This window comes from Haemaphysalis longicornis, unplaced genomic scaffold (assembly GCF_048455015.1).
Source record: "Haemaphysalis longicornis isolate Haplotype H1 unplaced genomic scaffold, Haemaphysalis longicornis Haplotype H1 scaffold_12, whole genome shotgun sequence".
NCBI classification, from domain to species: Eukaryota; Metazoa; Arthropoda; class Arachnida; order Ixodida; family Ixodidae; genus Haemaphysalis; species Haemaphysalis longicornis.
Genome location: NW_027526225.1, coordinates 48,776,002 through 48,847,885, shown reverse-complemented (window position 1 = coordinate 48,847,885; position 71,884 = coordinate 48,776,002). Strand labels below are relative to the sequence as shown.

At 45.4% G+C, this 71,884-nt stretch overlaps 2 protein-coding genes across 2 annotated transcripts; one reads left to right on the top strand and one right to left on the bottom strand.

Annotated features, from left to right (window-relative positions):
* Positions 1–33,166: 33,166 nt before the first annotated feature.
* LOC144162617 (uncharacterized) lies at positions 33,167–39,071 on the top strand. Its single transcript, XM_077693233.1, has 4 exons — positions 33,167–33,512; positions 34,165–34,320; positions 35,596–35,705; positions 37,194–39,071. Exons 1-4 carry the CDS (start codon positions 33,299–33,301, stop codon positions 38,154–38,156), a joined length of 1,443 nt encoding a protein of 480 aa, XP_077549359.1. The 5' UTR covers positions 33,167–33,298; the 3' UTR covers positions 38,157–39,071.
* A 1,537-nt stretch (positions 39,072–40,608) lies between these two features.
* LOC144161593 (uncharacterized) lies at positions 40,609–43,943 on the bottom strand. Its single transcript, XM_077692235.1, has 4 exons — positions 43,618–43,943; positions 42,794–42,867; positions 41,482–41,917; positions 40,609–40,617 (listed from the first exon to the last, which is right to left on the bottom strand). The coding sequence occupies exons 1-4, from the start codon at positions 43,861–43,863 to the stop codon at positions 40,609–40,611; spliced, it is 765 nt and encodes a 254-aa protein (XP_077548361.1). The 5' UTR covers positions 43,864–43,943.
* Positions 43,944–71,884: the final 27,941 nt, after the last annotated feature.

The following is a 71,884-nucleotide window of genomic DNA, read 5'->3' as shown; positions in this document are numbered from 1 at the left end:
TACGAAATGCCTAAATATCGGAAGTATACCGGAATCTTGGAAGAACGCGAACATCATCCTAATCCATAAGATAGGTGGCATGAAGGACATGAAAAAAACAGGCCGATCAGCTTACTGTCAGTCGTCTACAAGGTACTTACTAAGGTAATCGCTCACAGAATTTCTGCAACCTTAGATTTCAGTCAACCTAAAGAACAAGGAGGGTTCCGTAAAGGTTATTCAACAATGGACCATATTCACACGATCAATCAGGTGATAGAGAAGTGCGCTTAGTATACTGAACCTCTATATATAGCCTTCATAGATTATGAGAAAGAATTTGACTCTGTCGAAACTTAGCAGTCATTCAGGCACTACGGACCCAGGGGGTCGATGAGCATTATGTAAAAATACTAGAAAATATCTACAATGGGTCCACAGCTACCATCATCCTCCATAAAGAGAGCAGTAAAATACCTATAAGGAAGGGCGTCAGACAAGGAGACGCAATCTCTCCAATGTTATTCACAGGATGTTTACAAGAAGTATTCAAAACGTTGGATTGGGAACAGGTGTGAGTAAGGGTTAATGGAGAATACCTCAGTAAACTCAGATTTGCTGATGACGTTGCCTTGCTAAGTAACTCGGGGGACGAATTGCAAAGCATGCTTTCCGAACTGGACGAACAGAGTAGAACCGTGGGCCTGAAAATTAATATGCAGAAAACCAAAGAAATGATCAATAACCTAGGGACAGCACAGCAGTTTGGGATAGGGGGCGAGGCAGTGGAAGTCGTAAGCCAATATATCTACTTAGGCCAAGTGGTGACCCCAGATACGAACCATGAGGTAGAGATAATTAGAAGGATCAGAATGGGGTGGAGTGCATACTGCAGGCATTCTCAGATAATGAATGGCAGCCTTCCATTGTCCTTGAAGAAGAAAGTGTATGACAGCTGCATCTTACCGGTGCTCACCTACGGGGCAGAAACTTGGAGGCTCAATAAGAGGGTTCAACTTAAATTGAGAACGACTCAGTGGGCAATGGAGCGGAACATGATAGGTGTAACATTAAGGGACAAGAAGAGAGCGGGCTGGGTCAGGGAACAAAGTCGTGTTAAGGGCATACTAGTAGAAATTAAGAAGAAGAAATGGACGTGGGCCGGGCATGTAATGCGAAGGCAAGATAACCGTTGGTCGTTAAGGGTAACAGAGTGGATCCCTAAGAAGGCAAGCGTTGCAGGGGGCGACAGAAATTTAGATGGGCAGATGAGATCAAGAGGTTTTCAGGGATAAATTGGTCACACTTGGCACAGGACCGCGTTAATTGGAGAAATATGGGAGAGGCCTTTGCCCTACAGGGGGGGTAGACAGGCTGGTGGTGGTGATGATGATGATAGTTACAGGGTGTCGGAAAGAAATGTTTTTCGTTCCGGTTTCGGTTTCGTGCTATAAATAAAAGGTCCGTTCCGGTTAAGCTCCGGAACGAAAAAAAAACAATGGTTCGTAACGGTTCAGGATTGAGCGCAAAAAAACGATTTATGTATTCTCTTTAGAAAACATTGGGAATTATGAAATAAGGTAAAACATTAGGTGCCCTTTCACTCTGCCAAAACTTTTTGAAAAACTATCTGCTAAATAGCTCAACTGCACACAAGAAAATCCGAGGACACTACCGCATTCCTTGTCGTATACATTTTCATGGTGAGCTTCAAATGATGCTTCAACTTTCCACCCTCGTACCCAGAAATTACATGCCGGCAGCCCTAAACCTCAGAGCAAGGTTTGATTGAGACGCCGTAGTAGATGAGAAGTTCTCGAGTGCTGTTTCTTTTGGGGTGCCGCATTGGGCACAAATACACAGTTTTCAGGTGCGAACTGTCCAAGCTTTCAGGAGAAAACCGGGGTGCTCAACGCGTACGCTCATATTTTGGGTATGACGCCCCGGTCTAGAAACCAAGCATTAAAAGTCTGAAGAATAAATTTGAGGCAAATGAAAATCCGGCTGTGGACATTGTTACTCACTCGTTTTTAGTTGTGATGTCATCGTTATCTTATGAAATACTGTAAAACTCCTGTGTTTATTCTTGAAACTGATTTGATGGGAGGAGGTAGCAATGGACCGACATCAATACAAATGGCTCCTACGCATACATCCAGACGAAGATGTAGCAGCGCGAAAATGGGTGGATATTCATAGTGAACACTCGTATTTCAAGCGTCTTGTTTTCTAAATATATTAAAGATTATAATGCCTTGCCCGCCACGTTGCTTTCGCTCCTTATGAATTGTTTCGCGCTCCGCTCTGGAAGCACTTGCCTACAAGTGCAACATGACTTGTAGCTGTTTGCATTGCGTGTGCGGCTTTAATTTCTGTTTGGCGCCCCTAGTTCTGTATGCTGGTCTTCACACCAAAGAATATTTTTTCTTCCTTGTTCGTATGCCGTGCTTTAGAATATTCGTGTCTCTATGTGTGTCGCACCACCTAAACAATGGCGCAGGGCTAATGTGGGTGCTATTCTAAAAATAAATAAATGATTCCGCGACGTCTACGTCGCAACCAAATGCGAGTGGTGATAACGCAGGGAGCTCAGCGCTGCGCCTATCGGCACAGCCGGAGAGAGTATGAAAGGAGGCACCAAGCCTGCCGAAGGACAATGGGTGCCGCGAGAAGAAAGGTGGTTATATCTCAGCGAATCGACAGCAATCTTTCACCTCGCTACAGGGCAATTTGAATAAATCGTCAAATACTTGAAATTGCCACTGAAACCGAAAACGGAAACGAAATTTTCGCGGTTTCGCTCCTGAACAAAATAATAAATATCCTTAAGTTTCGGTTTTCATTCCGCCCAACAATATTGTTTTTTTCGTTTTTCGTTTCTGGTTTTCGTTCGTTCAGACACCTTGATTTAAACCGCCAAGTTTTTGAAGCCTCAGCGTGACTCCCTGACGACGGTACACGAGGCCTACTTCAGTTCCTTCAATCGCTGCGCCGCCTGATTCCCGCACTTGCTTGAAATCGACCGTAAGCGAGCTACGATGACAAGAGGAACCCATAGAGTGCTCTGAAGTTCATAGTACAGCATGCATTTACCCTCCATTTGGGACTGGGACTGGAACAAACTTGTATATAGTGTACAGTGCGCATAAGACATTTTTTGGTGTCAATAATTTGTTTATTTTTGGTTGTTCGTTCTTTCGCATTCCAATACCGTGATCCAAACTGAAGGAGGAACAGATGTAGGAGCTCAGACATGGCAGCCGAGGGAGCTCGCTACGCCGGATAGTTGTTGTTGTTGTTCCTTTGTTTGTGGGTGCATGCCCATTTTGGGGATTGGCCATGATCGGGAGCTTTATTGGGGCGAATGTGCCCGATTTAGGGACTAAGTTTTGGAGAAAAAAAAAATGTTCAACAGAATAATCCCACAACAAATACAGGAATTTGTAGAAGAAAAGTGGGCACTATACAGGAATTTGCAAGACAAAGCTCTTCTTTCGTCTGTGTACAAGAAGAGGAGCTAACAGGGCAGGCGCCTAGTGTCTGCGACGTGGGTGTGGTCGGCTGTAACCAAGTTCCTGTGAGGAAACCCAAGCGAAATGGAACCAAACGAAAGTAAGACCGGGAATGAAAGGGTAAGTCCAAGACGGTGAATTGGCTTCACGAGGTATTTTCTTCTCAATAAAGAGAAACCGCGGCAAAGTACGAAAAAATGCTCTATGGCTTCGGGTTCATCAGAAATAGCACAAGGACGAGAGGAGGTGAGCTCAGCGCGGTGCATATAGAAGTTGAGCTTAGAAACTCTACAACGTAGCTAGTTAAAGTAACTTTGCATTGGCGAGATTCGCAACATCGGGAGACCCACGCATATGCCAAATGGGCGTAATCATCAAAGTAGGTGATGGCAACCTCCTGCCACCTCATCAAAATGTTGATGCCGACGTATCCGTGCTCCGGCAAGTATGGAGGGAAATGAACAGACGTCGATCGGAGTGCCGTGTAGTGATGACCTCGCTAAAGAGTCTGCTTCTTCATTCAACAATATACCGTTATGCCCAGGCACCCAAATCAGGCGTCTATTAAGTGGGATGGAACTAAAACACCAAATGTGTGAAGAAGAGCTGCATTTTGGGGGGATATCAAAGCGGAGCAAACAGCTAATGAATCGGACGCACTGCACTGCCTGACTGCAGGTCCTCTCTCGAGCCGCGAGACATGAGGCAGAGTCGCGTGGTGGGCAGTGCGAATCAAGACTCAGAGCTGAGAGAACCGCGCTCGCACTCTGCCACGCAAGATCACCACCGGCACTATGGCTCGCCCGTCTCCAATGCAGTTTGCTTTCTGCTAACCGATCGGCCCTTCTCAATAAAGAAGTAAACGCCCCCTTCATGTGCCAGTCTATACCGAAGGGGGTCCATTCATGTTAGGTAGTGTAAGAAAGGGGATGCACGCGATCGACAGCACCAACCAGTCGTTCACCCCAAAATATGCATCAGTTGATCTAGACCACATCAAGACGATGGCTAGCCCAATTAGAAAACTTGTTTACTCAATGCGGTTGTGGTTCTTAGTAATCAATTATCGCTAAAATTTAAACCATAATAGGGTACGTTTTCGTCACATTTACATGCCTAAATTTGTAAACAAATGTGAGGCTGCCTTGTGTAAAAGCACCGTGAGAACTTTCAGAAACCCTCAAAAATTAAGTACACTTTTTATTATGTCGCGATAGCTGCGATAGACATACAACCTTCTTACTCTTTCAATATGGGATGTAGCTTGAAACTACTGTACTAGTAAAGTTTGTCTCCTAGAAATGCATTATTATTTTTATTCTCTGTAGCATCTTAGGTTCAGTCGTCTCATGGGGCAATCCTCACTCGATACGTTTTCTTAAGAAATATTTTTAGTTGCGCCATATAAGACTAATGAAACTGGATATTCTAGGAACCCTATTTATTTTTACAACCAGTGTAGGCTAAGTGATCTCAGTTTCCCCACATCTACCGTACAGTAAAACTGAAAATATAGATGGCTTTCAAATTCAGGTTATTAAATACGTCGTAGATTTATTGGGCCAGTCTTAGTACACATAGCAGTTTGTCCCTTAGCAATGGTGTTTTTCCAAACAAATTAGAGTTGAAAGAGTAACCGGAATATTCAAAGCTGTTCCTACTTTCATTTGTTGGAGTTCTAGGCCCATCTCCCTCCTTCTAATGTTATCAAAACCCCTAGCAAAAACTGTTCACTTCCTCATTGAGCACTCAATTTCATCCGATTGTCAGTTGGGTTCAGGTAACATAAATAAAGAGGAAAAGCACTGACTCAATTGAAAGGAATCATTTTACCTCATTTGAGAAGAAAGTGCTTCCTGTGGAAAAATGTTTCACGTCAGCAACCACAAGTTGTTGCTGTGTGCACTTTGTTAATGCGGAATTAGAGGAAACTGCCTTTCCGTTATAGGGTTTATTTAAAATATTGGAATACCCGCCGCGGTGGCTCAGTGGCTAAGGCGCTGCGCTGCTGAGCACGAGGTCGCGGGTTCGATTCCCGGCCGCGGCGGCCGCTTTTCTGATGGAGGCGAAAAGCAAAAACGCCCGTGTGTACGAGATTTCGGCGCACGATAAAGATCCCCAGGTGGTCAAAATTAATCCGGAGCCCTCCACTACGGCGCGCCTCATCGCGTGCGTTGCGTCGGCGCGTTAAACCCCGCAATCAATCAAATATTGGACACAGGTGAAGATCGCAATGACTCATTATGAAATGCGGAGTAACCTTTGTTCGGAGCACCACAACGTAGTATTCCGGTTCCTCTGTGGTACTTAGTGTATATATATTATATTTTCCATTTCTCTTTTAGTTTATCTAGTAGCTTTTGCTGATGACATTAAAATTCTGGTATCAAGCTACGGTGGGTGAATAATCAATACAGGGCATTAGCTTTTTACAATAATTTTGTCAATTGTGCAATAAACCCTGTTTTAAGAGCAACCTGACGAAGGCTACAATATTTCGAACAAAAATAAAGTTCGAGGATAACAATGTTCACCTTGTGCTCGGTAACGACAGGATTGATCTCGTGCGTAGTGTAAAATGCTTCGGCATAGTATTTCCAGAAAACATGCATTCCATACACCACGTGGAGCGAACAAAAAAAAGCTAGAGACCTCAAGGCAAACTATGGAAGAAAACCCAACGTCGTTCATTTTGATGCACTTGAATATAAACACCAGGGGGCGTACGCGACTGCCGCAGTAAACGCTGGAGGATCCCTTTTATATACCGCACGTATCAAGACCTCAGCCCTCAGACAAGAAGAGGTGGCAGTAGCCATAGCACTTTCACTGGAACCCACCACAACCGCAGTTATCTCTGATTCCAAAAGCACTCAAAACCGCGATTCAAAATTTGACATCCGGCTTAATCTCCACAGCAGGACTCAATAGTTTGAACTGGAATTCCCCTTCGTCCCCCGTAGAACTGGACTGGACACCCTCGCACTGTGGCTTCGTGGGAATGAGGCAGCTCAAGAAAGGGCCCGAGGTCTCACTGTCCGGATGGGAGCTAGCCTGTATCCAATCCAGGCAGCCAGATCTGCAGGAGATAGACTAGTGTCTTACAACAGGATCACACATCACCGCCTCTCCCGCCAGGTCTATTCTTCGGTGGACAAAATCCTAATTAACCAGCAAGCACACGTCTGGCGCCTCCTACAAACAAACGCCTTCCCTAACCATGGCTTGGTATAGCGCAAAAACTAACTAGCTCAAACCCAAACTCTCATAAGACTTCCCGAACTCCGCAAGGCTAACACCTTAACCCTTCAGTATACCCCACCCCTGATTGCTCCTTATGCGACGCCCCACATAATCTACCTGAGATAATATGGGACCACCAAAAATGACTTTCCCCTCATCACACAAGAGGAGCAGTGGTAGGAGGCACTGCGTAGCCCAGACCCAGGTGTGAAAACCACCCTCGTTACCCGAGGGCTGAAAGTTTCGCTGCATTATAAAATATATTCGAATGCATTCTAAACGTGGGGCCGCCGAGGAAGGGGCGTCACCAGTACTGCTCGGTGTTGTGGTGCAGCAACACAGGGAGAAATAGTTCGTCCCAGGTTTTCATCTTCCCCAAAGATGACAGGTAAGCAAATTAGCTTTGTACAAGTTATACTGAATAAAAATTAAAAAAACCCTACCGACAGCACTCTTGTGTTTTCAAAATCCTTCGCGCATGCAACGAGAAGTTAATGAGACATGTCAGTTCACTTGGAGTGAAACTAATGGGCAAATATATCCCAGCTGTTGCGGGTGTGTGACGTTTTAATAATCGTGCTCGTAAGGTGAAGTTGTAGCGGCATTCTCGTTGTATGATTGCCTTATTAACTGCCTAAATGTCGATTAACATTTCTTGCCCATGTATTGTTTGTTTGTTTGGTTCTATTGTTTCTTTGTCTGAGATGACCCTGTATCAACAGTGTGTGCGTGGCCAGGCGGAGGGGGGCGTAGTGCGGACATCGCTCGTAGTCGAGGGCCGAAGTGCACACACTTACTGCCGGTGCTTGGCAGCCCTTACAACACTGTCGAAATGATATGTCATGCTTTGTGTACTCGAAAACAAGGTTCGCAGACGCGTTTTTCAGAGGCGTAATAGCTTGCACTGACGTCACTGTAGTTGCCGTGTGGGTGCGTCGGTTACGCAGTTGAAATCTGCAGCTCTATCTAGAGCAGCGTTAATGGAGCTGAGAGCCATCAATCAATAAGTGCGGTGGCGTCCTTGTGTGCAAGCAAGACATTTTACGAGACATTTCAAGACGTGAGCTGAAGCGAAAACCCGGCGTATGGCGTTGGCGTTCATCATATAAAAACGGCCTCTTCACGATGCCTTTGACAGTGCCAGCTTAAACTCGGCAGTAGTTGCTAGCGAGAGATGGTCACCGCGCCAGTAAACAGCAGATGAAGGTAGAGGAAGAACAGCCACCTAAACTCACCATCGTCGTGAGCTTCCTCACTACACGGTGGCATAAACGAAGTGCGGTGCATGGCGTAGCACACTGATCAAAGCCATTCAATCGAAAATGCTGCTCCAGCGGCAAGATACCAGAGCTCTTCCACAATGGGAGACAAAGAAACGTGCCGCACGCATTCAGTTGGAATTATGTTGTTCGATTCACAACTCACAAATCTGCTTAGGTGTAGTGCGGCATTTTATTTCCGTTGCAGGGTGCAATTCTGGTGCCGTGCCTGCGCAGTGTTGCTACATGTTCACTCGTAAATGGCACTGCACGAGACCATGGTCCTAGAAACCCGAGCAAAATGTTTCAAATCGGAAGCCATGTAAACCCACATTCCAGCACGTACTGGAGCACGTACCAGATTGGAGCAAAATTACCACTTTAATTCGCACAGCGGAATGGTGCGGACAGTTTTGGTATCACAATGCATGCACTCGATTTGACGCGAATCACGCTAATTATTCGCGACTGTTTAACTGAGCGGTTCATCCCATTAAACGACCACACAGCGCGACGTTCCTCTGGGAAAACTGCTGAAGACCGAGAAAGATCGACTTCAGTACGCCTAGTGTATGCATTGTTAGCAGCCTCCACCGCATCTACCCCAACACAACTTGAACGGAGCAAGCACAACGAAACCTCCACGTATTTCCAGGCCGCGTAAACAAAAATAACTGCGGCACTCAACACATGCCATAGGAGCCGAGAACCTGCGGCCGCATTGCCCGCCCAGCCGTAACCATCATCATCTTCATCATCTTCATCATCATTTATTGTACCCTTAAGGGCCCCTTGCGGGGTACCACATAAGGGGGGGGGAACTATAGTACACACATAACAAGAATACAGACAGTAATATATGCAACAATTCGGCCATACAGACGTGCAGATAAAGTAAAGGCGTACACGCACGAAAACGTTTTAAAAAAGACAAGAAAGAAAAGAGAAGGATGGAGGGAGAGAAATTAGCAATTGTAAGAAGTTATCCATTCTCTATTTCGCCGCACAAAACAAAAAAGCTTAAAAGAGCACTCAACTCACTGAGGGCATCAACCGTAAGACCTTTGAAACGCGTGCCAGTGCCCTACGAATCAGGAGACAGAAGGGCGCCGGCCTGCTGGCCTGCGTACTCACCCGGTTACAAGCCTTTTGCGTCGATGGGCCATATAATCCCCTTTCCCTAAGGATCTTGCTACAATTGACGAAGCACCCAGAGTGGTGTTCCACATTGATTGCGCTCAGTGCACCGAAATCGCCCCGAGAGGACTAGGCAGTGCAAGAACGACGTACGCAGACAGAAGAAAGAACGCAGCCCCCATCTCTGAACCTATCTTTTTCCTTCACCCCCACTTTTTTTCCCCTTTCACCGTGACAACTTGGCGAGCGACCGCCGAAAAACGCTAGCATCGTTCAACATGGACCGGGAAAAGAAAGCCGCAGTTTTTGTTGTCCTATTTTACCATCCTTGCGAGTTAAGCGGCACAGCGGCACCGCTAAACGTTTGCCACTCATACACGCGCTTTCGGACTCGAGTTTGTATTAAAACCTATTTGCACTACTGTATTCATGAGTACTTATACTGATGAGTACTGTACTCATGAGTACTCACACCAAGTACTGTTCTCATGAGTTCTGTACTCACGAGTACTGCACTTACATATGTACTCACTCGTGATCGTACTCACTTTTTAAACTGGGTGTGTACTCTCTCATCGTCGTACTCATTCGGAGTTTGAGTACAAAATAGTACAAATTAGTATACTCTCGAGTGAGTACGCCCACCTATAGTCATGATTATCACAGTGTAAAAACCACCCGTGTCTATGAATCGTTGACCCCAGTTTCGTGTAACCATGGCCTTCGCAGGCGTTGCGTCATTCTCCCGCTTTACCTTTGGCTCAAATACCGGATCCTGCAATCCCATTGCGACGTCTCACAATCATCTTATCTTTCCCGACATCTTCAATGTGAGGGGCAAACCAAACCATTCAGAGCCCTCCCTGCTTTCATCCCCAGGACTAGGCCCTTACGGTGACACTGGCGTTTACTATGCCAGGAAACTAAAGCCAGAACGCATTCTCCTACTTTCCTATATCACGGCATCCTCGTCTCGTGATATCGTAAGGCCAGAAGAACCATTGAAGTACAATTGCTCCAAGAAGGATGTGCATGCCCACAGTCTCTTTACCTCAACGTGTTACTTAAGGGAGCGCACCTCGTCTCTGCGAGAAGCCTAGAAGAAGGTAGATGCGATTGCACTAAGCATTTCATCTACTAACATCTCTAAAGCCTCGATTAAACAGAAGCCATTGTTATCGGCCAGGCTCATTCATCCCGAGATACTGAAGGGGAGGCTGCACAGAAGGGCATTGACAACAGAAGCCAGCAACGTGGCAGCGTCGAGAGTCCTCAGCAACAACGACAATTACAATAGCAGTAACAAAGTTGTGAAATGCGGCCTTCAAAACATACCAACAGCGCGCCATTATTGGACCTCCCAGAACAGTTGTTTTATTCTATGTATTCTGATTCTTATTTTCGTGTTCGCGTTTTATTTTCCATGACTGTACAGGATACTCACATCCACGTTCTCTCACCCGAGGCTCCAAACAGCGAGGCAACCTCTTCGAACTTTTAAATCTACAAACCAACAGAGAGTGAGAGTGGCGGTCAGCAGCCGCCCGGAAATTAGACAATTCAAGCGTGTTCGAAATCTGACGAAGGCCCAAACAACTGCTAAGCGTTCTGTGCCAGTTGTACAATAGTCTATTTCCGCGCGTACAGATAACGCTGTAATACGAGCCATACTTACGGAGAGGTAAACAATGACCTTGTCCACACACGTTTCCACTGCACACGATCGGCAACCAATTCGAAGTTGCTTGCGTAAGCGCAATAAAGTTGGGAGGATCTGAACAACCTACGATGGTGACGAGAATGACGACGACGACAACGACAACGGTGATGATGACGATGATTTTTCATTTAAAAACAGTGTGTTTTGAGCGCCTCGAATAGATATTTTTCACCGTGTTCAGTCCTTACTTTTCAAACTCAATCTTGGATCAAACGTCATTTGCCCTGTGTGACCCCTATTTATAAACTCCGCACACCCCACGTAATGCGATACTTAAGATGAATACTTGTTTGGGTAGGGAGGAGCAGTCCCACTTTCTGGGTGGTGCGTTTTTTAATCCGAAAGTTTGCTCGGCAGCGTGAAATGGTGGGAGCGAGTGAGACTAAACAAAGAGGAATTTTTATCGGAGGAAGTCTAGAAGGCTCCGGTGACACGGTCCAAAGAGCCAGCATCTGCAGTCAGGCACCAGCCTGGGTTGAGTTCTGCACTATTTAAAGGAGCCATGAAGACAAAATACAAGTTGGGTTTATTAGAAAGACTGCTTCGTCCCGATAACAATGATAGCAATATCGTCGCAATCTTCGAACAAATAGCGGAGATATTAAAGAAAACGTTTGAAGCAGTCGCGACCCCCTAGCCAATTTCCCGCAACTTTTCTATGACGTCACGGAACCTTGTTTGTGCGATTGGCGGCCGCCTAAGAGACCTGTCGCGACGACACATGACTGGACGTCTGTAATGGGGCCTCCAGTTCCATTTCACCGCATCACTTGAATGCTAACGTGCAGTTAACGCACTGAAAATTATGTTTTATTGTTGGGCCATATGACGTCATTCTTGTTCATAACACGTCACTGTGGCGCAAAATTTGAAAGTTTTTAAATACTTCTTGCTTTTTTTCGTTAAAAAAACATCTTTTGTGGCTCTAATGAAGCTGAGTGAGATACTGAATCCTCGTTCTTTCAAATTAAACGAAGTTGTATTTTCTCTTCATGGCTCCTTTAATACTTGCTGTGGGGAACGTTGCAGACCACGCCAAGAGCACTGATCATGTTAAATGTATGCGGTCGACGCCGACGTGGAGCAAAATAGATATGTCCGACCAAAATTAGTCAGTCCGTCGATCCGGGGGCCAGATTTGAAGCGCCGAGGTCTGCTTTGTCGTGACCAACTTTGAAATGGCGTCAACTGCTAATAAGGACAGTGGATGCGTCGTAAGAGGTATACGAGCCACCGCACCCGCCTCTTGCTTTCCAGGAAACCATTTCCTCTAGGCCCAAGTGCTCTTAACTTGAATCTAAGCGTTCCAATGGTCGCGTGGATGGTATGGAATTTCGGCACTTGATGAAGTACATTCCGGAGGTCTCGGACGGCTTGCATTTAGTCGAACTGCACTTTCAAGCTCCTTCAGATGTGATGCTTGATTTGAGTGATTGATTGTAGTGCTTAACGCGCCGACGCAATGCAGGCGATGACGCGCGCCGTAGTGGATGGCTACGAGTTAATTTTGACCACTTGGGATCTCTGACGTGCGCCGAAATGTCGTACACACGTGCGTTCTTGCTTTTCGCCACCAACAGAACAGCGGCCGCCGCGGCCGGGAATTGAACCCAAATCCTCGTGCTTCAGGTGTGATGCCATTGAAGTCGTGAATAATAATATGGGAGCGAATCATTTTTTGCTCCTTACAGGAACAAGACTAATCTAGTGGTATTATTGCGTCAGTAACAAGACAAGAAACAAAAAGCATACAGTCGTATTGAGCCCCGCTTTTGTGTTATTTCCTATTTTTTGGTTTGGAGCCAGATTGGTTTTACATGTTGAAACCTGGGGTGACGGGGCTCAGCACTGTATTTAAAAAACAGGATGCGCTCGAGCCCGTCCTTTCGGGCGGCCCAGGTTGAGTTTCAGCGTCGTTGCGAATGTGGCGAAGTATATCTCAGCTCCGTAGGCAAATTTTGCGCTCTTCGAACGCTGCACCGTCTTTCGGTCCAAAATTAAGCTGCCCATTTCCGAGGCTGAGAAAGGGACGCAGTCCACCTGTATCGTTTGTGTTTGAAAATCAGTGACAGCGGCTGTGTTTGCCTGGTCGGGGAGGATACCTTGAAACCTACCAACGTAACCTAAAAGTTCTTACTCTGTATGCAAAGTGGCACTACTTTGGTTTGTATGACTATTGAGCTGAACGGATGGCTTCAAGAAAGATTAGGAGCTCTTTGAATGTTTTAGAAAACCTTACAGAGTCATCAGGTGTTAGCAGCATGCTCCTAGTTTTGTCGAGATAGGACAATCTCCATCGCCCGTTAGAATGTAGCCCGGCGGAGCAGAGTCCGAATGGAAGAACAATAATGTCGTGTGGCCCGCCTGAAATAACAAAGACTGCCTTCTCCTGGTTCCTTCCATCAGTCTCGATTTTCCAGTAGCCACTGCGCGAATCGACTTCCGAAAAATTGATGGGTGTTGACACCAGTTCAGCATAGCTCTTTTGGAAAAATATATTTACATTGAAATCTCGATCTAACGAGTTTCAGGGGACAGCAGAAAATTGCTCGTTATTCTGGAAGGTATTTGTAGCGATAAACGGAAAAATTTATAACAACAAAATTATTTCAATGCCTAAAACGACCTACCTGTAGAGCTGTGCATCCTTGAAATCATTTTTCAGAAAAAATGCACTAGTGATCATGAAGCAATGTATGTTTATTTAAAGTATTTGGCAAGTTTCTTCTGGTGCGTGCAGCACATGCTTCCTAGCACGATGGACTCCAACTCATTCACATTTCTGTGTACTGACTCAGCGGCCGTGGGGTTTTTCCAGGAAATGTGCAGTTTACGTGCGCTGTCCAGCACATCTGCAGTCGCCAAGTCCTGGTCGCAGTCTTCGAGCTTTGCAGCGGCCCCCCCAGAGGCATCGTCGTTCATGGAGTCCTTGCTGCCTTCTTCATCTTGAACGCTCATGCTCTGGATATTGTCCTCTGTGGTCAGCTTCGCTGATATCCGTAAAGATCCTGCAAGCCACCCGAGCAGCGGCGGAACGTAGAAAAACTCGAGATGGGGCGCAAATAGCGTGGCCGCGGCTTCTTGGACGCAGGAGGCCACCCATACGTCACGTTTTTCCCCTCTCCTCACCTTATTTTTTTACTCTCTCGCTTCGGCTTGCGCATTCCGCGGAGGAAGTTACAAGACGTCCTCTTCTGCGCTGCGCTTTGCCGTGTCGTCTGCTAGCATATTGCTCCGGTTACCGCGATTGTTTAACGGAAAAGTAAGAATCTCCAGCCTTGAAAATATGAGTTCGTAGTACTGAGGTGTTGACATGGCACGGAACTAAATAAAATGATCGTTATTTTGGAAAGTTCGCTATTCTGAAGTACGTAGTAGTGAAATAATTTTACATCAAAACTATAAGCAGTCGGCGTGTGATTACTTCAATGCTCGTTAATTTGAAAAGCTCGTTAATGTGGTGTTCATTGTACCGAGATTTGGCTGTATTTATATATATCTTAATCCCCTCAGGATCCGAAAGCATTACAGTGGGGAGTGGGTAAGACAGAAATTACAAAAACAACAACGATTGTAATTTTATGCAATATAAAGTACAAACATTTTTTAATTGCACAATTTAGGCTGTGAATGCAAATAAACACAAAAAACACTAATTATAGGTACGTAAATTACAAAAAATATTTAGTATACAATGCTAGCTAAGGCGGATTTAACAAAACCGGATTTTCTTTACAGGCAATAGAGTCGGAAAGGTGGTTCCAATCTAAGGCCGTCGGAGGAAAAAAAGGCTGAGTGAATGCATTAGTCCTTGCATGGGGTATCCTGACTTGCTCTAAGCGAGCAGAAAAATAATTAGGCGCTAAGATGAATTTATGTAATTTGGAGAAATAAAATATTTCATGAAAAAGGCACAAACGACCAGCCAGGGATGGAAAATTAAGGATCAAGTTTATGTGGGGGACAATGGCGATTCGGTTAAAATAAGATGGCATATAACGGCAAGAAATATTCTGAAGTACCGCAAGTCAGGTTGATTTGGCTTGAATCCTAAATTGATGGCGCATATTCAAGCGTTGGCCGATCCAGCGTCGTGTATGGCAGTAGTTTTAGTGAAGAAGGTGCTTTTGAAAACTTATGTCAAAGGTATACTCATCCCGTATCCGGTAAGCGTTATTGCGAACATAATACCTTTGCATGCTACAGGTAAGATCAGCTGGGAGGTTAACACCATGATATAATTAACATGGCTGATTTTTAAAAAAATGAGAACTAATAGAGAGTTTTGGTACAGCGTTTGTTGCCTTTGCGTACGATAAGCGATAAATGTTTACGTCACGCTACGTGAACACCGCGAGAGGAGTTTTAGTAAAGCGTCTCATCAGTTTTGCGTAGCGACACGCTAATGTTTACGGCGCCATCTGTCAAATGTTTTGCGAAATGAATCGCCGGCTGATCTGCTAGCGGATTGCCGGAGTGCTTGGACATTTTACGACTATCCAAACAATTGTAAACAAACATTTCCTCATTAGCATTGAATGCAACACGGCCATAACACGACATGAATATTCTCTTACCTGAGTACTTTCCATAAAGAAAGCGTTTAAGCCCCGTGGCACTTTCGTGCTATCGCAGAGACGCCTAGAACCGAATGCCTGGATTTGACGCATACATTTTATTTAACTTCAAAACAATCCGCAGATGCGTTTCGAACGAACACAACGTCACAACATGCGTTGCAAGTCTGCACCGCGATAGACAGGCGATCGTTTGTTTGCCTTCTCTTGCCCGTGGTAAATTAGCCACTCACCTCGCGCGCAGTTTGCGGGAACGAACAGCAAGTCAATTAACTCTGGCGCCCAAGCCGAGAAGGCTTTTAGCCACGCACACGGCACATACCCGATGCGAGGTTAAGTCGTACGTCGCTCGAGAAAGATAATCCAGAGCATGGGAAGCACTATTCACCCGCAGAAGCACAACGTCGCATTTCATTGCGAAGCGAACGCATTTACTCCGCACACACACACACACACGCACACAGCTTCAGTCACTGGCTTGGCTGCAAGCTTTATTCGGACAGTCAGCGATGTTACGACGATACAGAGCTGCGCGAGGGCGACGTGCTAACCACTCGACGTATTTAAAAACACTGGAGCAAAGAACTAGGTCCATCGGAAGCAAATTACTGTCCACAGAAGAGCGGAACCGTGGATGGCTGTCGTGCTACTTGCCGCCATGTTGGAAACTCGAGTTCCTTGAACAGAGCATAATGTCTCTGCTGGAGATGCTCTTTTTTGGCCAGCTCGTCCGCGACGGCACTGTTTACTGACAGTCCCGAACATGAGGCTACCGGCTGGGTCCCGCTGTGGGTTAAGTAGAAAAGTAATATTCGTAGAGAAAGAGGTTCAGCTTATGTGTAAAGGAAATTACCGGCATTTTACGTGAATACGTCCTTCAGAAGATATGCTGCGATTTAGAACAAATAACTTTTACTCAAAGAATTTACTCAGATTGAAAAAAGGGTGTCATCAGGGATTTTAAATTGACTGGTGGTATGTGAAAGCGGCCTGTAATTGAACAGAAAGTGCCGGCTAAATGACTTATACGGGAGAACCACCTTCCCGATTCGTGTTTGAGCAGGAAGGACACTTTCATATATGTCCGAAACTTCTGACATATTGCGTGGCAACCTGGAGCAGAGCACCATTCGATAGCCCACGTCGATAATGCTAGGTGCTATTGTAACGTAGTCATTGCATGGGGTGGCACGTAAGGAAATGTTCGTGCGCATTGAAAAGGGTATAGCGAAGGCAGCCTTAAAGGGGTCCTGAAATACCTTCCGCCGATGCATGGATGTACATGTAACCAAATAAAGCAATGTATTAGCAACCTCCTCCCGCAAGAATTTTGTTAAAGCCATGAGTATTAGCTGAGAAATCGTAAATAAAAACCGCGCATTATCGTCGCCCCGCATTTCCTCCTCCTTTCGACTTAGTCTCCGCTGTTGACGGCGCGCGAGCCTTGCCTCCCATGATGCTGCGCTCCTCAGCGGTAACGTACTTCAGCTATTGCGCTGCTCAGACTGCCGTCTGCTACGGGCAAGCTTTGTTGACACCTTGAATCCCGCACTCCGCTCAAGGCTGGAAAAGTGAACGAAAAATTTGGCCGCATGTGTGCGGCTGCCTGGCCCTGCCCTTTCGCGGTGTACGTTGCTGCAGTAGCTATCGGCGGCACGTGAGTTTTTATCGGCGGTGAACTCGCAGCCGCACGGGGAGGATTGTGCGCTCGTTCTCTTTGATGCACCGCGCACTGTTTATGCAAAAAGCGCCGTATCAGATGAGGCCCAGCTGGTGCCGGGTCCTATTTTCTGATTTTGCAGCGGTGGTAATTCCTGCCGGCAGCATGTGAAAAAGACATTTTAAACCGATACAGAACCCGCGCACAAAACGCTTCAATCATGTGACCAGTTCAGCTTGGGGCGACGCGTGGTGGAGAGCGGCAACGTTGGCAAAACATGCTCCGCCGCGGCTCTGATCTTTCTAGCGCTAGAGCGACCGCCATTTCTTTGACAATCTCAAACATCGGTTGCCTTGGCAACAAGGCACAAACCACTCTAGAAGTCCGTTACGGTTCCGTGATCCCGGTTCAGCTCGGGGCCCCACCTCGTGACATGTGGGCACTGTAGGCTTAACACTCACCCCCATTGGGAAGTGCGAGATGCGTTTGGTAATACAGGAGGCGATGGTGTGTGTGTTGTGGACGCCTTTGTTTCGCGATGAAATGCGACATTGTGGCTTCTGCCGGTGGATAGTGCTTCCCATGTTCTGGATTATCTTTCTCGAGCGACGTACGACTCAACCTCGCATGGGGTATGTGCAGTGTGGGTAGCTAAAAGCCATCTCAGCTTGTGCGCCAGAGTTAAGTGACTTGCTGTTTGTCCCCGCAAACCGGGTGTGAGGTGAGTGCCGAATTTACGACGGGCAGGAGGAGGCAACCCATCGTCTCTCAATCGCGGTTGAGACTTGCAACGCATGTTGTGACGTTATGTTCGTTCGAAACGCATCTCTGAATTGTTTTGAAGTTGAATAAAATGTTTACGTCAAACCGGGGCATGCGGCTCAGGGCGTTCTCCGCGATTGCACGAAAGAAATGCCACGAGGCTTCAAAGCTTTTTATATGTAACGTACTCAGGTCAGAGAATATCCATGTCGTGTTATGGCCGTGTCGCATTCAATACAAACGGTTAAGCGTTTGTTTACACTTGTTTCGTTTGTCGTAATATGTACAAGCACTCCGGCACTACGCTAGCAGATCAGCCGGCGAGCCGACGCTGAGCAGACGACTCATCTCTTTGCCGGAAGTGCGTGAAAAAGCCGCCCAATAGCAGGATGTCTAGCTCATGACGAACATCTGGGAATCGATGATGTAGACATGTGAAGATGGCGGCGTCCAAAAACACGAAGGAAAGGGTGAGAAAGAAGCGACAAACTTTGCAACAAAAGTGTGAGCTTTCCGCGGCGCGTAAAAGAGTAATACTTGGCACAGGTGACGTTGACGACCCAATCTAACGATTGTGCTAGTTCATTTAGTGTGCTCAAAACGCCTTTCAGAGCCCTTTAAGAAATGCAGCGTATTGGTGAGGAGGAATAGTTGTTCTGTAAGATGCGATCACTGTCTAATAATTTTTATACTCGGATTGATAGGGCGCCAAAACGTATTCTTGTCCATTTTTAATAGGCGGGGAAACGTGCTTTGTATATTTGCATACTTCATAAAGATTATTTTCTATGCCTTGGGTATTGTATGCTGTAGACAACTCAAAGTCCATGCAGGATGCGTATTTATAAAATCATCCAAGCAAAGAGTACAATGCGAAAACAAATAGAGTGAAACAAATCCAAAACCTTCATTTCGGGTGACACATGGGCTGGGTAAGGGAATGCTATTAAGCTATTGTGCAAGGGAAGAGTAAGAATTTAAACGTTTCAGTTACAGAGAAATAGGGTGTTAGCAAATGAGGGTGGCGATGACGCGTTCGCCGAGACATTAAAGGGGATAAATGCGGTGTGACTTCAATGGCCGATTGATTGTTAACAAGTTGCGGGGAAAAATCTTGGTGGACTTTTCTTCGTATTTCAAAGAGCGTAATACTGTTAGCTTGAATAAGGTCAGAGGAATATCTACCGGGAAAATACGGAAAAAAGTTTTCAAACCCCATGTCGTTGAATCTTTTTGAGTTTTTAACGTTGCAATCTGTGAACGGATCCCATAGCGTTCGGGCGCATCCAAGTTTTGGGGCGAACGACTCAAAAATAGCTAAGTAACTTTGTTTGGGGTATTTTACCGTTAGTGCTCTAAACATGCACGGCTTGCTCAGAGCAGAGGAGCAAATATTGTCGATGTGAGAATTCTGGGAGAAATTGTCGGGATTTCACAAACCTCCACGGTGTTTTTTGTTAAAGGAGCGAGATGCGAGGGGAAGAATGTGAGAGGTGGGCTGGGGAGCGAAGACATGGCTTTACGTGGCAGGGGGCGACAGACGACAATCGTCTTTCAACGAAATTTGCGGCGACATGAGCAGACAGGCTGCTATTTCTGGTTTTTAATTTTTAACAAACCCATTCCACCAAGATAAGAAATAAAAGATCTATAACACGGCGGAAACCTTCAACATTGTGTTCTGAAAGATTTGAGGGGGAAGACAACCTGTGAGATAGATATTGCTGTGTTCTGTTATTGACGCATGATCAGAAGTACATATTCCATCAATTGGTAGGAATGATACGGGCTGTTTTCTTTCTCTTACATAATTCCGAAACTTTCCAGGTTCATTTTAAAAAGTCAGGCATTGTTGTCCGGAAATAACGATCCTACGCGCTCTTTCAATCAAGCAAAATTGTGTCGCTCAAATTGTTGAGAAAATAAGACACCCTGTGTTTCTTGTTGATTTGCTTGATTTTTAGCTTGAAGTGAATAATGTTACTAGCCATCCAGAGTGTCTACTGTGTTATACGTTTAAAGTATTTACGCAATAAGTTACTTATGCTGAAGTAACAGATATCCCGAATATGCCTCCAGGGTGTCCGAACGTCTCTGTCGCAAAAGGTATCAAAACCTCTTTTCTTGTGCTCTATAATCTTTGGATCATTTCCGCGATGAAGAAGATTCCAACGGTTTTATATTGCGCTTTTTAAGCCCTACGGTAGCCGTTGAACCGCTTGCGAGGAAGTGATCAGCTTTGCCTGACTCAGATGAAACTGACGTATCAGTTGTGTAAATTCTGCAAAGATAAAAACAAACACTTTCCTACAGGGAACAGGCGCGCGCGCGAAGCTTGTCCAAGCTTGTAAAACCGTAATCCAATTTGTTGGGAAATCCGTGTCATAACAAATGCTCAAAACTTGACCAATTCTAATCCAACCCTTTTTGTGTGAGTGGCGGGGCGCGATCGAGTGAATTGTCCTTAGTGCTCGTTTGCCTGGCGCCGTTTATAATCTTCGTAGCAAGGCACGCTGCAGTGGCATCAAAGCGGGTGTAATAAATTTCCAATTATGTTTTTCGTTAATCAGGCTGCCTTTACGCCTGAGATTTTAAAGACGATAGCCTTTCTTCGGCTACTTCAACCTTGAAATTTTGGTCTGTCTGTCTGTCGCTCGGTCTCTCCGTCTGTCTGTCTGTAACTTGCTGCAGGAAAAGGACTATATGTACACCCATGGACACTTAACTGCAGACTATGCCAAAAGCTGGAAACAATTGAGCACATCTTTCTGGACTGTTGGGGTGTTTCACTGGGAAATCCTCCAACGAACCCTGAAAAAAGACTTACCATTAACGCCTTATGGCGTTCGCTTTTTGCCCGTAAACAATGACGGAGGCGTGCCCTATGATATGTTCATGGCACTTAGTCTGCATTCTATGTGGAAAACTCGCATGGCGGTTCAAAATGCCGAAGAGGATGCTCGCACAGTGCGAGAGTACTTCATCGAAAGCGTTGCTTATATAAGAGAAGTTTATCGAGTCATGCCGGAAGAGCCTGAGTGGTTACCCATTCTGGATGTTCTAGTGCAATTTAAGATGTTTTAAGCCACTCCCTTCAGCCAATTGGTGGCTGGAGCTAGTAATTTGTGTACTGAACAGTGCTTGTTGTGTTGTCGCCAAGCAGGCAATAAAGAAAAAAAAATGATTCAGCCACCCGGCCAAAGTAAAATGCTACTGTGCAATAGTCTCATATACTCACAGCCAAATGTAAACGTCTAAGCCCGGTTTATATGTTCATTCTTTTCAACTTTGTTGAACAAGCACCAGACATAATACAAATATAAGAGAGGAAATTAGTACACAAGGGATATTTGCAGTGTTCCTTTATTACAAAATTCTTCGGTGCTTGGTTTTTCGATAGCAAATGATATTCTGCATCTACTGCAGAAAACCGCCGTCTCCTGGCGGCATATGAGAAATCACGCGGCAACAACAAAGAAAGCTTCCACTAGCTAGGTTTCACGTTCTGCCTGGAACGCACGTGGAGCACGGAAACGCGGTGGTATAAACCTTGAAGTTGGCCGCCTCGATTCACGCGCGTCCCCGCCGTACTGCAGCGCTGGCATCGAGGAACCCCGCCTGTAGAAGTCGAACGCGGTAAATTCAAATCGCCTTGAGCAAACCTTTAGTGTGTTTACCTTGGGATGAGTGCGACGGAAGAGAAACAGCATGAGAGGTGAGCGAAAAAGCAAAGGGGGGCATTGCCTTTGAAAATGTCTACAAAAACTATCGTCTTTTGACGACATTTGCAACGAAAGGAGCAGATACGGGGCCAATTGTTTTTGTTGTGTCAAATGAACCTGTTCCAATTTTTGATTGAAGCTGTTCACCGGTAGTTGTTTAGTTTTATCGAAATCTTGAAATTTTTGTTTTTGCTATTTTTCGGTTTTTAACGCTGCGCTGGAAGCGAGCTAATCTCCACTTACCTCCCTCTCAATGAGCAAGCACCTGTGATGTGATTGCCTCTGAGTATGGCGTGATTCGACCGCAAGCAGCGGGTAACAAGTGAATGGAGGGGTGTGTGAGAAGGGAGAATTGGCAAAAGTAGCCAATAGCACTGACACGAGTCAGCCGCTAGAAAGCTCAATAAAGAACAGAACGGCAAGTACCCCTCACACCCGTCGGCTAAAGCACAATCTCCGTAATGTAATAGGTTTGCATTAAATATAACTAAATATTTGGTTGCTTTCTCTTTTGGAACAATCCTGAAGGCGTTCCCGGTTAACGCCAGCAAACTAAAATCACTAGCCAACATCACCTGTGAGCCAGAAGCTTATTGACATTGTCAGGAGGACATTGTCAAGCGCTGCATCATGGGGTCTGTGGAGAGCATATAAAATGAACTTCGGTAATAAAAAGATGATCTGCGTCTTCTCAGTAAGCCCAGGAGGCATCTGTTGTAATTTTCTTGTTTTATGTGTTGAAGAACGCTTTTGCGCTGTAATAAATTAAATTCATTTTTTCGCACCCCTAAAGAGTATTCCCATTATTACACATAGCTGTCTCATGCCCACTTATTAAGCCGGGTTTTAAACATCTGAATGTTCATTCGAACACTGCTAAAGGAGGTTCAATAGTAAAAATCTTCATTTACTTTGAAATTTTTCAGCATACAATAGTTCGTTCAATTATATAAACGAATCAATATATAACGCCGATTCTCGACTGACTTTAATTACTTGGACATGAACGATTTATAAGGATAGGTTTTCTTTCAGAAATGCCTACGTGTTCTTTATCTTGGGTAAGCAAAGCGGTCACCAACATACCTGCACTTTGTGAGCAATTGGTTCCAGTATAGCTCTCCCGGGGGTTAGCAGATGTTAGCTCCTAATGCTGCATGCAGTGCAGCGTTGTTTCTGAAGCGCCAAAACGCCTACGGAAACCAAATGACTAAGTAGCCACACACAGATAATCCCATGTAGATCACAGGGCAAAGGATGTTTGGAATTTATGAGAGAACACAGCTGATCCTTCTTGTGCTTTTAGGTGCATGGCCTTAATAATAGGAGGTCAATGTATTTTACTTCTCGCTCGACTGCTGACGTTCCGACTGTGCGGGCCTAATAATAAATGCCTGACCCGTCGACGGCTTCCATTACTGCAGTGGGAATATAACTTGAAACCTTTGTCATTGTCCTTTCTGTTGTATGGACAGTTTTTGTTAGGGAACCTAATCGCAATGTTTTATGGAGCAAAAAAGCACTTATATTGTCATGGGATACATATCCAGGCAATGTAGCACATTGCCATGGCTGAAGACAGGAGATGATGAAAGCAATGAAGGGGCTGGATCTTTGCGCGCTCTATCTTGCGGCTGACATATACATTCTCCTCGCTAGATGCTTTTAGTATAACAACTGTGCTTGTACGGGGCTTAAGAATCGTGACAAGATATACTATGGTCTGTCATTCACCTGCACCTCTGCTTTACATTTATTTGTACGAACGTCGCAGCACTAACAACTTCCTGAGTTCCTAAATATATTCGTTTATCATTAGAATGATCTTCTAGAGAAAGAAAACAATGGTTGAATGTAAGGTATAAAAATATCTAGAGTAGTTTAAATATATTTTATGGCTTCCAGTACCGTATTTACAGACAGTGCAATTTTAATTTTGTTTCACCTTCTCACCATTTTTAGCAAGTCGTACCTGAACAGCAACACACTAACATATTTAGCTTCAAACAATTTCACAAGCTTTTCATTGTTTGCAGTGTTTGTACTTGTGATGGCAAGGCAAGATATTTCACTTAGAGGCTGTCGTAGTACCTGAAAGAGATTACGGGTAATCAAGCGCTACTTAAATGCCCGTGCTGCCCAGAACGCAGTTACGAAGGGGCCAACTGGGCAAAGTTTCTTTTTTTTGTGAGTAACCCAGAGGCTTGCGGTGGGTGTAGCCACAACAATATTATGAATGTGTATAAGGACAGTGCTATTATTATAGCTACAGTGATATTAGTAGTACTATTGATAATTGTACTTGCTTTGCGTAATTATGTGCGAGGGAAAACCGATGCATTCTTCGTGGCTCCCCGAGCAACAAAATCAGACACTGAGATGCATCAGCGGCTTATAAAATCAGCTGTGCACGAGATTATTTCCGCGAATAAAGGCAAGAACAACATTCATAACATAAAGAAATGGAAAAAAAATTATCCAAATTACATAATAAGGGGACTCGGCTGTTCAATCACAAAGGACTAGACGCAATGAACCTAAAAAGTGGTTCAACATGCACGCAATAACGTGAAATTTCCAATAAACATTAATAAATGCAACGACATACCACAAATAAAAAAATACCAACGGCTGTCTTTCCTTGGCGCGAAATACGGTCAAATATGAATATAATGCACTCGGATAGAGCGAATTAGGCTTTATAGCGAACACTCAAAGTTCCTATGCACGCCAAATATAATTTTGTAATGAACTAATCATGGGATATATTTAACTGTGAGCGCCAGTGATCCGTCGCCCAAACGCGCGCCAACGCCGATTTGCACCAGCAGCGCTCAGCATCAGGGCCACCGGGCGGCCCACCCTCGCTTCCGTGAACCCATACAAAAATGCCTTAAGGGTGTCTATTGAAAAATGTATGGTGAGCTATGGCCGCCTATTGGTCTCTATGGTCACCCATAAAAAGGCATAAATTAGGCTATAGCCAGCTATTGAAGTTTTTATAGATCCTGCACTAAAGACTGTAAACCATAGAATTTTCTTTAGACGAGTATAGAACATCTTAGTGTGTTTAGTCTATAGAGTCACAGCTATTCAGACTACTGTAGCCAGCTAAAGAAATATGTATGGCTTTAGTTCTATAGACTGGCCGTGGCAAAGCTCTTTTGGCTGGCTATAGACCATTGTTTAGCTTTAACTCTAACGACTTGAAACCATTCAGCTGTCTTTAGCCAGCTATTGGAAAAAATATGTCCTCAAGCTAACGAGAGACAGCTACAAAAGCTCTTTTGGCTGGCTATGGGCTGTTGTTTAGCTCTAACTCTACAGACTCAAAACCACTCAGCTGTCTTTTGCCAGCAATTGAAAAGAGTTTGTCCTAAAGCTATAGAGAGAAAGCCATAAAAGCTCATTCGGCTGGCTATAGGCCGTTGTTTCGCTCTACGTCTACAGACCTGAAACCATTCAGCTCTCTTTTGCCAGCTGTTGAAAAGAGTTCGTCCTAAAGCTATGGAGAGGAAGCCATAAAAACTCATTTGGCTGGCTATGGGCCGTTGTTTAGCTCGAAGTCTAAAAACTTGGAACTATATGGCTGCCTTCTGCGAGCTATTCGATATAATTTGCTTTAAAGCTAAAGAGAGGCAGCCATAAAAGCATCTGCGGCTGGGTACAGTGCAATATAAGTATAAACCTTTAGACGTGTGATAATTAAGCAACATTTTGCCGGCACCAAGAAAGCGTTTGGCGCAGAACTTACAAGCCTGCATCTATAAAGGCTTGTTTAGCTAACTACATGGTAACATAAGGCTCCAAGTCTCCAGCCGCGAATCTAAAAGTGTTAGCCTATAAAGTATAATTCTAGGAACCATTAAACCCTTTTCTGCTGGTTTCAATATGACTTATGACGAAAAATTCATATACTCATGGTTTAACTAGCTACATCTACAACACAGATTGGATAACGATGATGAGTTTGATCGGTCGGTTATATGAACGTATTTGTTCAATAAGGTTAGGTACTTATTATAACTACAATACGGGAAAAGTACAATTAAAGGAAGCTACTCATCAACGCTCAAATTCAGGTTGCGACTTTGGATACTGCGCATCCGCAAAGCTTGCAAAAGAACCTTGGCCGAAAGACGTATAATTTCGGAGAATTCTTCCTCTGCGGCCCTTAGCTGCCGCGGTCAAGTGAAAAAGCGGGCTTCTCTGAAAACGGCCCTCATAGCGTCGAAGCAGATTGGAAATAACTTTCGCGGCCCACGTTAAGCTCTCTCAGAAATATGGTGGAATCTGCGAACAACCGCATTCTTTCTCCCGCGGGGCCCACGTTTAGATTATACTCGGTTACAACTCAAGAACGGCACCACCTCATGTAGTGTATCACTCCGCCAAAGCGCCGGACCCGTGACGTCAGTGCGCGCGCGTTTTGAAAGGGGTTTGCCATGAATGCGTGATATCGTCTGCCTTGTCTCACGCAGTTTGTTTGTCGTCACTGGAGTCGTTTATAAGCATATTAAGTTCAACAAATAACGAGAATGGCTCACGCCATGTACAAAATATTCCCAGTAACGCCCTACTTGCGCCGCACGGAGAAGCATCCGGCTACGGTGATAAGGCACAGCGGCAACTTCGGTGCCGTTCTTAAGTTTCACCGAGTATAGTCATGAGAAAGGGGGAGAGCGACCCACGCCTGACCGAAGGAGGAGCGGTGAGAAAATCCTGGGAAGCGATGAAAAGGTAGAGGGGACACCCCTGCTTCCTGTTTTACTTTCGGTTTTTTGTTTGGCATACTGGTTTTGGCGATGGGTACCGAAGGACACAGCCGTGCGGCCCGCGCTGTGTTAGTATTCCTGCGCGCAGCAATGCTAGTGACAGACATTTTTCCCTGTGTACTGAGAACAGATAGAACTTTTTCGGATGAAGAAAACAAAACGTTAAGCGATCTTGTATTTAACAAAAAAAAATAATTACCAGCAAACAAGTTAGGAAAAGATCGAAAGATGGGCACGTATCTCCGCACCGTATTTGCTATCGCGATGGACCTGCTTATACCAGGATGTACTCAGTCAGCCACATTTCGTCTCCTTGATCATGTGCACGGGCATGGCACATGTTGCCTGGTGCTGGGAATTTACGACTCGACGGCAATGTGCTCATGTAAATGTGTGACACCAAGCAAATGGGTCGCTTTTCGGTGTCGTAAATTTCGGTGTTTACGGTGACAGTGTTACGATTAATTCAACATCAACTTCAAGTCATGCGAAAATGGATACTTGCCATACTGTGACAGGAATTTTATCGTACGCAGAACTGCAGGGTGAGTGATCTTACGAACTGCAGAGACTCTATACTGCGAGAAATGCAGGACTTTTTTTGGTGTTCACGAATACTTTTCTAAACGACCTGCACCACATGGGCATTGCAACGTACACAGAAGTGAAGATTTGGCCGTGGGGATGTGACAAAAATAACTATTTTTTCGCGAACTGAGAAAACGTACAAGGAAATAATTGAGTGAACTTGGAAAAATGTTTTTTTATCATTGCATTGTGTGCGGCCGTCTTCATTGTTTTATTGAGAGTGCATTTCCATTTTAGCCACAGTACTTGCAGCTGTGTGCGTTGAGGACTGAGTGTAATGAACGACTTCTGAGTGCTCTCTTTTATGTGGACTACCCAGCACCTGTAGGTATTTGTGTTTCGGCGGGCGTTCGCGGGGAATGTGCCGCGTAGTGTGGCTGTCGAGCGAGGCACTTAAGCCTGAGCCCGAGTGTTGCAATGCGTCTGCTGTGTTTTTCGATCGGCGTATGTGAACAACTATTTAATGGTGGTGAAGTAGCGTAGATAGTAGTCCTTTATGTAATGAATGGAATGAAGAAACCCCTTGGTTTTGCTTTCCTTGAATTCTTGTGTTTAAGCCTTTTGTGAATGAAAACTGGCGAAGTGTTTGCAATCGCAACTTCGCACTCCCCCTGTATTGCTGAAGTGTTGACGGAGCATATATTACAGAATGCAGCTAGGCACACAACCTAAGTGTCACAGGAGAAGTTCTAGAGATCCGCAAGCCTATATGCCGGAATGGCAGCGTGTTAATAATTTTTCAGCGACTGCTGCTTTCACTGTGTTTGAAGTAGTAGTGACAGTCCGAGGTGACTTTTTTCTAGTTCCTCTTTGATTTACGCGCTCCAAGTCGCAGCGGTGCGGGGCAAGCAAACACTCCTCCTCCTCTCACTGTTTTTCCCACTCTACCTCTCCCCGGCGCGACTGTAGCCGCGCATGCGCGACAGCGGGGTAACGGTCTCCCTGTTCTGTGCGGTCGCTGCAGCTGCCGGTGCAACAGCGGCGCCGGTGCGCGAGAGAAGCCGCGCGGCTCGCGTGCGAGTCGTAGCATAGCGGAAATATCGTGACAGCGTTCTGAAGACCACAGAAGAGCGGTTATATGCCCCATGCACAGGGAGGAAGCGCAGCAAGAAGTGATTTTGCTTCGTGTTAGCAAAAGGTGAGACACTCGTTCGTAAAGCGTGAATTTAATCTGAACGATAGCGCGGTGTCGTGAGCTGTACAACTACGTGTACCGTGTTCGATGTCAACTTGTGCTATGCCGTGTCGAACATTAGTGCTTATCACGGCACGCTGCGTTTGTGCTCGGTCGTATTTTCGTAACATGAATAAAGTGTTGAAGTGGGATTTCTGCTGGTCTTACTGTCCCAGCTGCGTACGTACGCCTGCATGGAGGCGCGCCGGTCTCGGCGAGGCCTAGCGGGCGGCGCAGGGCTAGCGGGGCCGGCAGCGGAGCGGCGGGAAGAAGCGGGGGGAGGAAAGCATCAGCCCCCTCCCCTCGCCCCCATTTTGCGCCTCCTCGCTGTGTTGCCATGACAATTAGTACGCCTCCAAGCTCAAGATGGCGGTGACGTTGCTATGGCAATTACAACTCACTTTTGCCCGCCCAGGCTCGCCAGGGGAGGATTTGGCGCTACGACCACAATTAGGCGGGACGCTGGGTTGAAGGCTAAGATGCCGCGGACTGGTAGTGATTCTCTTCTGGCTGCAGCCCATGCAAAAATATTGCATGGTCGGCTATGGAAAAACCTTCTTATGGTTGTCTTTAGCTATTTGGCCCAATTATCTTTAGACATTTCTACAGCTGTGTTTAGCCATTCCTATCGAAATTCCTATGGGTGTCTTTAGATTCTTCTATAGCCATAGCGATATCGAAAGAAGAGCTAAAGACAGCCATAGAACCCGCTATAGAAGAAGCTAAAGACACCCATAGGGATTTCAATACGAATAGCTAAAGACAACCATAGAACCAGCTATTGAAGAAGCTAAAGACACCCATAAAAATATCGATACGAATATCTAAAGACAACCACAGAACCGGCTATAGAAGACGCTAAAGAAACCCATAGGAATGGCGATACGAATCGGTAAAGACAGCCGCAGAAAAGTTTAAAGATTATTGGTCCAAATAGCTCAAGACGACCGTAAAAGGGATTTTCTATAGCCGACCATACAATATTTTTGTATGGGACACGAAGCAGCGGGTGCTATTCTCGCCATTTTCCAGTCTCGCTTTCAAACTTTGACGGGATCAAGTATGTGTGAGCAGCTTCGGTCATATCGCCCTTTAGTAAGCAGAGAAGAAATCACGGCATGCACTGGTGCGATGCTTTCACGACTGCAGCACTCATTGTTCAACGTTGACGGGCTGAGGCGGTACTCTGCTAAAATGCAGCGCAGCGGACTTGAGTTCGTAGAAATGATCTCGCTTTTCTAAAAATGCGAATCGCATTGATGGTGATAAATGCACTGTTCAGGGGAGTAGCACTGCCTACTGTAAATAGGTGTACATGTCTCTGCAATATCGACGTAGGATAGTCTATCTCGCGGTTCTTCCACATCATGGTTTGCAGCCAAAGATATCAACCTACAGGCGGCGTCAACGTGCAACTGGGCTACATATAAGGAGCCTCCGTTCCTCACGCTTAGCGGGCAAGCGGCACTGGTAGTATGCGGGGGGCTCACAATCCCTAGATCTTCTTTAGGCAGGTGAGACTACAAAACAATAAGTGTATCCATTTTAGTGACCCTCGCTTACTAGTGTTGCCGGTCCCACGGTTGTCTGATGATGTGTGTCATCACTTCCTTCTTGTAAAAATTGTTATTATTACTCGGAGGAAGCATTGAAAAAACCCTGGGCCCGAACTAACTCAAATAAAAAAAAACACAAGAGATAGATAGAGAGAGAGAGAGAGTGAGAGAGAGAGAGAGAGAGAGAGAGAGAGAGAAAATGTTTATTGTCAGAGCATTTGCGGTGTTCATGTAGGAGTGGTTCCCTCTTCACAAGAATCTATGACCTCTCTTAACACCGGCTGGCTTAACGGTGAGCAGGCGCGGGTCCGAGAGGCAGGGGCTGGACAAAAAACGTCTCCCACTGCTCTTCAGGATTTTAAATGCGGGAAAGGGGTGGTGGGTACTTGTTTTTTCTAAGCGCTAGGACAATATGTCTTAGTATACCAGGTTCTTGGCGGTATTTGCATTCTGCTAGTTATTCGGTGGAGGATATCCGGTGAAGCCGATTGGAGGCGGGAAGGTGTTGCTTCGTAGGAGTCTTAGTGTTATTTCTTGAGATATCGTGAGGCTTGGATGAGGTAGCGAGAAGGTCCGTCGATTAAGGGTGTAATGTTGTATTATTTCGGGGTATGTTACAAGAGGTACAGATTTCTCCACGTCCTCCGAGGTCTGGTCGGTAAGTTCTCGGGCCTTTTGGTGGGCAAATTCGTTGCTCTCCATGGAGACATGTGCAGGCGTCCACACAATCGTTACTTTTCTGTCAGGAAAATTGGTTGAGAGCATGCGTTGCGTTGCTGGTGCTACCCAACCCAACATAAAGCTCCTGCACGCTTCCTGGCAGTCTGTTACGACCACCGTGGCTTCAGTCTGCGTGCAGGACAGCGCCAAAGCTAGCTCCTCCGCTTTTTTTATTGATGCGATTATTACGGTGACACTAACAAGGAACTCTTTCTTTTTTGAGGCTGCCACTGTCTTCGCTGTTCTGCCACGGATTGCGGCTGCATACGTGCTGATCGTTTCCTGTAGGGTGCCGTATTTCTTTTCTAAGGCGTTCGCTCTAGCTTCTCGTCGACCGGAGTGGTGAACCCGATGCATGTTCTTCCCCTTAGCGAAAAGTAATACGTTTGAAATACGTACGAGTACGCTGGAAGTGCACTTTAAATACGCTTTGTATTTGTAAATGTATTTTAAGTGCATTAAAAATTGCATTTTTTCAATTTTTAGTAAATATTGAAAATACATTATTAAAAATACGGGAAAAATACAGTCCTTGTAAGTACCCTCCAAACAGATTAAAAATGCACTGAACCTCACGAATGTGCGCTTAAGGCATTCAGAATATATTGAAAATGTATTTCTTCCCGCCAAACGATCATGGTGTAAATGCACTGTAAATATGATAAAAATACACTTACCTAACTACATTTAGAGCAGCACTCTGAGTATACTTTAAAAGTGTGCTGCAGCATGGAAATATACTCCGAATATATTCGAAATACATTTTAAATGCCTTTTACGTTTGTCGAACGAACATGGTAGAAATACACTCTCAATGCATGAAAAATACTTATAGAAAATACATTTTAAATGCATTCATAAAGCTTTGCCGAAATACATTTCGAGTACACTACAGGCGCTGCTTCACTTGCTGAATTGTAAGATTCACGTAAAGCATATCTGAACTGCCGGAAAAAATACATCTCAAATGAATAAACGTACTGAGAATTTCTCCTCGATGTTTACTTATAATAAAAGAAACTGAGGGAGATACTCTCACTTACTGCGCTGTCTAAAGCAGACATAACTCTGCGTATTAGAGAGAAACTCGGCGTACATATATGTAAGCGGCGGTGTTCCAACACAATCGGCAAAGAAAAAACATCGAATTCAACGAGTATATATATGTACGAAAACACTTGCACTTTGTCAGCGTTGTTACGACGGTATCGCTGTGGAGGCTTGGAAAATTTTCTTTTTCTGAAAAATATTCGCCTTAGGTGGACAACCCTGGCTATGCTTGGGAGGGCGAGCAGCTCGGCGCCTCTCACTGCCGCTCACTACCTCCTCCTCTGTGCCCGGCACCTGCGGCGCGAGCTGAGCGGCGCACCCCGACTTCACGTTTTGTCTGCCTTCGCTGCGCTTCTTTTGCCTGTCCTGTTTCGGACTCCTCAACGTGCGGTCGTCGGGTGGACGCAGTCTCTGCTTGGACGGCGCGTTGCAGCGGCGTTGGCCGTCTAGCCAAGGTAAGCACGATATACCTGCTATTTGCGCGTACGGTGTCGCACTACAATTAATTGACGTATGTTTGCCTTGCAATCGAAGAGTGCTAATGCCCTTTATAAATTCCGCACGTGGTTGTTAAGCTTACCTCCACCTGCGAGATTTCCTACCGTAACTACGCCGTGCAAGGGTATGTACTCACAAATCAACGACAGCAAGAAGACGTAAAAAAAAATGGATTTTAGTGCTTTCCTTTTAACGCCTAATTTTTAGCTCGGTCCCTGCTGTGTGGACGGGGGACTGTTGCTACGAGTTTCCTTGTAGATCGAGTACTCATTGAGGACTAACACTTGCATTAAACACATAACCGCCAGGAACGTTTTTAGCACAGCCTGTTCACAGAAAGTCCGCCGTCCATGTTTACGCGCTTGAGAAATTTGCGAAGTGTATCCAGGGACGCAGCTTTCTTTTGTTTTCTGTTCGCAGCAGCCGCTCACAGCTGCGCATGTTCACAGCAGCCGCCGTACGGGGAAGGAAGCCAGTTTGTGGCATACATACGGCGGGAATCCGAGCAGCCTTCGCGATTTTTGTCGGTCGCATGTCGCCATTCTGTCAACTAAAGCCATGAAAGAGTTTATGACGTCTGTTTCGAAGTGACCAAAAGTGTTAAAAGCGACCCACGTAATCTTTGGTGCATGTGGCAGTAGCGAAGGTGCTTCATGCCCAGGGACTACAAATTATTTGTCCATCTAAGACAAACTGTATGAGAGTAGCCGCTAAGTTACAATCAGTTTCTGTTCCTACCGCCACCCAGAACCAAGAACCAGCAAAGGAAGGAAGGAGAAGGAATGCGGGTGGGGAGGGGGACTTCGAGGCAGGCAACCAGTTCCCTGCGCGAGACCCCTCGGTTCCCGGAACGGGTCCCCCGGGCGAGTTCGTCTCTTTTTGTTCCTTGGATTGCTCCCCCCAAAACTTCGCGAAACTTCAGGACGTTGGCCCCTTCCTCTTTTGTGTTTCCTTGCAACTTTTCCCCTCCTTGCTGTATTCATTTCGTAGCGCATTCACGAACACGTGCCCGCGTTCCGAGAGGCCCTTCGGCCGCTCGTGGCCGAGTGACAGACACGCGGAACCCGACGCACTAACGCTGGACCACGCCACCGGAGAATTTCAGAAATGTGCCCAAAGGCACCGAAAACAGCATGGGCAGCCTGACGGTTGTGTGTGTTTAGAAGCCTCTATTTCCCATTTGCGTCTAAAGGGTGTACTTAAACGAGTTTCTTTTAGGTGTCACGAGTATTCGTAAGTTCCGTAGATGGTGGCGCCGCTCAGCGGCCGCAAGCGATGGCGCCGCAGAGGTGATCAACGGCGAAGCCGCCGACGCGCCATCATAGCGTGACCGTGGAGATTCGTGTTGTTTCATGAATTGTGTGCGATGGCTCGTAAATTTAAAAGCAATCGAATGTGTTCCGTACCGCAGTGCAAGAACCGAGCGGTTACTAACAAAATAAGCCTGCATTCGTTTCCGCGCGACGACCGACTGAAGAAAGAATGGACCGTAAAACTGCGGATCGGCAAACCTGTGACGCCGGCAATGGTTGTGTGCAGCGAGCACTTCGTGAACAACGACTTCTTCTGGAGCGGGACGGGTAAGCAGTGATACACATGTGATTGTTGTATGGGTTGTAATGTGGCAAACGTGCATGTGCGAATAACTGGCAGTGTTCTCAGTGCGGGCGCCGGGCCTTTTGCGCAGTATGTTACCGTGGGACTTCGATTATCAGTCCCAGACCAGCGAGGAGGCTGCGAGGTTTTATCGCTAGTCGAGAGATACAGAGAAAGCGAGCAAAACTATCTTTTCTTTGGTGTTTTTCTATTTTTACACGCCAAGAGGTCTCACAAACCTCCCAGCGTCTAGCAGCGACGGCGCTCGTCGTGCCGTTCCTTTGTACACGCACAAGGCCAAGCTGTGCTAACAATATTCTACAGGCGCCAACGTAGCGCGGACACCTGATTTTATTGCGGTGTTGCTTGGCAATTTAACAAAATAAAGAACGTCTACAGGAATAATTAATGTTGCGTGATACTGTACAGGTAAATAAGAGATCCGAATAAAACTACCGAAGATTTTTCTGGGATAAAAGCCCTTAGGGCTTTTAAGAAAGCCACGCGGCTGCATTTGTCACTGTTATTTCCCTTTGAATTGAGAGAAGCTAGGGTGGGTGTAGTAAACAGAAGTGCCTTGGCATGCGAAATTTCATAAGCTTGAGTTGCTGCTTCAATAATGCCCTACTTTTTCAGGCTACCAGCAAAATTGGACCCCTGTCCGGAGAAGGTTAAAGAAAAATGCTGTGCCATCCCGGTGCCTGCCCTTGAGAAGCCATGACAAGCCAGACTTGATGAGAGCTCAAGCATCGACAGCCCGCTCTGCGCGTGCATCTTCCAGGAACAAGCAGAGTATGCCACTTTTGAGCTGAGAGTGAACGTAGCGTTCCAACAGGAAATTATTTTATTCAAGGAAATGTAGAATTTCGACTACGGTTTCATATAATGTAAAGCTTTAATAGACAACGAATAGATTGAATTGCCTATTACTCCCCACTTTTCCTTGTTTTGTTTCGTCTGCCGTAATACAAGCTTTGGGATAGGGGTTCAGGGGGTGCTTCACCAGCTACTGTTGCCAAAAAGAAGGGGGGGCTCTGCACACAGGTCTCAGCCCGATTAGGCAAGTCACAGCTCCATTTAATTGTCCATTCACCTGGTTCTTTTCTCATCACTTGTTACTGACACATTTCCACCATCAGAAGTTTGACATTCTTGTCTGGGAAGAAATGATTTCCTTCCTCTGAGGTGTTGATTCTAGCATGTGTGAAGGTGTTTGAAAGGGCATTTTGAGTGCTGCGCACAGGTACAATTGCTTTTCCTTGAACAGACAAAAAACTTCCAGGTGTCCTTTGCTGCTTTAGAGACATGAAGGTGAACGCTTTCACATTTTGTGCCTCCTACAACTCGGCCAATAATCGGTGGCCCTTGCACACCATTTGCTACACTGGCATTCTGCTTGCCTGGCTTGAGGCACTCTACTTGTCGTCGTCGTCAGAACACAGTTGAGAACAGTGCCTCAAGGCATTGCATTCATTGAGATGTGTATGTGCTTTAACAGGCATACACCATAACAATTGTCGTTTCATGCTCTTGCTTTTATGTCCTCAAGTTTCGGGTCAAGTTTCGGCCCAGTTCTTTTCAATGACACCTCTGCAAGAGGCATATAAGACTTGTGCCTTAACAATAGCCCTAATTGCACTATGTGTATGGTCGGAGTGGATCAAAAGCTGTTACTTCAAATAAATCGAACTGTAAAGAGGTGAAAGATTGCCACGCCTAAATTCCGAGTAGCAGAAAAATAAAAAGTGTCCTTACGGATAAAAATCATTTTCATTGTTATCATCACAAGGTGGTCTTACCCCCTCCCCTACGGTCAAAGGACTTCTAAAGCCTCTGTGCCATAGATACCAGCAAGCAAATTACAGTGTTTACTTTATAAAACTGCACTTTCCGACGTCACAGACAAATCAGGTACTGTTGGCAAATGCAGTGCTGTCACTAGGCAAACTGTGGGGGTACTGCAAAAAAATATTTCATTTCAATTTCCACCCAAAAAATTCGAGTGAAGTCAGTACCTGATCATTGTTTTGTGCGTGTGTGCTATATATGTAAACATGCCTTGCACAGGGACGCTGTTGGAAAGTAAAGGGAGTAGCAAGCAGCAATCTCCTGAGGAGCTGCATGAACGACTTGCACAAGCAGAAACAACACAGCCACAGACAGGGACACTGCAGTTGGTGAGTAAAACACGGAACTGCTAGGAAAGTGGCGAAACGTGAAGGTTTTATGAAATTTCTACCGCAGAAACAGTTGTTACCGTATTTTAACACTCCATTTTATTTCCCTGCATGTTCCTTGCATCACAATGATTTCCCTGCATGTTGCTGTGGCAGTTTTTAAGTTTGTAGCCCATAAATCCTCAAACCTGAAAACATGATAGTCTACCGCTCACTTGGTGCCAAGGAAATCTTGTAAACCCTACGTGAGAATCGGCCGGTTGAGGTGTCGGCGAAACGCCAGACAGTTACCAGCCTCTTTCCCCCCTCCCGCCCCCCCAACAATCACTTCCTCCTCCTCCCTCCCTACGTGAGAAGCAGCATGCTAAGGTAGCGACACCGAAGCGTCTACACTGAGGCTTACCCGCTGCGGTGGCTCAGTGGATAAGGTGTTCCGCTGCTGAGCACGAGGTCGCGGGTTCGATTCCTGGCCGCTTTTTTGATGGAGGCAAAAAACAAAAATGCTCGTGTGTACAAGATTTTGGCGCACGTTAAAGATCCCCAGGTGGTCAAAATTAATCCGCAGCTCTGCACTACGACGCTTCTCATCCCGTGCATTGCATCGGCGCGTTAAACCCTACAATCAATTAATCAGTCTACACTGAGGCTTGATGAATAGGGCAGCAAAGCCACTTAGCACAGCAGCCGCTTAATTTTTTTTTACAGCAAGCAAAGCAGGCACTTTGCTTTGCAGTGCACAGCACTTAAATGTCCATTACTGTGATTTGGCAACTGCGTCGGCCACGTAACCGAGCAAACGAAGGGAAAACCGGACAGAAGGAAAATAGAGCAAGTGTGAGGGGGAGGGTGTATGCCAAGGCGGCGCAAGATGCAGTGCAGTGCAAAATAACCAAGAGAATGAAGATGCCACCAAATGTGGGCCCACAGGAAAGCAGAGGATGAAAGTATGACGAAAGTGTGAGGAGGAAGGACAGTATGCAGAGGCCGCAGCACAGAAACCCAGCACGTGCTGCATGGCTCATCCGAACCACGTGACATTTGCACAGAAGGTTCAAACACGATTTACAACATGATTGGTAATGGTGACGCGCTGTGAGGTAACAACAGAGTAGCACACGCCACCATGTGTTCGTGATCACTCCATCGCTTCTTGAAATGTAGCAACTGTGCACCGTGAGTGTCAAGACTGCAGTTCACACTGCGCACAAATTTTGCAATCGAGAGTGTAGTAATCGTTACCCCCGTTTTTTTTCTGGCGTTCATTTTTCTTTGTCCAGTTTGCTGCTGCTACTTACAGCGTCTACTGCCTGTTGCATAGATTTTGGTTGTTCATGTTAGTAGGCAGTACGGCGCCTTTTCAGAGCTGTTTTTATTCTGAATTAGGTCCATTAACTTTGAACCAAAGCTGTCTCAAGTTCACCGGCATTCCTACCATTTTGGTGTTCTTTTTTCCCCTGGCCTGCTTTCAACCCTCTCTTCTAAATCCAGGTGGAAGAAGCCCAGCCGGATGCAGGACCGAGCGGTGCGATGGTGGAGCCAGAACTGAACCCCGAGATGGCTACCGACGTCAATACAGAAGATGAGGCAGTGGAAGCACTCCTTCTGCTGTCCCAGTGCCACCCTAGCTACGATCACAAATGTGTGCAAGTGGATGTAGAGAGCTTTAAAAAGCATAAGATGAAGTTGGTAGACTTATTGACAACCGATGCTGCAGTTCGTGCCTTTACAGGCATTGAGTCGGTGAGTGCGTTAGTTGCACTATCTGACGAGGTAGCATTAGTTGACAAGATGGCCACAGAGCTGTCGGTGTTAGAGAGAGTTGTGCTGGTGCTTGTTCGGATAAAAACGTGTCTGTCATTTATATGCCTGGCATTGTTGTTCGGTGTCAGCAAAACAACCGTGCACAGGCATTTTTATGGCACTTTACAAGCCCTTGCTGCTGTTCTTGAGGCTGCCATTCCATGGCCCAGTAAGGAGGAGGTTTCCAGAAATCTTCCTCGGTGCTTCGAGGGCTACCAGGAAGTACGTGTCGTCCTAGACTGCACTGAGGTTGAGCTGGAGAAGTCTCACTGCGCATCATGTCGCATCTTGACATACTCTCACTATAAAGGCCGACACACTGCCAAGGTTCTGGTGGGAGTGTCACCTGGTGGGCTGATAACGTTTGTGAGTAATGGCTTCGGAGGCAAAACTTCTGACAAAGCGTCTGTAAAACAATCCCACGTTTTAGATGAGCTTTCCAGCTTTGAAGATGATGTCATGATTGACAAGGGTTTCAACATTGACGACATGTGTGGAAAGCGTGGACTGGGTGTTGTGCAGCCTCCTTTTCTCCGCAATGCAACCCAGTTTTCTTCAGCAGAAGCTAATAAAACTGTGAGAATCGCCAGGGCACGGGTCCACGTAGAGAGGGCTATTCAGCGAATGAAGCTTTTCAAAGTTCTGCTTTAAAAGGCCCGTGCCCTGGGAAATGGTCGGCGCTCTTGACCACATACTGATCACAATTGCTGGCATTGTGAATCTGTCGAGCCCCATTCTTGCTGACAAGAGGTTTTTGAATGCAAATGAGTCAGTGACCATGCAGTAAAAGAATGACTAGTATCTTAGTATCTATTCACATCATGGCAGTAAAAGTTCGGTAGTTCAAACTTCAATAATTTGAGTTTATGGATAATTCAAAGTGTAGGATTTGGTCCCGTCAAGCGTCCATTGAAGTCTGTATGAAGACACCCGTAAATTGATTGATTGATTGATTGTAGGGTTAACAAACTGAAGCAACGCAAGCGATGAGGTGCGCCGTAGTGGAGGGCTCTGGTTTAATTTTGTCCACCTGCGGATCTTTAACATGCGCCGAAATATCAAATATCAATGCGAAATATCAATGCAGCAAATTGTGAACACACAAGCATTTTTGAAACACAGCCAAGGCTGACCTAATTCTCAAATGCATTCATTGTTCGAGTCATCTCTATTGCACATTTTTATCTGAACAAGTACCACCACAACTCTCTTCAACACCGATAGCTCTGTGAATATTTTGTCAACTAATGCTCCCTCATCATATAGTGCTACTAACACACTCATCGTTGCCATGTTTTTTAAAGAGCCTCGTGCTCCAATTGAGCTGCTCGCGTTATGTATTCCTAAAAACAGTGCCCACAAAATGATGTGCTTTATTTTTTCCCAAAGATATTGATGTGTGAAGTTATAAATGTAGAGAATGCACCAGTACTACCTTTGCTTTCCCTTGCACTGGTGTTCTTTTATGCTTTAGATTTCAAAATAAAGCCTCAAAAGTATGCAGCACATTACTCAGAAGAAATTCACTAAAACTATCTTTGCTCAAAGGAAATATTGTAGAAAGCACACACCACACATTTTTTTTGTGACAGAATTAGTATATTTATCACAGCTTAAAATACCTCTACTTGACATCAATTAAATGATTGTCCTTGAGGCAGCATCACAAAATAGAACAGCAGTTGATTCAAACAGCAGCATACACAAGAGTTCCTTTGGGGAGAAAATGATATGGGGAAAAAAAGGGTGAATGCAAAATCAAAAAGCAAAACATAAATAATTATGTAGTATATTTATCACAGCTTAAGATACCCTTACTTGACATCAATACAATGATTGTCCTTGAGGCAGTATCAGAATAGAACAGCAGTTGATTCAAACAGCAGCATACACAAGAGTTTCTTTGGGGAGAATATAAGGGGAAAAGCAGGGTGAGTGCAAAACAAAAATAGGTAGTGGGACACCGAAGTGACACCGAAGTGAATTTGTTAAGCTCCTGTTTTTGCTTGCACTACGTAGACCGGCTCAAATGAACACACTTTTCATCATTTATCCGGGCAACAAAACCGTATATTTTATAAAGCCTGAAAGAAGAAAAACTACCATGCGCGGTCTGCGGCGGCGGCTGCACAAACTAACCGCAGTGACGTCAGGTAAAGGTACTACATGATTGGACGCTGTCCAAGACTACCATTCATACAAGCTTAGGTTGTGTGAAACAGCATGCTTGGCATCCGACGTTATCGTTGGATGGACATTCTCAATATCTCAATAATTGCCATACCGTGCTTCTATCATGTCGGCTGTAAAATGCCTCACGTAAGCCTTAGTAACCAGGATGGCTTGGAATCGTAGCAATCACTAGCCGAGGCCTACGCAGCAGATGAAAGCCCTCCGCGCCACTGCACACGCTCAAAAGCCATGCGCTTTTCCCCCATCTTTGGAGCTAGGCTCATGCCTGTATCGTAAAAAGCGTGTTCGCACCAGGCCAAGGGTCGGCTGATTCGGGACTGTGCCCACTGCCCACAAGCAGTCGGTGCTTATGGCACCAGCACCCCAACGTAAACTCGCTAGCGCGCCAGTCTACGCGTTCTGCAAACTCGCTCGTGGAGTAATGAACGTTACGGCTGACTCTTCCCCCGCCTTCAATTGGCCTTAGATTTTCCTACTACCACACCAGTCAGCGAAGCGTCGCATGTGCCCTTGTGCAGAGTGACCTGGACTTGGAGTTTGATGCAGTGTACAAACTAACAAAGTAAAGAAAGGCACATTCTTCTATTCACAAACGTGTTGTGGCTTAGTTTCAACTGAGCGAGCGAATTCTGATGACCCGCGGGCGGCCGGCGGACTAAACGCTGGGCCGACTGACTCTGTTGGTAGGCCGGCGAGCTGTGCAGTAGCGCAGTCAAGCCAAGTCATTTTTTTCTTGACGTCACACCAAAACACCACAGAAAATGGGCGAGGATGCAGAGCAGGATAGCTTTTTCTAATTGATTTTTCTACTAAATAAATTTGCGTAAACGCACCCAGCATAGTCGAAACATGGCCTAGGGACTCCGGAATACACTTTGCGCTGGTAATCCCGCAATGTTTACAAATCACTTCAGTCTCCCTGTAAGGAGAACCGAAAAATGGCTGACATTCACACTGACAGTAAAAGTAAAAAAATGCACAAGACTGTTACACTACTTTCAACATAAAAATTATTTGCAGTTGCGATTTAGCAATAGGAAGAGTCAGTAGCCTCATCTCTCCCAGTCACTGCATACGCTGGACACACACATCACACACACACACAACATCACACACACTAAGCCAAGGCTGCAAGGCTTGGCAAAACGTGCTTAAAGTACACAAACTGAAGCCTTCGGAGAAGCTCATCTATGTGCGTGTCACACCTCTTCACTGTTAAAATGAGCGGCTCCGCAGCTGAGTACACCATGAAGTGTGTGGTGTCCAGGTCAAGGAGAAACATGCCCAATTGCACTTGCGAAAAGTACGCATGGTTGCGGTTAACAACAAAGTTTTCTCCATCCTGCTTCACATAGGAAAGCTTTTTTTCTTCAGCAAGTTCGACCGCTTTTCGAGTTTTCCCTTCCTCCGGGCTCTTTACCTCAAGGAGAATGTCGGGCTGGCTGCCTCTGAACACGACACCATCAGGGCTGTATCCGAGCCATGGTACAAGTGGATTGACCACAAGGCCGAGCTTGGTCACAGCATTGTTAGTGAGCCTTGTGTATTCGTGAATGGCCAGCCCTTCACAGCTCTTGCCATACCTTGTGGCATCGTTTCCACTAAATCTGCTCTCTAGCATGTTTGCCACTTTGTCCTCCCATGTGCGACCTTTCTTTGGAACATATGTGAAGTACGCGCGACATGTACTTCCTGTGATGCGCACCTTCCTCTCTTTCTGCCATTTGGTGTTATCCTGGCCCCTTGTCTCCGCGCATATTCTCAGAGATTGCTCCTCTGTTACCTGCACATAAGTACGGTAAAACTCCTTTTCTGCAAAGGTCAGGTCTTGTTCCGAAAATTTATGCACTTTGAACCGTGTGCAATCACCAAAGGCAACATCGTGGAACATTAGCTCTCTGTACACCCTTACACGATCACTTGCCATGTGCATCAGCAGGGAATGTTCCTGAGCGGTTGCGTCATCAGGTGCTTCCACAGCAGCATTGCAATGAAGCCTGCCGTGGTAGTGCAGTGCGAGTGCACTCTGTGGAATGGCTGCCATGAGCCGATTTCTTACGGCTGCTTTTTCGTCTTCATCCAGGCGCATTCGTGGCAACGGCTGTACATGACAAAGCTGGTTGAGCTCTTTTGCTTCGTAGAGGGGCTCCGACCGAAGCTTGCCCCAGGCTTGTTCCATGTCGGTGCATGTTAGCTGCTCCAAGTTCTGGAGACCGGTCCTGTTAAATAAGAAAATTTCGGCATTAACAAGAGTTATTTTATGTACTTTTTACATTGTCAGCCTATTTACGTCTCCCGCAGAATGAAGGCCTTCCCCACAGACTTCGAACCGTTGTGGAATTTACCTCTAAGGTAACTTAGTAACTACACCTCTACAAATGGCAAACAAATCTTCAGTTATCATTTTCTGCCTTTACTTTTATTGCCAGCATCAGCCTGGCTGACTCCAAAAATAACCACAGCATCGACGACCTCAATTCAAGGACACATGCAAGACAAGCACAATACAGCATTTGCATTTCCAAGAAAATGAGTTGCAGGTTGCACTGGACCTTAATCATGACGAAACTGACAGACGGCGGCATTTTTGGTAATTACCAGCAGTGATGCTGCTTGTTTATCAACTCTTGCTTGACGCAAGGATCACTGTCGCAGCCTTTTCTATGTGGAATTTATTGGTGTTCCTGTCCGCTTAGACTCGTTAACAAATGCTGGAACAGTTCAAGTCCTCAACGAAGCCTTTCACATTTTAAGACATATTTTATTATAGCGCATCTTGCTGCTGGACGGCGAGATCAAAACACAAGTGCCACAAAGACACTTTGGAACCAGCTGACGTGTGGCGGCAAATCCGAAGTTGTAACACACTGGTTAACTACTGCGGGTTTCAGGTGCTCGCTACTACAATGAAGTAGCAGGGACAGCGTTGTGCTGGCAATTTGATACCCTTGTACACAACAGCAAGCTTGCCTGACTCAAGCTCTGTGATAAGTTTGATTTAGCTCTTCATTTAACTGAGCTCTACTTATGCACTTAGATGTAATTGTTGTGAATCAACTTAGAAAAAAAAATGGCAACGACTTCATAGTACTTACCTGTACACAAACATCAGCATAGCGATCAGGTGCTTGCATCTCTCTGAATTTCCTGCTTTGCAGGAACAGTGGGCCTGGGAAAAAAAAAAAAAAAGCCATCACTACGGAAACCGGAAGCCAACAACCACTAAAAAAAATACTTCGTGTTCCGGATCGTTTTCAGTCAAGTGTAAACGCCGTAGATGTGAGCTAACCCGTCGAAAAACACCGGCGTTGCAAAATTTGTAGATGTCGGATAAAGATCGGTTAATCGCAGTGTAAATGGGGCATGGATATCCTGATTGTACCGAATCGAAGCCATAAAGAGACTTATGAGACAAAAAAAAGCACTGTTTAGTTAAAATTCTCTGCCGGGCTAGATAATTAAAAACGAATCAAGTCCCGTTCACACTTGCGACGAATACGAGCGAAAGCGACGGGAATTCCGTCGCTTTGTCGCGCGATTATGGTTTTGTCGAATAGCAGGGACCAATTTTCTTCGCGCGACAGAATTCCCGTCGCTTTCGTCGCAAGTTTGAACGGGCCTAATTCGTCAGATCAGCTCGTGCAGCTCCGGACAGTGCGTTTCAATCTGCACGTGCAAGTCGTGCGCCGGTAAGCAGCAGGGTATTAAAAAACAGTGCGGTAAGGCAGCAGGGTATTAAAAAACAAAAAAGAAAACAGTATCACATCTATTCCTCTACCCAGGGAACAAACAGGCGCGCAGCAAAACGTCACTTACAAATGCGGAAGAGCCTGTTTTCAAAGCCGCGAGCCTTTGTGTGCGGACTCCAATGCGTTCGCTCGTGTGGCTAGCATTAGCGATAACAACGACATTTACGTACCTTCAGTGAGCCGTCGTTGCCGTACACGAACTCCAGCTCGTGCGGCTTCCTTTTCAAGGCCGAAGTTTGAAGGCAAAGGCCTTGTACTGTAACGGATGACGCCTCCTGGCATTTCACCCCACAACACACCAAGTGTCCCGCATCCAGCACCGCTTCGCCCTCGGTGTAGCACCGGATTCGTTTGTCCGAGGCTCCTACGTGCCTCATTACGTCGCCCCACGACAACGAGCGCGTGAAGGGCAACATGGTCCAGAAATGACGACAGATCGGATACTCGTAGATGATCGGGGTGTACAGCCGCAGCGCTACAATGCGCCTCCGATCACCTCTTGGGCCGCCATATTGGAATCGCTGGGTTGACCGGCGCGCCCTCTATATGCCGCGGAACTTGCGAATTTATGAAGCAACTATTTTTACTTGATGGTCCCTGAAGCTAACAGGTGTTTATCTTTTTTTGTATGTTAAAGACGCGAGCATTTACAAATATTTTCCGCGTTGCTCTCTAATTAAATGATGACGTTGTCTGTGTACAGCAAAAAGTATAAAATTACCTGCCGGTGATGTGCGGCGGAGAGCAAAAAAATTACATGTGTGTGCAAGCACAAATACACGTTTTCTGGCGTTGCTTGTTTTAATTGCTTCGGTTAGGTGCCTACGATATAAGAGCTTGTTATTTTAAGGACAGCGTGAAATTTTTCTTGTTTTTTGAAATAACCTTACTTTGCCGTTCTTTTGAAAGCCTTGTTGAGTGCACACGCCAATCTAATGACATTTACGTAAGCTTTCTACTGCAATCCTGCCCATGCATTTTTAAATTGTTTCGCTGCGCACTATTTTTTTAGAACGTAATCTTCGAAGAAGGTGACGCCGAAATATGGAACACATAACAATAATTGTAGTAATAAGATTACTGCCTATCTTATTTTATTAGCGTCCTGGGAGATCACAGACCAGTTTTGTCCAAGTTAGTTGGAAAACTAGAATTGCCACCGTTTCAAGTTAACTCAAGCGCCTAAGAAAGAGAAGTAGTAGCATAACTCTAAGAACTCTGTTGCATGTTTGATAACGTTGTTATCTTAGCTCTGTCTTTTTTTCCCCTAATTTTCGCTAATTTTTACCCCTAGACAATTTCCAAACATAAGCCTCCCGCCCCCCCCCCCCCCTCCCTCAGCCCCCCTTCCCGCCACCATTCTTTACAATCATCTGTCAGCGTCCACCAGACAGATCTATTATGATAACATGGGCACCCGCCCACTCTGCCGTCCCGGGCAACGAAACCGCCCACCTGTTGGCCCGAGAGTTATCCCGCCGGGCCCCGGGAAGCGAGCAAGAGAGGCCAACCCCGCTGATCACGTATCACGAAATAACGCAGCACTACAAGTTGGGACGTATCATCTACCCAGCACCGCATAAACACCTAACGAAAGAGGAGGAACGGCAGCTCCGTGCACTCCAGACGAATACTTTCCCCCATCCCACTAAATGCCACATCTTGCATCCCACCGTATATTCCCCGCTATGCCGCTTCTGCGGAGCCCCCGGGACGCTCTTTCATATGGCTGCGCGCACGCCCCACTACATTCGCGAAATCCCTCCATTCCTTCTCGCGAGCTTTGGGAGAGAGCTCTGACCAGCTCCGACCTCAATGACCAGCGCCTGCTGGTGTTGAGGGCTGTTGAGGCGGGGAAAGCTCAAGGGGTCTTGGACTGAGGACTCCTCCCCATTGCTTTTTGCATTAAACACGTTTACTCTCTCTCTTAAAAATGGTATTGAAGATCGGATGCCGCATGACAATATAAACTATGCTTGCCATTACATGAATTGCCTTACGTCCTCCAAAGATGCATTGTTTTCACGGCGGGGTTTTTTTTTTTTTTTTTTGGTCTCAAGGGGAAACTAAAAAATCCTTGCTCGCGAGGGACGTTGGCACGGCTAGAGAAAAGGCCTGATTGATTTGACATTTATTTGCCTCTAAAAAAAGTGTTTCACTAATATTTTCCCATTTTCTTTTCACTGCAGCTGCTGGTGAAATTTCCCGCGTGGAGAATCCGAAGTACGAAGACTCTGATGCAGAGAGAGAGAGAGAGAGAAAGACTTTATTTAATGCCAGCACAACGCTTCATCTGCGCTGGCTACCGAGGTGGCTGAAAGGCATTCATTCCTGCTACTTAGTAATGGCGAAATTGGCCACTCGACTGAGGTGTACAATAAAAAACTTTCAGACTGCCAATTTGTGCGCATACATGCTGTTCTTTTCAGTCATTTGCTGGCCCGCATTCCGAGCATGGCCGGTTTACATTTTCACAATGGAGCATATTTTTAGCTTAGTGCCTATTAAACTTTTTGAAACCACAATATGATAGTTTCTAGTTGAACGTTAACAATTCCACCTAGGACACATTGCTATGGTATCTCTCAATGTATTTAGGTTTTATTTAGTATACACTAGTAACACATTTTCAGTATATTTGAAGCAGTATTTATTGTGCATTCAAAATGCATTACTAATACATTTTGCACGTATTTAAAATTACATTTTCTGAGCATTTTTAATGCATTTAAAATGCATTAAATATATATTTTTCATGCACTACTTACGTATTTTTGAGGTACATTTTAAATACATTGTAAATGTATTCGAAATTCAGTTGGAATGCGGACAAAATAATGCAGAATAAATACAAAGTTAATATATGTATTAAATGCATTCAAAATACATTAAAAATACGGCATCTTTTCGCTAAGGTTTGGCAGTGGTTAGATAAGACATTATGCAACCACCGCTCAGGAAAATTCTTGTTCGGCTGCACGTCTGGGGAGCTCCATTTGATACGGTTCAACAGTTTTTGGCCGGTTTTTGTCATTGCAAGCCGTACCTTCTGGCTGGAGAGGTGGCCCTCTATGAGCTCGCCCACCGTGTTGTGCACACCCATCGGTTGACGCGCTCATGGGGATCCCAAGAGCTTGCTTCGTGGCTTTACAGATGAGGGTGTTAAGTTTTTCCGTATCTGTCTTGGTTAGTGTCATGTAGGGCACTGCGTATGTCAGCCTCGATAAAACAACGGCCTGGATAAGACGGATGGTATCGCCTTATTTTATGCCCCGGTGTCCATTTTTAACTGCACGAATCATATGCATAACTTGTTCGGTCGTTCTGGTCAGGCGCTGGAGCATTATGTTCCATTTTGCATCCGCTTGCACAAAAAGCCCAAGTAGCGTGAGTAACCTGGAGGGGGTAATTGTGTGTTCCTCTGAAGTGATTTTGTATGTTGTCCTTGTCATTTTTAGTCTGACGGCGGCGGACCACCTAGAGTTCTGACTTCTGTGGGGAACACTTTGCGTACTGCTTTACAGCGTCGGCTGCTTGCTGGTGGCAGTCTTTAAGTCTTCCGAGTGAGTCTGTGCCAGTCCAAATTGCTATATCATCTGCATAGGGCGCATGGTTTAAATTCGCAATACTCTCTAGCCTTGCCGGTAGAACCAGGAGCGCGCAGTAAACAGGAGCGGGGAGAGGATCAAGCCTTGGGGTGTACCTCTACTTCCGAGGGTGATGGGACCTGAGGGGATATCCCCGACTTTGAGTGTGGTTGTGCGGTCAAAACGAAAGTGGACCATGTCGTTGTATGCTCTCTCCCCGCATCCTGTGCTGTTAAGTTTTCGTAGAATTGGCTCGTGCGACATGTTATTAAAAGCCCTTTTGAGGTCGAGCGCCAGTATTGCTCGTGGGTAGTGTCGAGTGGTGGTGGCGAGGGTTTCTTCTTTTAGCTCAATCAGCATGTCCTCGGTTCCGAGATGCTTTCGAAATCCGAACATGGTGTCCGGCATTTCCTGGGTTTCATTCAGGTATTGCTGCATACGGTTGAACACAACCCTCTCGATCGCTTTTCCCAGGTACGATATGAGGGATATTGGCCGCAAATTATCAATATGCTACGATTTGCCTGGCTTGGTAATAAATCTTATCTCTGCTGTTTTATACTGTTGCGGGATCTTGCCTTTGGTCCAAAAGTGGTTAAAATACTCCAACAAGGTCTCGAGTACCTCGTCTCAAGGTTGGGTAAGAGTTTGTCGGAGATATGATGGGGTCCTGGGGCGCTGTTGCGCTTGTTTTCGGAAATTACAGCCCGGACTCCGTACAGTTGGTACGATTTGTCGAGGCCTTCATTGGCTTTCCTGTGTAAGGTAGTGGGCAGTAGGTCTTTTCGGTTTGGAGGTACTTTGTTTCGAGATCCTTGAGGAGTTGGTTCGAGTTTCCTTGATATGAATTGATTGTGCTGATCATATAGCGATTGGGTTTCCCCTTGCTGGTTACAGGGTCGATCAGGTGATGAAAAAAAAACCAAGTCTTTATGGTGGATAAGGTTCCCTGCAGGCCGTCACAAAATTGAAGCCAATTTTCCTTGCATAAAGCGAAGGCATACTCAACCGCCTGTTTGTTGATTTCAGCGATGTTTTGGCGGAGTTTTTGTTAAGCCTCTGTCTTTTCCATGTCGTTGTAAGGCTTTGCTTGGCTTCCCACAGGTGGAGAAGTCTCGTATCAACGTGTGGTTTTAAACATACGTAGTAGGAATATTTTGGGTGTGGGTTTCGCAATCCGTCATTATTTCAGCGGCCGAATTATCGCAGGAGACCTTGGGTTCTTTTTTCTACTTGCTCGAGTCTTCCGAAACTTGTCCCAATGGGTGATTCGGGCGAAACCGATATGGGCTTTGTAAGTGACGTCTTTGATGATAATTGTAATGGTCTCGTGATCAGAACCACGACTGACTGGCGTGTTTGTCCAGGCAATGTCGATAGAACCTGCCCGCAGGCCAGGCCAAGTATCACGTTAGCCAGGCTAGCCCAACAGGCCAGGCCAAGTATCACGTCACGTGCTAGTTCCAATCCTGGTGACCACGTGAGGCTTGTTGAGTAAAGCGAGTCAGTTCTGATCAATGATGTTAACAATTTCCTTTTCCTTTTTGGAGTTGAACCGGTATTCCCACATATGATGAGTAGCGTTAAAGTCTCCCAGGATCAGAGTTGGGAGGTCTTTGGCTAGGTTGAGAGTCTCTTGAATGGTATCCTGTATCCCGGGTTTCTGGTTAGACGGTCGGCAATACGTGTTGAGCATGAACAGGTTTTCGTTCTGTTTGGTGAAAGAAGAGTGAACTTCTATGAGTTCACATCCTTTCTGGCTTGTAAGGTGCTGCGTTGCCGCGGGGTTCTTTCTGACCGGTGTGGCTGTTGCCTTGCCTGTTGGATCGGTGTACGTAACATACCCAGGCAAACGCGTCCGACTGTTAACCCCTTGGAGTGCTATAATATCTGGTTGGAAATCGCGTGTCGCGATGAATTGCTGTAGCTCTCCTACTTTTTCTTTGAATCCACGGCAGTGCCATTGAATGATTGTCGTGGTATTTTCCGTTCTATTGCTTCGGCCATCTTCATTGCTGGTGGTGCTCTTGATTCTTGATGTCTATGTGGGGTCTTGAGTATGAAGTTGAGCGCCTGATCGAGTGGTTGATTGAACCTTTGCTCATGTAGGCCTCAAGTCGATCTAATCTTGTAGTGTTGTTCTGTGTTTCTTGTTTGAGTACCTCCACGTCTTGAGTGGCACGCTTTGCTTGAGTGTTTGCACATCTTGTTTCATTTCCCTGATTTCCTGAAGGGCTGCGTTGTGAAGTACTCCCATGCGATGGGTAAGAACTTTTGACATGTTTAGAACGGTTTCTTGAATGTCCTTGGCGAGACTATTTGGTTGAGGGCTAAGCGTAGAGCTAGCGTCGGTGGTAGGTGGTGTTTGCATTGCTGCTGTGGCTTACTGTAGCAGAGTAGTAGTGGTCTCTGTTACCGATTGTTGAGGGTTTGGCTTCTTGCGCTTGTCACTAGGTTTGTGTTGTCGGGCCTTCTGGATTGCCTCCAAGCGGGCTTGCAGTAACGCTATCAGTTTGGTCTGTTATGCTAGTTGGGCCTGTAATTGACTGGGCTCTGCACATGGTGTCTGCCTATCCTGTGTTCCAGCGGAATATTGGTTTTGGTTTTCAAGAGCAGAGGGAGGTACTTTGTGTGCACAGCTCACCTGTTGAGCACTGAATTCGGGTGGCGTGACCAGAGACGCCAACCTAGACTGGGAAGCTGGTCTTGTGCTGGGAGTTCGGAGACGGTGTGCAGGACCAGTTTCGTGCCTGCTTCCGCTGCGGGGTAGAGAACCGGTGTCGAGACAGCCCGTGCTGGGCGGTCTGGTACCGTCCGTAAGACCTTTCCTCCACTCGCCTCGATGGGTAAGTGGCTAAGGCGTTATGTTTCAGATCACAAGGTCGCGGGTTCAATTCCCCGCCGTGGCGGCCGCTTTTCTGATGGAGGAGAAAAGCAAAAACGCCCGTGTGTGCGAGATTTCGGCGCACGTTAAATATCCCCAGGTAGTCAAGATTAATCCGGAGCCCTCCACTACGGCGAGCCTCATCGCCTGTGTTGCATCGGCGCACTAAAACCTACAATCAATCAATCAATCAATCAATCAATCAATCAATCAATCAATCAATCAATCAATCAATCAATCAATCAATCAATCAATCAATCAATCAGGATCTTTCCTGCGCCTGGCGTCGGTCGTACACTTGTTTCCAGGGAATTTAAGGAGTTATGAAGCGTTTGGGGCAGTCCTTAGTTCCAGTGAGATGTGGGCCCTCGGAAAGTTCGCACTTGCCACGCAGGTATGGCCGGTCTAGGGGTTCTGGACGTCGCATTGGTGCAAACGTGGATGTTTCGATGAGGGCACACTGTTGTCCGGTGACCCACTTCGTGGCAGTGACTGCACACGGAAACAGTCGTCTTGTATAGTGAGCTGGGGTGTTCAGCTCCGTATTGCCGGACGTAGTACGAAACATTTGGTCCTGTAAATGTTAGGACAACGTTTGTGGACTCTTTTCCCAGTCTTTGGCAGGAGTAGACTTCAAATTGGTTTTGGTCAATGTTTTTCAGAATTTCTTTTCGGTGAGTCCTGTGGGGACTCCGCGAATGACACCTTTCACTGCGTCGTCGGGAGTTAGCACATATAACTGGATGGCGTGCATGATGTGGCCAACATGTTTTTGGGTTAGTCGGCAAAGGGCTTTAGCTTTTTCTTTAAACGTGGTGATAATGGTGGTCGTATTTACCTCCGTGTCTATGCCGAGGCGCAGGTTAGCTTGCTGCCCCGTGGAGTTGGTGGCTTCGAGTAGGGTAAGTGGAACCATTAATGGTGGGATTCCACTTACCTTTTGTCCATCTTGCGGCTGAGGCACGAGTTTGTATTCGTCTCTGGGCAGCGGGTTGGGCCGCGGGAGAGGCTTTCGTGGGGCTGGGGTATCTGGGATTATGGGTAGGCCCGAAGGTAGCCTCAGCTCGTGTTCTGTCTGGCGTTGACGGCGTCGCTGAGCCCTTTACAAGACGTCGATCAATCACATGTCATCTTTCTCCGGTGCAGGGTCTGGCTTGTCATCGCTTGCATCGTGTAGCATCTCGCTATCTTCTTTGGGTCTAGGTTTCATGCTTGTAACAGCCGCGGCGCAGCCTCCGTCGTCGTCGGGCAAGCCTTGCATTGTCGCCATACTACCACTAGGCCCACTACACCAGCGGTAGACCTAGCGCACTTGCCCGAAAGAAACCGTCGTTGATTGCTCAAACGTGCACCCAACGGCTCACCGGAGGTACCCTCTGGTGCCGAAAGATGAGGTGAACACGATGATAACAGATATAAATCCGGCTGGGATGCATTCTCGGAGAACGAGGTGAAAGTTCCCGGAAAACATGTGCTTGCCTGCCAAATATAAAGGTAACGCGATTGTTAAACATAAAATGCGAACTGGATGCGTTAACACGACTAGAACAAAAGGTTGAGTTTTATCAGAAAGAAGGGACTTCCATGAGAGCTCATATCTAGGTTATAGAGAACTGGTTTGATGTGTTAGAAAACCACACGAGGGGATCAAATTTAATCATTTACGGAATACCTGAGGTTGAAAATGAAAATTGTTGGAGCATGCAGTGAACAATGAAATCGTTGAGCATACTTTGGAACTAAAGCCAGTCGCAATTGAACGGATTCATCAGTCGGAACGTAATACCAGTATTACTAACACACTTTAATGGTGCAATAGGTGGGAAATGGTAATAAATGGAGAGAAAACATTGTATCTTCACGTAATACGAAAGAAAGTGCCTGATGAATACCAACACACATTAGGAACACCTCCGTTGAAACAAGTAACCAGTCATAAATACCTTGGTCTCACATTAACTAGTAATATATCGTGGAATATACACATTGACAATGTGTGCTCGTTCACTTTCCGTAAACGGTGCTTCTTAAGATACAAACTAAAAAATTGCCCCGCAAACATAAAACTCCTCATCTACTTTACTTTTATTCGGCCGAAGCTTCAATATGCCTGCATAGTTTGGGACCCCTATACTAATCACAACATCCGTAAACTCGAAGGAATTCAAAGAATATTAATTACAAATGCTCAAGTACCGAGTCTTCCTCGCAGTAATGCTGACTAACAATATCCCAAGCCTTGAATCTAGAAGAAAGTGCTTCCGCCCAAACTTTCTTTCTTCACTTAGCAAAGGTGAACCGTCGATCAACCCATCTTTATTTTTGTCCCCATCATAAACAAGACATACTAGACACCACAAACCAAATGCTTTTACCCCCTATTTTGCTGCTACTGACACATTCAAATATTCGTTTTTTCAGCGTAAGATACTAGAATGGAATGACTTACCCACTTTATAAGTGCCTTGTTGTTTGTATTGTTTGTAGCCTTTTATCTTTTGTGCACCCCTACTTGGACTTAATCATGGTCTGCAGTATATAATAAATAAATAAATAAATAAATAAATAAATAAATAAATAAATAAATAAATAAATAAATAAATAAATATCTTCTGGATTTGCCTACCATTTGTGATGACTGGTATGGACTTTCTTTCGTTATCGCGTTTTCTGTTTACTGTTCTCATTGTTAATAAGGAAGTTGATACTGAAGTTTGTTATATGGGGTTTCGATTAAATCAAACTACTTGTACAGCGAACAAATCACGTTGAATCACGCTGTTTCTTGTAACAAGGTTTGAGTGTAGATGCTGTGTGGGGAATGCAAGAAGTATCTATATATATATATATATATAAAAGCAAGGTATTATTCCGAAGATTACACAGGAATAGCTAACAAAAAAACAAAATTTGTAAAAAGATTTTATACATGAGGATCATAAACAAAAGAAAAAGCCATGTGAATAATAAAGTAATGCACCACCGCTAACAAAACACAGCAAAGTACCCATAGCGGATTTTACATAACGTTTTGTAGAGTAACATTTATTCATGTGGTGAATTTTTAGGACAGCAGAATGCCTTTCGAGCGTTGCAGTAGTGGGGAAATGTGGTTTCACCTTGTGGTTTTTTCAAGAACGCAAAAACATCAAGCAGTTCTTGGCTTGACATGGTAGTATGAAGGGATTAGTTAAGGAGAGGCGTTCTGCGTGAATTTTCTTACAACCTAAATGGGAAAGTATTGAAAATCTCGGCATTGTAAAGAGCCCAGCTGCTAAGTTGAAGAAAATTATATACTGATTAAAATTCAGTCTGTTCAGTCTATCTACGTTCACTGGTAGGTGAAAAGGTTGCACTCCACCCGCTAGAGGCCTATCTTACTAGAGGAATAAAAAATGAGTTGTATAAATTCTAGAATATCAAATAGGGGACCGGAATTCTCGAGCAAACTTCCATAGAGCCCAAAAAACACAGATTGTACTGCCGAGAAAGTTCAATGACATGACGCCCGAGAGTTCAGGCGCTGTGAAAGACCACACTGTGTTCTTGACATTTCTAACTCTCGACAGGCTACCGCTTTTTGCTAATTGGGTAAAAGAAATAGCCTTTCTTTTCGTTCATTGCAGCTTTTGGATGTTTTAGGAGTCGCATTTAAAACACGGGGTCACATTGTAATGAAATAAAACACAGTCATGATCAGATTCATTGCTTTTTGATACATTTATTTTAATGTCGTCAGAGACAGAGAAAAACAAGACTTCGCTATTGCAGCTGACACAAAGTTCACAAAGTAAATAGAACAGTCGGCTTAATGCGCCTCCCTGGAACAAACAAGCTGTGGGTTTTGTAAATAGCGGACGTTCGGACGTTAATTATTGCAGAACCAAATTCATAGTGAAGATAACTACCAAGCATTCCCAGGAATGGTCTACCAATACCAAGAAGGCAAAGCTTACCATATAAACATGTGCGGAAGAGAAATTAAAATTCTGTGCTCGGATCACAGTTAACAACGCCTAAATGAATTCCTTTTGTTACTACTGTCAAGGCCTGTGCCATGTACGCGAGCTTTGTGTTGTCAACGTTACCGCTTGTGAGAAGCCGCGCCTGAATCTTTGTGTAGGTGTTTTGAGAACTCGTGTATGCAGCTCCATATGTGTGGACTACAACGCGGTCATATATTCCTGTGCTTCAAGCCGTTCACGCTATGGGTACCTGTATTGGGTCAAGTAGGCCTGAGAAAAGGGAGGTGGACGATGATGATGTGATTTCTATGGCGGAAGGCCGACTAAACGCAAAGAGCTATAAACAAATGTTATTTTATGATAGAGAAGTGTCAGTGTGTAAAAACCATTTGAGTAAAAATAATCGCGAAATGAAACCAAAGGAAATGAAGATAACTGATGTAAAGGGCCAGGTTTTCGCGATGCATGCTTAGTAATGAGCTGTACAGTCGCAGCCACTGATAGCGGGAACACAGCTGTACGTGACCACGCTCTTCGGGGCACCACCACCGGCGCTGCGGGAATCTTTCGGCACATATTCAGACAGCGCCACCTACCTCCACCTCTAGCCCTCATTTTAGTAATTTCACATGTGCCGCAAGACTCCCGCAGCGCCAGCGGTGGAGCTGTGGAGAGCCCGGCCACGTATGCCCGTGTTCCCGCTATCAGTGACCGCGACTTGGCTTCGGTGAGTAACTGAAAAGTGTGCTTACGGAAAACCATGGGGTCGTCCCGTGAAAACAGGGATGGTTGCAGGGGAATGTGTTTGCTTTAGAGTTGTGAGAAGTGTTTGCGTCGTTTTGTGTCTACAGTTTTTAAATGCACAGCATTTCAGTAACTCACGATGTCACCCGCGTTGACGTGCGTAGGCGTCCGTAGTCGTAGTCCGCACCCCTCCCCTACACTATATAAAAAAATACTATCCGGCGCCTGGTTTCGATCCCTCGACCCTGCGGGCGGAACGCAATGTACATGGTGCTCTACCCGCTTCGCCACAAAGCCGACACAGAATGGGAGGCTACGAACGCGCCTTATATCCTTGACTGATTCAAATTACTGCTGACGAGCGCTCTCTCGTCAGCAGTTGCCACAAGTGCAACAACATTAACCTAACGTAAACTACTTAACGTCATGCGCCCCCGGACATGCTCTGCATTTGATCGTGCCCCTCGCGACGGGGATGTTTCACTGCGTCGCCATGCGAACAGTTTGCCATTATAGTTTTTATTGTATGAGGATGTAGATCGCAGATAGGCCGCCTTCAGGCCAGTTACACATGAGCTTTCGAGATCCGGTGAGCTGGTGGGAGTACCTGGGTGTGGCATATGAGTAATCTACCAAGGGGACGTCTGTGTGTCTGTTGCGTGCGTCAGCGGTGTATAGTGCCAAGTGTTGCTTTATTCCTTCATTCATTTATTTTGTATTTTCTTAAAACCAAGAACAACTAAAAATGCAGGAAGTAAGGCAAAAAGCTGGTCGCAGTCAGCTTGACGGGCATCCAACTCACTGTACAAAACAGTGGGGCACATAGCCAACAATTTCGGAATTTCTTATTTGCAGGTAAAAAAGCAACACCAAGCGAAAAAAAGAAATTTGGATTGAAATTTTTCTCCGGTCATGCTCTTCACGTTCACAGAAAAAATCATGACACTTGACACTTGGAGTGCAATGTAACGAAGAATAAGAGAAAAAAAACACTATCGTCTTGTACATAGTTACAACTTTGTAGCATTTCGCTTCGGGGGAATTCTACAGCATAAAAATTCTACAGCATAAAAAATGTAGGAAAACAAAACTGCAACTAATTGGAATCAGGTTACAAACGCACAATGACAAATACAAACGTAACAATTCACAGTAATTCAAAGAGACGAATAAAAAACGGTGCTTACAAATGATTGTCAAGGTCAAATTCATTTACAATTCGTGGTACACGGTTGTAAACCATATCAAGGCCGCAGTTGGTCCTACAAAATGGAATCAGCCATATATCACTATTCTGAAAAATACCCAGTTGCAGGGATACTGCAAACTGGTTAGATATAAAAATGTTCTGTTCGTATCATGAGGGTTGTTTTGTACCTGATGAGTAAATTTATATTGTATAAAGAAGTAAACGGCGAAACCTTATAGGAATGGAAAAGGTCAACGGGTGAATGGTAGCTTATGTTTGCTATGCGCCGGAGGGACTTTCTTTGAGCTGAGTAGATCCTATTTGTATTTTGTGTTGATGTAGTTCCCCAGACCAAAGTACAATAATAGTTTACCTGGGAACAAAAAAGTGCTTCGAAAAGTAATAACTTAAATTGCCCAGGCAAAACATAACGGTCTCTGCAAAGAGCGCCTGAAATCTTAGCCAGCGAACTAAGTACTCGGTTTACATGCGAAGTGCATGACATATTTTGATTGAAGATTACGCCAAGTGTTTTAATTTCTGACACTACTTCGATGTTTTTTAAGCAAAGGTGAACGCAAAACTTATGGTATTAACTCTTTTAGGAAGGAGTACACAAAACTGCTTTGGATTTGATGACGTTTATTTTAAGTGAATTAGCCCTCATCCCTATGTTTAGATATTGCAATGCAGCGTTCGCAATTCGCAAAGTTCATCCAGATATTTATATTGTATAAAGATGCTCGTATCATCGTCATACAAAATACCTGCAGATTCAGTAGTAGTGTTAACGACATTATTGACACATAAATTAAAAAGTAATGGGCCTAGTGGAACGCCTGCGGTTATTTTCATTAATTTAAACACACATTCATTGATGAGAAGACACTGTTCACTATTGTCAAGGTATGATTGAATAATGCTAAGGCAACACCGCGGAAACCATAGTGTTCAAGTTTTTTAAAATAGTGAATAGTGATTAAGAGAATCAAATGCTTTTGAGAAATCAACGAAAATATTCATGGTTTGTGTATTATCTTCAAATGATTGTAGGATAATATATTTTTGTGTTAGTAGTGCTAGCTCTGTAGATCTACCTTTCTTAAGACCAAACTGCTGAGCTGATAGTATATTATACTTGTCGCAGAAAGAATGGATTCGTACTGTTATAATCTTTGCTAAAGCTTTTGTAAATGCAGGAAGTATAGAAATTGGAAGGTAGTTGGAAAAATTCTTTTTATCTCAGGATTGGTGTATAACTACCACTTTAGCCAGTTTTATTTTGCCTGGAAACACTCCAGAGTGGAAGCATAGTTATAAATGCGCTCCAATACTGGTCAAATACACTCAAGAACACACTTTATCGGTCTAATGCAAATACCATCAACATCTCTAGACTTCGAGTTGTTCAGCTATATTAAAATTTACACCACCTCCACGAAGGGAACTATGTGGTGATGCAAAGCATGGGGTTGCGTGTAGGTTCCACACCGGAGCAGAACCGGCACAGGCGGTGTCTCAGAGCAGACTGAACGCCGTGCAGCGCCCCCACCTGCTTTCATACAGCTGGAGGAGAGGAGAATGGAGGAGAGACGCGCATGCGCACTGGGGGTGTGGACGGCGCAACAACAAGGGAGGGACATAGCCCCGACCATGAGATGGCTCCTCGAGCGACAGTGTCGCCGGTGTCTTCCTGGGCCGGCACGAGACGAGCCGAGCGGCGAGGACGAGAGCGGCGTTATCACAGCTGGTTAGGGCACCTGGAGCGACAGTGTTGCCGGTGTCTTCTTGAGCTGGCACGAGACGAGCCGAGCGCCGAGGACGAGGGCGGCGTTATCACAGCTGGCGTGAAGAGGGGTACAAGGCGGAGAGGTGCGCACGCCGGACTCCGAGGGACGACGGAGGGTCGAATAAAAGATGCTTTGCATCTAAAACCGGAAAAAGTTCCTGTTGCTACGTTGGGCTCCAAAATACGGTATTTTGGTTAGGCATTGTCAAAAACTGTATGATAGATTCGTCGTGGTTGTTTTTAACTAGGTTAGTAAAAGAAGAGTTTAACTCGTCTGCTATGTGTACGCCACTAAAAACGTGTGACTTGTTGGCTGTCTGTGTACTCCAGTCTGTTTGCCGTGTTTTGCGAAGGTGTTGTCTAATGTCTGGCCTAAGGTTGGTGTTAGGTATTCTTATGTCCTCTGCCTACGTGCGTGCGGCTCCACCAGCCATTTGACCCGCAGCTTCATTTCCGGCGACCTCGCAGTAAACGGATATCCAATGTCTAATCTCTTAGAGATTTGTGGCATACGGTTACCTTAAAGGCATAAAATGTAGAACAATGGGGTGATCCTTGGTAAGTTTTTGGGGCTTCTGATGCACGTACGACGGTGAGGGAATCTGTGTTAATGATGGACTTTGGAGTACAGTGTTCAACAATATTACTTGCAATAAGAAAAGTGCAAATGCTTCCGTCGTGAAAATGCTTGGGTTTACATTCATGGTCGTGGAACTAAAGGTTGGTTCGCGCCCAGCCCAAGGCACAGCGATGGAAGTGTTTGATGCATCGCTGAAAAATTCTGCAGGCTAGTATTTCTGCGGAATGTACAGGAGATGCTGCGAAGTCGCAATTTTTGTGGCCCTTTTTTGTGTAACTGCAACAAATACGTCACACGATAGAGGGAGAAAGTGCCATGGTGCGATGAAGTCAATGGTGGATGTTTTCAATGCGTTTAAAAGGAAGACCGACAGGTGGGCAGCTTCCTCTCTCACCTTGAGTGAGAAAAGCACAGAAAGGGGTGGGCGGTTTAAGAAGACTTGCAATGTGAAATATCATAAGTTCAAATTTAAAAGTGTGGTAAGTATTGATGAAATAATAAGGCATACAACAAGGTATGGATGCCTGTTCTCAAAGCAAGATATTTTGCATCATGTAAGAATATTCGAATCTCCGATTGCATTGTTTATTGAAGTCGATTTATTTCTACATACGTAATATTTCCATACTGCATACATAATTTTGCTCTCCAACCTTCATAGCATTACGAGCCGGTACGGAGACTACGTGCAGACAAGCACTGAGGCGCTGGCGAGTTCCCATTGGCGTATTCAATACATAAGTACCGCCACTTAGCCGCCGCAGTGTCTAATCTACCGACTGTCGGCCGAGTGCGAACAGGCGTCTTACGACACCGGGACGAGTAAAGGAAGCCCCCACGGGGCACCACCACCGGCGCTGCGGGAATCTTTCGGCACATATTCAAACAGCGCCACCTACCTCCACCTCTAGACCTCATTTTAGTAATTTCACATGTTCCGCAAGACTCCCGCAGCGCCAGCGGGGGAGCTGTGGAGAGCCCGGCCACGTATGCCCGTGTTCCCGCTATCAGTGACCGCGACTTGGCTTCGGTGAGTAACTGAAAAGCGTGCTTACGGAAAATCATGGGGTCGTCCCGTGAAAACAGGGATGGTTGCAGGGGAATGTGTTGGCTTTAGAGTTGTGAGAAGTGTTTGCGTCGTTTTGTGTCTACAGTTTTTAAATGCACCGCATTTCAGTAACTCACGATGTCACCCGCGTTGACGTCCGTAGGCGTCCGTAGTCGTAGTCCGCACCCCTCCCCCTACACTATATAAAAAAATACTATCCGGCGCCTGGTTTCGATCCCTCGACCCTGCGGGCGGAACGCAATGTACATGGTGCTCTACCCACTGCGCCACAAAGCCGAGACAGAATGGGAGGCTACGAACGCGCCTTATATCCTTGACTGATTCAAATTACTGCTGACGAGCGCTCTCTCGTCAGCAATTGCCACAAGTGCAACAACATTAACGTAACGTAAACTACTTAACGTCATGCGCCCCCGGAGATGCTCTGCATTTGATCGTGCCCCTCCCGAGGGGGATGTTTCACTGCGTCGCCATGCGAACAGTTTGCCATTATAGTTTTTATTGTATGAGGATGTAGATCACAGATAGGCCGCCTTCAGGCCAGTTACACATGAGCTTTCGAGCTCCGGTGAGCTGGTGGGAGTACCTGTCTGTGGCATATGAGTAATCTACCAAGGTTACGTCTGTGTGTCTGTTGCGTGCGTCAGCGGTGTATAGTGCCAAGTGTTGCTTTATTCCTTCATTCATTTATTTTGTATTTTCTTAAAACCAAGAACAACTAAAAATGCAGGAAGAAAGGCGGAAAGCTGGTCGCAGTCAGCTTGACGGACATCCAACTCAATGTACAAAACAGTGGGGCACATAGCCAACAATTTCGGAATTTCTTATTTGCAGGTAAAAAAGCAACACCAAGCGAAAAAAAGAAATTTGAATTGAAATTTTTCTCCGGTCATGCTCTTCACGTTCACAGAAAAAATCATGACACTGGACACTTGGAGTGCAATGTAACGAAGAATAAGAGAAAAAAAACACTATCGTCTTGTACATAGTTACAACTTTGTAGCATTTCGCTTCGGGGGAATTCTACAGCATAAAAAATGTAGCAAAACAAAACTGCTACAACTTGGAATCAGGTTACAAACGCACAATGGCAAATACAAACGTAACAATTCACAGTAATTCAAAGAGACGAATAAAAAACGGTGCTTACAAATGATTGTCAAGGTCTAATTCATTTACAATTCGTGGTACACGGTTGTAAACCATATCAAGGCCGCAGTTGGTCCTACAAAATGGAATCAGCCATATATCACTATTCTGAAAAATACCCACTTGCAGTGATACTGCAAACTGGTTAGATATAAAAATTTGCTGTTCCTCTCATGAGGATTTTTTTGTACCTGATGAGTAAATTTATATTGTATAAAGAAGCAAACGGCGAAACCTTATAGGAATGGAAAAGGTCAACGGGTGAATGGTAGCTTATGTTTGCTATGCGCCGGAGGGACTTTCCTTGAGCTGAGTAGATCCTATTTATATTTTGTGTTGATGTAGTTCCCCAGACCAAAGTACAATAATAGTTTACCTGGGAACAAAAAAGTGCTTCGAAAAGTAATAACTTAAATTTCCCAGGCAACACATAACGGTCTCTGCAAAGAGCGCCTGAAATCTTAGCCAGCGAACTAAGTACTCGGTTTACATGCGAAGTGCATGACATATTTTGATTAAAGATTACGCCAAGTGTTTTAATTTCTGACACTACTTGGATGTTGTTTATGCAAAGGTGAACGACAAACTTATGGTATTAACTCTTTTGGGAAGGAGTACAGACAACTGCTTTGGTTTTGATGACGTTTATTTTAAGTGAATTAGCCCTCTTCCCTATGTTTAGATTGTGCAATGTAGCGTTCGCCATTTCGCAAAGTTCATCCAGATATTTATATTGTATAAAGATGCTCGTATTATCGTCATAGAAAATACCTGTAGATTCAGTAGTAGTGTTAACGACAATCTTAACACATAAATTAAAAAGTAATGGGCCTAGTGGAACGCCTGCGGTTATTTTCATTAATTTAAACACACATTCATTGATGAGAAGACACTGTTCACTATTGTCAAGGTATGATCTGAATAATGCTAAGGCAACACCGTGGAAACCATAGTGTTCAAGTTTTTTAAAATAGTGAATGGTGATTAAGAGAAACAAATGCTTGAGAAATCAACGAAAATATTCATGGTTTGTGTATTATCTTCAAATGATTGTAGGATAATATATTTTTGTGTTAGTAGTGCTAGCTCTGTAGATCTACCTTTCTTAAGACCAAACTGCTGAGCTGATAGTATATTATACTTGTCGCAGAAAGAATGCATTCGTACTGTTATAATCTTTTCTAATGCTTTTGTAAATGCAAGAAGTATAGAAATTGGAAGGTAGTTGGAAAAATTCTTTTTATCTCAGGATCGGTGTATAACTACCACTTTAGCCAGTTTTATTTTCCCTGGAAACACTCCAGAGTGGAAGCATAGTTATAAATGCGCTCCAATACTGGTAAAATACACTCAAGAACACACTTTATCGGTCTAATGCAAATACCATCAACATCTCTAGACTTCGAGTTGTTCAGCTATATTAAAATTTACACCACCTCCACGAAGGGAGCTATGTGGTGATGCAAAGCATGGGGTTGCGTGTAGGTTCCACACCGGAGCAGAACCGGCACAGGCGGTGTCTCAGAGCAGACTGAACGCCGTGCAGCGCCCCCACCTGCTTTCATACAGCTGGAGGAGAGGAGAATGGAGGAGAGACGCGCATGCGCACTGGGGGTGTGGACGGCGCAACAACAAGGGAGGGACATAGCCCCGACCATGAGATGGCTCCTCGAGCGACAGTGTCGCCGGTGTCTTCCTGGGCCGGCACGAGACGAGCCGAGCGGCGAGGAGGAGAGCGGCGTTATCACAGCTGGTTAGGGCACCTGGAGCGACAGTGTTGCCGGTGTCTTCTTGAGCTGGCACGAGACGAGCCGAGCGCCGAGGACGAGGGCGGCGTTATCACAGCTGGCGTGAAGAGGGGTACAATGCGGAGAGGTGCGCACGCCGGACTCCGAGGGACGACGGAGGGTCGAATAAAAGATGCTTTGCATCTAAAACCGGAAAAAGTTCCTGTTGCTGCGTTGGGCTCCAAAATACGGTATTTTGATTAGGCATTGTCAAAAACTGTATGATAGATTCGTCGTGGTTGTTTTTAACTAGGTTAGTAAAAGAAGAGTTTAACTCGTCTGCTATGTGTACGCCACTAAAAACGTGTAACTTGTTGGCTGTCTGTGTACTCCAGTCTGTTTGCCATGTTTTGCGAAGGTGTTGTCTAATGTCTGGCCTAAGGTTGGTGTTAGGTATTCTTATGTCCTCTGCCTACGTGCGTGCGGCTCCACCAGCCATTTGACCCGCAGCTTCATTTCCTGCGACCCCGCAGTAAACGGATATCCAATGTCTAATCTCTTAGAGATTTGTGGCATACGGTTACCTTAAAGGCATAAAATGTAGAACAATGGGGGATCCTTGGTAAGTTTTTGGGGCTTCTGATGCACGTACGACGGTGAGGGAATCTGTGTTAATGATGGACTTTGGAGTACAGTGTTCAACAATATTACTTGCAATAAGAAAAGTGCAAATGCTTCCGTCGTGAAAATGCTTGTGTTTACATTCATGGTCGTGGAACTAAAGTTTGGTTCGCGCACAGCCCAAGGAACAGCGATGGAAGTGTTTGATGCATCGCTGAAAAATTCTGCAGGCTAGTATTTCTGCGGAATGTACAGGAGATGCTGCCAAGTCGCAATTTTGGTGGCCCTTTTTTGTGTAGCTGCAACAAATACGTCACACGATAGATGGAGAAAGTGCCATGGTGCGATGAAGTCAATGGTCGATGTTTTCAGTGCGTTTAAAAGGAAGACCGACAGTTGGGCAACTTCCTCTCTCACCTTCAGTGAGAAAAGCACCGAAAGGGGTGGGCGGTTTGAGAAGACTTGCAATGTGAATTATCATTAGTTCACATTTAAAAGTGTGGTAAGTGTTGATAAAATAATAAGGCATACAACAAGGTATGGATGCCTGTTCTGAAAGCAAGATATTTTGCATCATGTAAGAATGTTCGAATCTCCGATTGCATTTGTTTTGTCGCAGTCGATTTATTTCTACATACGTAATATTTTAATACTGCATGCACAATTTTGCCTCCAACCTTCATTGCACAACGAGCCGGTTGGGAGACTACGTGCAGACAAGCATTGAGGTGCTGGCGAGATCCCATTGGCGTATTCTTGACATAAGTACCGCCACTTAGCCGCCGCAGTGTCGAATCTGCCGATTGTCGGCCGAGTGCGAACACGCGTCTTACGACACGGGGACGAGTAAGGGAAGCCCCGACAGTGCGGGCGAAGCGCTTCGGAGCTTAGCGTTTGTGAAGGCGCATAGGGCGTGCAGCCTTATCGTACGCTCCAGCTAGTGGGGCGCACGAAAAGTAGAAGTGCACGCCCAGTAGTGCGGCGTAAAATTCTAAGCTGGGCCGTCAGGCTTATCTGACTTATTAAGCCGAAAACGTGGCAATGCGCTATCAGCAGTGACGTGGCCGCTAAGGATGTTGTTGTACGAAACCGAAACCGAAACTGGTTAACAACTCTCCAAAAATAAGACAGGACAACTACATCCCGAAACGTGCGCTTGCGGAAAGTGGCACTAAAATTTCTTCAAAGTAATAACATGGACACACACGCAAGTCAATTTACATGAACTTTAAAATCTTGGACATCGTCCAGTCACATCGTACGAGGAATGCACGCCGGTGTTGTAGTGGCTGCTGCCCCCGCTAATGCTGCGTGGTACTATTTCTTCTATCGGTTGTATAAAATAAATACTGCGTTATCGACCTTAAAAACCATAAACAATGTGCCATTTGAGCCAGGCTATACAAGAAAGACACGAACAGAAGTTTGACAGATTCACTTTACCGACCCTGCTAAGGAACGTTGAAGTGATTGGTAAACACTGTAAGATTACTTTTGCAAAATAAAGTCTGGAATCGTATAGGCCGTGTATCGACTATTATTGATGCGTCTACGTGAATGTTTTACTGGAAAATTCACTTCCAAAGTGGTGTTCTGTGTGCATGTTCCTTTCCATTTACCGCCACGTTTCTTATGAGGCAATTCATATGAGGCCTGTCTTGCAATGCGACTGCGCTATGTTTAACTGTTTATATTTAACGCATACGTTCTTGTATTTTGCTAATGGTCACTTTTCATAAAAAAAACTTTAGTTATATCGCCAACAAGTCAGAATTGTCAGAATGTAGTTAGTTTGGTTTAGGTTTCAAGAGATCTTCAAACCAGTATCGTTTTCGGTTCCACATTGGCACACGTCCATCGCTTGTTACGTTATCTGTGCTCGCGCTATATCGATACTCCAGGAATCGTCATGGCCCGCTATCCATGCTTTTCTGACTGCATAACTGGGCCGGACAAACCTCCTAGCACAGCATCTAGCTAGCAAGTATCGTTTGATGTATCTAGAAAGGTCGAGCCGACGTGGACTCATTAACTGAACACTGGTGCTCCACTTCAACGGAGAAGGTGAGCCGCGAGATTTTAATTCAACGTTTCAGGGGGGAAACACGTTAGGAGCTCAGGTGTTTGGGGTCTCCTGTGCGTTGGTGCTAAAACCTTGGGACACTCGTTTTCCAACGCTTCACGCCAGAACGCTTCGTGCTTCAAAAACACTAGACTTTACAGCCAACGATGGCATGCTTGCGGAGAAAGAAATATTTGAATCCAGCATTTCTCTCTGCCGTTCCCCTTCCATTTCTTGTGGCCTTTTAGAGCACGACACAGTGTGACTGCAGCGAGCTGGGAGCGCTATTGCTGGATCGCCGCCATATTCCCATAACCCTGCCCTCTTTGATTTTCAATTGTGTCGCGGGCAGTCGGGAACGGCTTATACGGCGTCGGCCAACTTTACCTGGTAACAGGTGTTGAAAATATGATTGGAGCCGATCAAACAATTTCCCGGCCTTCTGGGTTCTGGTGAATCTGTGTAATATAATCTCCTTTTGTCGATGGGTTTGTCAAGTATACATGCGCTAGTGGTCGGTAGGTGCGGTAGCCTGTCGCGTACACACAAATACAATCATCTTTTCATTTCGCTTGCGGGAAGAGCTAAACATTTCACTGAAATCAAAATTTAAACACAACCTACTGCTTGGGATGCGGCATCATATTTTATTTATGACGCGTGCTTGCTGTAGTTGGCTTCTTTACAAAAGAGCATCGTCATCAATGGTTCGCGCATACGTTTATTTAACAATTGCACATTCCTTGTGGCGAATGTTTGCTCCAAAAAACGCTTAGGCAAGCTCCACCAATCCTGTTTCGCAATACGCTCGCTGTTGGGGATGTCCAAAATGTAGTGCGGGGAAGTGGATGGGGCGTCCACACGTGTTTATCCGCTTTTGGCATTTTCTGGGTTAATAAGGGACTGCTGCTGCTAAAATCGGTATATTTCTATTCACAACATTCGAATCTGCAGATATAGCCAAAATTGCTTTTACACGGCAGTGTCCTTATAAAGCCGGTAACACGCAAAAGAAGAGCGTGTATCCTCAAATGATAACCAGAAAAAAAGGACAAATTGATAATAAATCAGCTGGAATTACACTACCTTTTTTCTAGAAAGGGGATGTACTTAAAAGTGCTGAACGGCAAAGACTAGATCCGGACTCTTGGGCCTGACAAGTTTACCTACCACGAACAATTAGAAGGTGAAGCAGGGGACCCTTCTATGGTGGGCTATTGAGGGTCGGCGTTAGTGCTAGAAATGTATTTTGATTCAAGATTGTCGACCATCTGATGTAGTTCTTCTCCTTCATCAAGCACGCCGCATCATTAGAACCAGCATCAGGCTTTAATGTAAAGAAGCTTATGATGTCCGGTTGTGATTTGCTGCGGCCCCGCGTTTGCCTAACACAGCTCCGCCATGCTCACGGACGAGAGCTTAATTTGGCGCAAGGATGCTGCAATGCACCCTAGCTTGACTTGTCTCGTTTCCGCTCAGTTTACCGTAACGGGCCAGGACTGGCTTCATTGAGAAGGGTGCTGTAATAATTGAATTTGTGACGCCGCCATCGTCCAACAACTGAGCGTTTGTGCTGCCGATTTCACCTTCCGCTGCCACCTAGCAACATAAAAAAGCAAGAGTGGGTGCATAGATCATTGGCATTCCGAACGAAGGCTGCAAGGCCGACGGCAGTTTACGCAGTAAACTTGCAAGCCCACTTACGGAGGAACAGTGGTCGAAAGACTTAGCAAGAGGCGCCAAAAACATTACAACCGTGGAAGTCAGGAAATGCTTTCTAGACACAATCAGAAGTGCCTTGACCGAGTTATAAAATGGAAGGTGTGCATGAGCTCCCTGCTATTGACAGATGCACTTATTTTGTTGATTTCTATTGTTCCTCTAGCCTTTCGTTCTGAACACGGCGGCGGCCCACCGGGTCAGAACGTACTACCATATTTATCGGAACCTCGCTCTGGCTCTACACAGCAGCTGGTGACCAGAATGTTTTGCAAGAGCAAAGAGCAGAGACGAAAGCCTTTCGAACACATTTGACACGGCACTAAAGTTGGCTCAGCACTTGCCACTTCGAGACAGGTTCGATAACAAAGCACCCAGTGGTAACTAATTTTTCGATCAACAAGAAAAGCATCAAATTAGTCCAAAACGTAAACTTTAGCTTTCTGGGAAAAATGTGTGGGGCAGAATTTTCACGGCAAATGCTTCCGGCGATGGCTGGCCTACACACGCGTTGGTAGTGTCCACTTGCGTTCTCGCTATAGAAAGAACGAAAGAACCCCTGCATCCTTTTTGGGCCCTTGGGGTCACAATAGCCATTCGGACAGTTTGTGCTGACCAATGCCAGCGGGAAAATAAGCAAGCATGAGTGGAGCACCGGAACTCAGGAACGGTCGCGAAGGTGTGTGTGTGTGAGGGGGGGGGGGCAACTGCTGGATGGGCTTTGGAGGAGCAAGCATCCTTTTTTCACCCCCTGCTGACGCGCATGCTGATAGCATAGAATGATTTTGCTTTTAATTGGTTTGATATTTTCTACAAGTGTACCAGTCGCACAGGCATATCCAGATTACGGCTTACGGCATATGCAGCTTACTGCAAAGCCTAGTAAGTCGAATAAAACGATATTTGCTCTCTAGAAACGGTGCTAGGAGGTTTATCTGTTCCATCTCTGCTGTCAAAATATGTAACTAGCTGGTCATGATGATTCCTTAACTACGGCTTAAGTTCGATCAGTGATTGGATTTCATGCCATGGGCGTGTTGCACGGCGAAACTGAAACTGATATTAGCTCGAACTCTCCAGAAATAATCCACAATAACTATATTCCCACACTTCTGCTTGCTTCAATTATACTGAATGTTTTCCAAACAAAAAAAACAATATTTACACCAACGCAGTTGCGTACGCAAGAACTCTAAAATGTTGGTCGTCGTCCATTATATTGCGAGATGAGTTTGCGTCATTTTGTGCCAATGGTGCAGTTGTTTGGGCCGAAACAGACCTCGCTTGGTATATTTTCTTTCTGCCGTTAAAACGTAAACACGACAAACACCGTGTGTATTTAGTCGCACCTATGCAATGCACACACAAACTTGCGACAAATTCAAGAAAGCGGCTCGGTATGGCTTAGCAACCCATGAACTAGATTGTCCAGTGTTGTTAATGTTCTCACTTTTTTTTTTCGTGGAGTATGCAACGTTGACGGGACTTCTCATGCACTCCACTTTAAACGAGCAGCACAATAATTATCTGAAACTAAAAAACGCGACATATTGGCTTGACCATTGGGCACGCAGGTCAGAATTTTGTGATGGTATGTTCCGTTTGCGACAATTGAAATTAAGAACGTATTTGTGTAACAATCTAATTCAAGCTATTTTATCTTTGGAATATGGCCGTTATTATGATGAATCAGGTTGTGCGCTATTGATAACGAAGATTCGACTTGAGTCGTGGCTACGACAGTTGCTTTTTCCATCAAATAAATATAAGGCAGATAAAAGATAAATTACCACAAGCAAAAACGTTCATGTATGTCGAGCGTGGCGTACGTTCAATAACAATTAAACGCCATAAATTAGTATGTAGTCCCGTCTCTATTTCCACTGCGGTCCGCAAAGCCTCACGGAGTGTTTTAGTCGACACGTTTCAGTTTCAATTGAATTTTAACAATTTGGAAATGTTCATCATACTCGAATCACTTCCTGCCTTCCGCCCATGTAATACACTAAAACTGTGCAATGATGAACAGCTTTACTTGAACCGACGGAGCGAAAGAGTGACAGGTAATGTTATCGATGCTACAAAGATTCAATTTTATTTTGCTAACTGTTGAACTGTTTTTGTCTGTATATCTATTCCCGTCAAGCTTATTCCCATCAAGCTTATCTTGAAGCAAGTTTTAGTAGTGCCGCTGCCACTGATTAGGGCGAGGTCACGGGTTCGATTCCCGGCCGCGGGGGCCGCTTTTTTGATGGAGGCAAAAAGCAAAAACACCCCTGTGTACGCGATTTCACCACACGTTAATGACCAACAGGTTGTCACAATTAATCCGTAGTCCTCCACTACGACGCGCCTCATCACCTGCGTTGCCTCGGCGCGTTAAACCCTACAATCAACCAACTGAATAAGGTACCTAAAACGCTGATTAAAAAAATGACAAGTGCAAAAAGGACGTTTTTCTAGCCTACGGGCAATTATAAAAATGTAATTTTCTGACACGAATCTTCACGTGTATTCAGTGACGCGACTACACAGTGTGTGAAGATCCCAACGGGGTAGAGGCTGACGGATTGCATCACTCCAAATCAAAATTCATTTCCTGCTTCATGGACAAAAGATGTTGCTTAAATTGACAAGCACATCGCGACACACGACGCTCACGTGCAACAAGTTATGTTGACGCAACAACCGAGTCTTGCGTGCATAAGACGAATAAAGTTATTGAAACCCTTTTTTAAGCATGGTGGGGTAAGAATTGACACAACTGGGTAAAACCCATTGCTATACACTTTATACGAAGGCGCACACTAGCCCTACTTTATTGTGAGAGCTTTCGTATCGCTGGACTTTTGATCACTATGGACATTCAAGCTCGATTGGATATCCTGTGTCGGTGGATCTTTCGTCCCGGTGGTCATTCAGGCTGGATTGGATCATGTGAGTCCGTGGATCTTTCGTCTGAGAAGACGTTCAGAATTGATTGGATATTTTATCTCGCTCGACACTCGGGTCACAAGCGCTGACATCTCTACACTTTCCACAGATCTGTGGCTCCGCCTGTATAACTTGTATTTTACGTACTGCTAGAGTTCAACTCGCGGACTTAAGGCAAAGCCATGGGCGCCTTCATCTGTGTAGGTACCGCCAATATTGTCACACAAACTCTAGAAGCACAAGTTTCCTGGACTTTCCATCTTAACGCAAGGTTTCTATGCAAATACATATAAGATTGTGTTCGGACCGTGCCCGAACTCCTCCCTTCTTGTGCGTGGGCTGAATGCCATCGAGTCAATATTGCAGCTATAGATGAGTATGAAAAAACGACCACTTTTCGTAATTCGATATCTTAATGAAGCACACAAACGGGGACCTCTCCTCTAGCGTTTAACGGGAGCCATAACAAACCTCGAAGCATTTAGATGTTCTTTCGAACCACTTGGTTTCTCGTAAATAGCTGTTGCTTCAGCGTTGGTGCCTTGTACGAAAGAAGTGCAAAAACGTAAATCAATTCAAAGAGAATCTAAAAAGGGGACGCATAGAATGTTCTTAAAATGGCTTCGCAGACACGTTTTAGGGAAAATTGAGAAGCGATTCCTCCACCTGAAGCCTTCTCGGCACTACTATTGGCATTCTGTACATACATTGCGGGTGAGGCTTGTTTAGGGCAAGCGAACGCAGGGCTCCGGAGCGTACCGATCTGCTGGCTGCAGCTGGGTTGTAGATAGCTTGCCGCTGCCCGCAGGGGGATAAATCGAGCTCCGAGACCGTACGAATCGTGGGCGCTGACATGGTAAAATTCCCATGGTTGCCAGATAAATTGTATTCAGCCTTCTAAAAGTTGTTCCGTAATTATTTACCTAAAACAAAGAACTGGAGCAAAATTGTTACAGATAATTGCCTCAGTAATTAAAATAGCTCTATAAAAAACTTTTATTATAATTAGGCTCTAATTAGCGAACAAAGAGTTATTGCGTAGTTTAGTTTTGGTTTCGATTTTCTTTAAGTGTACTAGGAAGTGGCAAGGCCCTTCCGCCTGCCTTGCGCAGTGTGTGTGTGTGCAGTCTCCAGCTCAGATCTGCGTGCGCGAAAAACGTGTACGTACAGCTGGTACAACTCGGATGCACGCGCTGAGCAAGTACCTCTCCATGCGCTTGCGAGGCTGTCATTCGTTTCTTAACATTAGGCACCCAATCTATTGCCCCTGAACTGACGCCAGATCAGCGATTCCGATCTGACCTTGACTACGACAAGTTCACTACAGGCTACGGAGTGGCAGCCAGCGATCTTTCCCGTTGGAAGAGAAATAAAAGGAGCTTTTGTGATCGTTCGGTTCCAGTTGTTCTATACATAGAACGTCTTACAGCTCTCCGTGCTTCAAACTTTCGCGCAAACTTTCCGGAAGGTAGAACGAAAAAAGGGGTAACGAAATGCGGTTTGTTTTTTAATCAGTCACAATAAGTCAATAAGTCAATGTTCTCTCCTCGCGCGCTCTGTGCGGCAAATTACTGCGGAATCAGTATTGCCCATTCAGTCCCACAAGCTTTCCCTTTAAAGTGGTGAAAAGCAGCTAGAATTTGACGAATACAGACAGAAAGGGAAACGGGACACGCCGCTGACTCTATTTCGCATACTCCCTTGGCGCGCATTCTGCCACTTTGTTGGCCTGCTATCATCCGCGCTCCATTCGTTCCTGTGCTTCAAAGGGCCGCGACTCGCCGGCAATAACAGCGTTGGCCCATGCGATAGCGTTTTTTTTGTGTGTGTCAATAAAGGTTTTACATTCAGCTAAAGCCACAGTTCACTTCGTCTGTAAAGCATTGAGCGACTCGCAAAATGTCACAGAATGGCAAATAAAGCGGCACAGCGCGAAAATGCACGGAGATCATGACGGAGATTCATTTTTCTGTGCGCCCTTGTACGGATCAGCTGATCCCTTGGCGCCCTCGCGTATGCGATCAGACGCATTCGAGCTTGCGCGCAAGCGTTGTGTGAGCGTTGCCACATCTTGCTCAAATGGTCTTAGTACATATAAGTCACAAGCTAAACCGAACACACGTCGGTTACCTACCCACAGGACATAAACTACGCAATGCTGACGACGCCGCCTACACAAAGTCCGTCTCGCCAGCGGTCCACCATGTTACAATTATTCCCGGCATGCTTCGCTAGCTGGACGTGGAAGAAGCCACACTAGCACGTTGCCAGATTCCAACACATCGCTTTCGCCGTTTTTAGTAAGCAAAAGCTCAGCTGGCAACCTTCAAATCGTTGTATCATGTCTGCCACTGTGTGTCGTACCGCTCCAATGCATTGGCTCAGCAGCGCGCTTTCCCTATAAAGTCAGTATATTAT

What these genes read in the sequence shown, in the direction of transcription:
- LOC144161593 (XM_077692235.1), bottom strand. Translation starts at nt 43,863, where the DNA reads ATGTTGCCCTTCACGCGCTCGTTGTCGTGGGGCGACGTAATGAGGCAC. An exon ending in GCAACGACGGCTCACTGAAG is followed by an intron (nt 42,868 to 43,617) that starts GTACGTAAATGT and finishes TTTTTTTCCCAG; the next exon opens with GCCCACTGTTCCTGCAAAGC. An exon ending in ATGCTGATGTTTGTGTACAG is followed by an intron (nt 41,918 to 42,793) that starts GTAAGTACTATG and finishes CTTATTTAACAG; the next exon opens with GACCGGTCTCCAGAACTTGG.
- LOC144162617 (XM_077693233.1), top strand. Translation starts at nt 33,299, where the DNA reads ATGGCTCGTAAATTTAAAAGCAATCGAATGTGTTCCGTACCGCAGTGC. An exon ending in CTTCTTCTGGAGCGGGACGG is followed by an intron (nt 33,513 to 34,164) that starts GTAAGCAGTGAT and finishes CTACTTTTTCAG; the next exon opens with GCTACCAGCAAAATTGGACC. An exon ending in ATCTTCCAGGAACAAGCAGA is followed by an intron (nt 34,321 to 35,595) that starts GTATGCCACTTT and finishes TGCCTTGCACAG; the next exon opens with GGACGCTGTTGGAAAGTAAA.